Source organism: Apodemus sylvaticus, chromosome 2 (genome assembly GCF_947179515.1).
Source record: "Apodemus sylvaticus chromosome 2, mApoSyl1.1, whole genome shotgun sequence".
In the NCBI taxonomy this organism is placed as follows: Eukaryota; Metazoa; Chordata; class Mammalia; order Rodentia; family Muridae; genus Apodemus; species Apodemus sylvaticus.
Window position 1 is genome coordinate 156,938,631 of NC_067473.1, and position 72,089 is coordinate 157,010,719.

At 37.5% G+C, this 72,089-nt stretch overlaps 1 protein-coding gene across 1 annotated transcript; it reads right to left on the bottom strand.

Annotated features, from left to right (window-relative positions):
* Nucleotides 1-17,352: 17,352 nt before the first annotated feature.
* LOC127678095 (vomeronasal type-2 receptor 26-like) lies at nt 17,353-48,569 on the bottom strand. The gene is made up of 6 exons (XM_052172901.1): nt 48,352-48,569; nt 46,885-47,182; nt 41,135-41,944; nt 33,514-33,738; nt 28,821-28,944; nt 17,353-18,254 (listed from the first exon to the last, which is right to left on the bottom strand). Exons 1-6 carry the CDS (start codon nt 48,564-48,566, stop codon nt 17,353-17,355), a joined length of 2,574 nt encoding a protein of 857 aa, XP_052028861.1. The 5' UTR covers nt 48,567-48,569.
* Between the last annotated feature and the right edge of the window lie 23,520 nt (nt 48,570-72,089).

The window sequence follows — 72,089 nt, forward strand, 5'->3', positions numbered from 1 at the left end:
TGAGGATCCATCCTATATGTAGCCACCAAACACAATCACTATTGCTAATGCCAGGAAGTTCTTCCCTGACCAGAGCCTGATATGAATGTCTCCTGAGGCTCAGTTAAAGCCTTACTGATACAGATGCAGATCGTTGCAGGCAACCATCAGACTGAGAACAGGGATGACAATGAAGGAGTTAGAGGAAGGACTGAAAGCTAAAGGGGTATGCCACCCTGGTGGAAGAACAACAATGTCAACCAACCAGACCCCCGGATTTCCCAGGAACTGAACCACTAACCAATGAATACATATAGAGGGTCAAATGTCTCCAGCTCCAAACAAAGCAAAGAATGGTATTGTCTGGCATAACTGAGGGAGGGGGAAGTCAAGGATTGATGCCCCAGTGTAGGTGAATACTACAGCAGGAAGGTAAGAGTAGGTAGGTAGGTAGGTTGAGGTTCACCTTCATAGAAGCAGGGGGAATAGGGTGGGATCGGAGATTTGCAGAGAGGAAACTAGGAACTCAGGAAGGTAGACTCCAGGGAACCAAATCATCCTATTAAACATTGGGTACAGAGCTAAAAAGAGAATTTTTGACTGAGGAATACCTGATGTCTGAGAAACACCTAAAGAAATGATCAATATCCTTATTCATCAGGGAAATGCAAATCAAAACAACTTTGAGATTCCACCTCATACCAGTCAGAATGCCCAATATAAAAAACTCAGGGGATTGAAAATGCTGGAGAGGATATAGAGAAAGAGAAACACTCTTTCAATGCTGGTGGGATTGCAAGCTGGAAAAACAACTCTGGAAATCAGTTTGGCACTTCCTCAGAAAATTGGGCACACCACTACCTGAGGACCTAGCTATACCACTCATGTGCATATACCCAGAAGATGCTCTAACATGTAATAAGGACACATTCCACTATGTTCATATCAACCTAATTCATAATAGCCAGAAACTGGAAAAAAACCCACATGTCCCTCCACAGACAGATGGATACAGAAAATGTGGTACATTTACACAATGGACTACTACTCAGTTATTAAAAACAATGAATTCATGAAATTCCTAGGCAAATGGAGCAAGAAAATATCATCCTGAGTGAGTTAAAGCAATCACAAAAGAACACACACAGTATGCACTCACTGATAAGTGGATATTAGCCCAATTGCTCCCAATACCCAAGACACAATTTAGAGACCACAAGAAGGGCAAGATGATGGAAGACCAAGTATGGGTACCTTGATCCTTATTGGAAGGAGGATCAAAACACTCATGGCTCACAGCCAACCAATAGAATGAGCATAGGTTCCCCAATGGATCAGCTAGAGAGAGGATCAAGGAGCTGAAGAGGTTTGCAGCCCTGCAAGAGAAACAATAATATGTACCAACCAGCCCCCCCCCCCCCAGAGTTCCCAGGAACTAAACCACCAACCAAAGAATACAGATAGAGATACCCACAGCTCCAGCTACATATGTAGCAGAAGATTACCATTTCAAACATCAATGAGCAGAGAAGCCATTGTTCCTGTGAAGGCTAGATTCCCTAGAATAGGTGAATGCAAGTCAGAAAATTGGGTGAGGGTGTGTGAACAGGAATGTGGGGTGGGATAGAGGTTTTTTGCAGGGTAATGCTGAAGGGGGAAACAATATCAAATGTAAACAAAGCAAATATCTAATAATTTATAAAAAGAAATAAAGTCCATTTATTTTGAGAGATATTAATGACCAATGATTATTTCCTGTTCTTTTGATGTTGGTGGTTTGGCTGTGTGTGTGTGTGTGTGTGTGTGTGTGTGTGTGCATGTGTTGTGTGTCTGTGTATCTGTGTGTATGACTGTGTGTGTACGTGTGTCTGTTTATACATGTATGTGTTGTGTGTGTGAATCTGTGTGTGTGTGTGTGTGTGTCTGTGTGTGTATGTATGTGTCTGTTTATGTATGTACTTGTGTTTTCTCCTCTCTCTCTCTCTCTCTCTCTCTCTCTCTCTCTCTCTCTCTCTCTCTCTCTCTCTCTCTCCCTCTCTCTCTCTCTCTCACACACACACACACACACACACATTCTCCATGTGTAGTTAATTCTATGACTTAATTGTAGGTAGTTGTCCTTAGTATTTAGGAATTCTTCTTTGCCTGCTATTTTGTTGTAATGTTCATCATCTCTATGGATCATTTGTAGATACTTTAGGGTTTACGTGTAAAGTTATTTCAAAAATAAACATACTTTGACCTCTTTTCATCTATATATATATATATATTCTTTTATTATTACTCTAGATAAGACTCAATCCATATATTGAACAGGAATGGAAAGAATAACAATTCTTTCTTTGCTTCTAATCTCAGTGAGAATGCTTTAGCTTTAGAGTGTTGGGGATGGGTTTGTCATAGCCTTTATCATGCCTAGGCATAAACCTTCCATTCTTATACCCTTTTGGGTTTTTACATGAAGAACTGTTGGGTTTTGTCAGAAGCCCTTCCTACATATAATAAAATGATCATCTACACTGAGTCTTTCCAGAACCAGGGGCCACTCCTCTGTTCTTGTACATCATTTGATGTGTGGATTATGGTTTGGGTATTCCAATTTTCTAGGATAATATCCACTTATTAGTGAGTGCATACCATGATTAATCTTTTGAGACTGGGTTACCTCACATAGTAAGATGTTTTCCAGCTCCATCCATTTGTCTAAGAATTTCATGAATTCATTTTTTCTAATGGCTGAAAAGTACTCCATTGTGTATATATACCACATTTTTTGCATCCATTCTTCTGTTTAGGGATACCTGGGTTCTTTCCAGGTTCTGGCTATTAGAAATAGGGCTGCTATGAACATAGTGGAGCACGTATCCTTATTACCTGCTGGGAAATCTTCTGGGCATATGCCCAGGAGTGATATAGCAGAGTCCTCTGGAAATGAAGTTCCATTTTCTGAGGAATGACCAGACTGATTTCCAGAGTGGTTGTACCAATTTGCAACCCCACTAACAGTGGAGGAGTATTCTTCTTTCTCCACATCCTCGCCAACACCTGCTGTTCTCCTGAATTTTTAATCTTAGTCATTCTGACTAGTCTAAGGTGAAATTTCAGCATTGTTTTGATTTGCATTTCCCTTATGACTAATGAAGTTGAGCATTTTTTAAGATGCTTCTCAGCCATCCAAAGTTCTTCGGGTGAAAATTCTTTGGTTAGCTCTGTACCGCATTTTTAATAGGGTTATTTGGTTTTCTGGGATCTAACTTCTTGAGTTCTTTGTATATATTGGATATTAGCCCTCTCTCTGATGTATGGTTGGTAAAGATCTTTTCCCAATTTGTTGCTTGCCAATTTGTACTTTTGAAGGTGTGCTTTGCCTTACGGAAAATTTGTAATTTTATAAGGTCCCATTTGTCAATTATTTATCTTAGAGCATATTCTATTGGTGTTCTGGTCAGGAATGTTCCCCCTATACAGATGTCCTAAACGGTCTTCCCCAGTTCCATTTCTATTAGCTTCAGAGTGTCTGGCTTTATGTGGAGATCCTTGATCCATTTGGAGTTGAGTTTAGTACAAGGAAATAAGGATGGATCAATTCAAATTCTTCTGCATGCTGACCTCCAGTTGAACCAGCACCATTTGTTGAAAAGGCTGTCTTTTCTCCATTGGATGTTTTCCAGCTCCTTTGTCGAGGATCAAGTGGCGATAGGTGTGTGGGTTTTTTTTAGGTATGTCTTTTTATTGGGGAATTGAGCCCCCCATTGATATTAAGAGATATTAAGTAATAGTGATTATTACTTCCTATTATTTTTATGTTATTTTTATATTTGAGTGGTTATCTTCTTTTGGGCTTGATGAAAGAAGTTTACTGTCTTGCGTTTTCCAGAGTGTAGTTTCCCTCCTTGTATTGGTGTTTTCAAACTTTTATCATTTGGAGGGCTGGGTTTGTAGAAAAATATTGTGTAAATTGGTTTTAACAAGGAATATCTTGTTTTCTCTATCTATGGTGATTGAGAGTTTTGCTGAGTATAGTAATCTTGGCTGACATTTGTGTTCTCTTAGAGTCTGCATGAGATCTGCCCAGGATCTTCTAGCTTTCATGGTCTCTGGTGAAAAGTCCAGTGTAATTCTAATAAATCTTCCTTTATATGTTACTTGCCTTTTTCTCTTATTGCTTTCAATATTCTTTCTTTGTTTAGTACATTTGGGGTTTTGATTATTATGTGACAGGAGGTATTTATGTTCTGGTCCATTGTGTTTGGAGTTTATGTTCATGGGCAATTCTCTCTTTAGGTTAGGGAAGTTTACTTCCATAATTTTGTTGAGGATAGTTGCTGGCCCTATTATTTGTAAATCTTCACTCTCATCTATACCTATAATCCTTAGGTTTGGCCTTTTCATTGTGTCCTGGATTTCCTGGATGTTTTGGGTTACAAGCTTTTTGCTTTTTGCATTTTCGTTCACTGTTGACTCAATGGTTTCTATGGTATCTTCCACATCTGAGATTCTTCCATCTCTTGTATTCTGTTGTTGATATTTTTGTCTATGGCCCCTGATTTCTTCTCAAGGTTTTCTATCTCCAAAGTTGTCTCCCTTTGTGATTTCTTAGTTGTTTCTGCTTGTGTTTTTAGATCCTACATGGTTTCACTCAGTTCTTTCACTTGTTTGTTTGTGTTTTCCTATAATTCTTTAATATATATATTAGTATTTCCCCTTTCATGACTTCTGCCTGTTGACTCAATTTCTCCTGCATTTCTTTAAGTGATTTTTGTGTTTCCTCTATATTGGCTTCTGTCTGTTGTCCTATATTCTCCTGAATTTCCTTAACTGATTTTTGTGTTTCCATTGTAATGGCTTCTAACTTATTCATGTTCCCCTGTATTTCTTTAAGAGATTTATTTTGTGTTAAGAGACTCTTGTGTTCCTCTAACAGCATCATGACGATTGGTTTTAAATCAAATCTTGTTTTTTCTGGTGTGTTGGGGTATCTAGGACTTGTTGTTGTTGGAGAATTGGGTTCAGATGCTACCATATTGCCGTGATTTCTCTTAGTAACATTCCTGCATTTGTCTTTTGCTATCTGGTTAATCTGGTGTTAGTCCTGTTGTCATTGGCTGGTGCTTGAACCTTCTGTGGGCCTGGTTGAGCTGCCTGCCCCAAGATGGTAGCTCGAGACCTCAGAATGCAGGGCTCTGTCTAACCACAGGAGTCCCTGCACATCAGGTGCTTCCCTGGCTGAGCTCCCGCAGCCAAGATGGTGCCTAGTGTCCTTGGAACATGGGGCTCCATATAACCACAGGACTTCCTGCAGGTCAGACGCTCTCCACAGGATATGTGTCCAGAAAGCTGTAGAGCTACCCTCCTCCCTGATGGGGAAGCAACCCAGCAGGCCTGTGCAGTTCTTCACTCTGGTGACATCTGCATACCTGATGAGCTGTCTGTGCCAAGATGGTGGCTGGCAACCTCAGACCAGGAGGGCTTCTTCTAACCTCAGGACTCCCTGCAGGTCAGGCGCTTTCCTGGCTGAGCTCTGGAGCCAAGATGGTGGCAGGCAACCTGTGGGTTTATTTCCTGAACTTTCATTCAATTCTATTTATCAAGGTGTGTTTTTCCATCCCAATTCCATGCAGTTTTTGCCACTATTGTTCTGTAGTACAACTTGAGATGACAGTTTGTAATTTCTCCTGAAATTCTTTTCTTCCTTGGGATTGCTCAGATTTAGTGGGTTTTTGTTTGTTTGTTTTACTTTCTCTCTTTCTTTGTATTGTTTTTGCATAAGAAATTGAGAATTCCTCCTTAAAGTTCTATAAAAAATTGTATTGGAATTTTAATAGGAGTTGTACTGAATCATTAGATGGCTTTGGTAAGATGGCCATTTCCACTGTTATCCAACCTATCCAGATGCACAACAGATCTTTAAATCTTCTGATATATTCTCTGATTTCCTTCTAAAGGGGTTGGGAGTTCTTGTCATACATAACTTTCACTTGTTGGTTAGAGTTACAGAAGATATTTTATGTTATTTTTGACTGTTACAAATTGTGTTGTATCCTAAATTTCTTCTCAACCAATTTATCATTTGTATAAAAAAATGGCCAGCTATCTCTTAGACTTAACTTGGTTTCCACCCACTTTGATGGAACTGTTTATCAGCTATAACTGTTCTCTTAGAGAATATTTCAAAACCCCATTTTATACTACTATATCATATGGAACTAGAGATAGTTGACTTCTTTCACAATTTGTATTCCATTGTTGATTTTATTGCCACAGTTTATATTGGATTTTCCAGATGAATATTTATATAATTTAATAACAGACATAATTCTGGATCTTCTTTCACAATTATTAGGCTTTTAGGTATTTTATGATATTTTCATTTAATTTTTTTGTATTAGATATTTAAAGCACTATTTAAAAATTCTAGGCATTTTCTTTCTTCATAATCAATGCCTTCAATCTGAACACTTAGCAGGCAGTGCAGGAAGGTATCTGTGAGTTTAAGGCGAGCTTGGTCTACATAGTGAGTTCCAGGATAGCCAACGATACTCACTATCTCAATACATTGTCTGAAAAATATTTTTTATCCTTTTAAAACTACACTGATGAGCTTTAAAGCAAGCAGTCTCCACATTGGAATTGTTTGCAATGTAGCAGGGAATAAAATCTATGAAAAATGTAGGTGATTTCCAAATATAACACATTGACTCATATGCAGCTTTGGCTGTCCTAGAACTCACTATGTAGACTAGGCTGGATATGAATTCATAGAGATCCATGTATATCTTCTTCCCAGGTGCTGGGGTAAAACATATGCACCACTATGCCTTGCTTTTATTTTCTTGATGATCTTAATTCAGTGTGTGTGTGCGTGTGTGTGTGTGTGTGTGTGTGTGTGTGTGTTTTGCCTATCCCTTGTTCAGTTCCCACAGAGGTGAGAAGAGGGTGTCAGATCCCAAGGAACTGGTATATATGAACTCAAGCACAGAAATCCCACAATCAAATAACTAGATCAAAAAAGGTTCTGATAAAAATACAAAATCCTTCAATCTAAAACCTATGAAGACACTCAAAAAAGAAGGAAAAATTCTCCACAAAGTAAAGGCTAAGAATAATGAACCCAAAGCTAATCATCTGTACATCGTACTGAATGGGGAGAACTTCAAGCATTTCTTATAAAATCAGGAATAAAAAAAAAAGGGGTGTCTGTCTTCTCTACTCCCACTGAATGCAGAGCTTCATGAATAAGACAAGAGAAAGCAATAAAAATAATACAGATACATAAGTTAGAGGCCAGTATGTCTTTACAATGTCAGATCCTAAAACTCCACCTCATACATATTTTCTAAAAGTCTAGCAAAATAGAAGCAGAAAGAACACTAAGCAACTCATTGAGGCCACAAGTATGATGATAGAAAAACCACCCAAACATCCAACAAAGAAATAGAATTCCAGATCAATTTCCCTAATGAATATCGATGCAAAAATAATCAATAAAATTCTTGCCAACCAAGCCAAAGAACACATTAAAACGATCATCCACCATGATCAAGTAGGATTCTCCCCAGGGATGCAGGGATGGTTTTATATATATGGAAATCCAACAATGCAATCTACTACATAAATAAATTCAAAGAAAAAAACCCACATGGTCATTTCATTAGATGTTGAAAAAGCTTTTGACAAAATTTGGCATCCTTTTATGCTAAAAGTCTTGAAAAGAACAGGAATTCAAAGCCCATATCTAAACATAGTAAAAGCAATATACATCAAACTGATAGCCAACATCAAACTAAATGGAGAGAAACTTGAAGCTATCTCACTAAAATCAGGGACTAGACAAGGTTGCAATGTCTTTTCAATAAAGTACTTCAAGTTCTAGCTAGAGCAATTAGACAAGAGAAGGAGGTCAAAGGGATACAAATTGGAAAGGAAGAAGTCAAATATCACTATTCGCAGATGATATGATAGTATACTTAAGTGACCAAAATGATTAAGCATTTAATATGTTAGGCTATGGAGGGGGCTTTCTTTGTGTTTGTTGTTGATTTTTTGTTTGTCTTTTGAGAAAGTGTTTCTCTGTGTAGTCTTGGCTGTCCTGGAATTCATTCCATAGACCAGGCTGTCCTTAAACTCACAGAGATTCACTTGCCTCTGCCTTACAAGTGCTGAGATTAAAGGGGTTTGCCAACTCAGGCCAGCCAGACATTCTTATTTAAACTACCACAAGCCACTCCTTGACTCCTACAGGCTTGTAGCTATATCTATATCATAAGGAAAAAGTACATTCAGTCCAACTTCACAATATTGCATAGGCTGTCCGCCAGAGAATTCCACGGGAGAACTCCTACAGCTGATGAACAACTTCAGCAAAGTGGCTGGTTATAAAATGAACTCAAGCAAATCAGTAGCCTTTCTATAATCAAAGGATAAGCAGGCTGAGAATGAAATTAGAGAAATGACACATTTCACAATATCCAAGAACAATATAAAGTAACTTGGTGCTATTCTAACAAAACAAATGAAAGATCTGTATGAAGAGAACTTCAGGTCTCAGAAGAAGGAAATCGGAGAAGAACTCAGAAAATGGAAAAATCTTCCATGATCATAGATTGGCAGGTTTTATATAGTAAAAATGGCCTTCTTGTCAAAAGCTATATACAGAATCAATGCAATCCCCATCAAAATCCCAACTCATTTCTTTATAGAGTTAGAAAGAGAAATTCTCTAATTCATCTAGAATAATAAAAACCCAGGAGAGCTAAAACTATTCTCAATGGTAAAAGAACTTCTGGGGGAATCAGTATACAGGACCTCAAGCAGTACAACAGAGCAATAGTGTTAAAAATCTGCATGGTATTGTTACAGTGACAGGCACATTGATCAATGGAATAAAATTGAAGAACCAGAAATGAACCCACATACATATGGTCACTTGAGCTTCAACAAAGAAGATACAACCATCCAGTGGAAAAAAGATAGCCTTTTCAACAAATGGTGCTGGTTTAACTGGAGATCACCATGCAGAAGAATGCAAATCAATCCATTCTTATCTCCTTGTACTAAGCTCAACTCAAAGTGGATCAAGGACCTCCACATAAAACCAGACACACTGAAACCAATAGAAAAGGAACTGTGGAAGACCCTTGAGGACATGGGCACAGGAGGAAAGTTCCTGAACAGAACACCAATAACTTATGCTCTAAGATCAAGAAGTGACAAATGGGACCTCATAAAATTACAAAGTTTCTATAAGGCAAGGGACACTGTCAAGCAGACAAAACAGGGACCAACAAATTGGAAAAAGATCCTCACCAACCCTACATCCGACAGAGGGCTAATATCCAACATATACAAGGAAATCAAGAAGCTGGATTCCAGAGAGTCAATTAACCCTATTAAAAATTGGGTACAGAGCTACACAGAGGGTTATCACCTGAAGAATTTTGAATGGCTGAGAAGCACCTTAAGAAATGTTCAACATCATTAGTCATTAGGAAAATGCAAATCAAAACAACCCTGAGATATCACCTCACATCAGTCAGAATAGCTAAGATTACAAACTCAGGAGACAGCAGGTGTTGGAGAGGATGTGGTGAAAGAGGAAAACTCCTCCACTACTGGTGGGATTGCAAGCTGGTATATCCACTCTGGAAATCAGTGTGGTGGTTCCTCAGAAAACTGGGCATGACACTTCTGGAGGACCCTGTTATACCACCCCTGGGCATATATCCATAGGATTCCCAGCATGCAAAAATATAAATGCTATTATAAATAAGGCTGCTATGAACACATGCTTTACTGTGTTCATAGCAGCCTTATTTATAATCGCTAGAAGCTGGAGAAGGAATGGATATAGAAAATGTGGTATATTTACACAATGGAATACTACTTAACAATTAAAAACAATGAATTCATGAAATTTTTAGGCAAATGGTTTGAACTGGAAAATATCATCCTAAGTGATGTAACCCAATCACAAAATAATACACATGGATTGCAGTCACTGATAAGTGAATATTAGTTAGCCCATAAGATCTAAATACTCAAGACACTATTAATATATCAAATGATTCCCAAGAATAAGGATGGAGAAGGCCCTCGTCCTGGAAAGGCTTGATGTAGCATTTTATGGGAGTACCAGGACAGAGAAATGTGAGGGGGGTGATTGGGGAATGGGCAGAGGGAAGAGGGCCTATGGGAGCTATGGGGGCTGGGGCGAACCAGGAAAGGGGAAATCATTTGGAATGTAAACAAAGATTATAGAAAAGTAAATCTAGCAAAAAGTCAAGATACAAACTGATTATTATAAAAATTGATATCACCTATAACCAATAACAAATATACTAAAATGTAAATCAGGAAAACATTCTTTAAAAATAAACTCCTAAAACCACATTTCTTGGACTGTACCTAGCCAAGAAAGTGGAAGAGTTCAATAATAAATACTTTAAAACATTGAAAGAAATGAAATTAAAGAAGGTACCACAATATGAAAGACCTCTTATACTCATGTATTCAAGGAAATACTGTTGTAAAAAAATCTATTGTAGCAAAAGCAATCTACAGGTTCAGTGTAACTCCATACAAATTTCAGTGGCATCCTTCTTACCATTAGAATAAATAACATTAAAATAAATGTAATATTAAAATACAGAAAATAGTATTGTATATAAATTAATAGCTTGGTAATTGTAAAACCTTAATGGTGAAAGTAGAGTCATATCTGGCCCCCCACAAAAACAAAAGACTGATGGGAGGAGAATGTAAGATATGTTCAACAGGGAGTAGGTACTTATATGTTGATGTTGTAAAAACCTAAGGGATGCAGTGTACCCTGTCTCTAATTCGGTGTTAAAATGCAATGGAAATACAGAGTATACATGCCCAGTACTTGAACTCCAACTGAAATTCACATGGCTTCCCACTAACTGGGAAAGCGGAAAGCATTTTGGAATGTAAACAAAGAATTTAGAAAATAAAACCAAAAAAAAAAAAAAAAAAAAGAAACTTGGAGGTTAATGTTATTCATAGAGATGCTCTTTCCCTCAAATACAATATAAAATATGATTTAAGAAATATTAAGCATTGAATAATACTGTTTATTGTTATATCCTGTGAGGTAGAAGATAGAGAGAAAGGAAAAGAAAACAGTGAAGGATGAAGTCAGAGAACCGTCATGAAAGAGAACACTATTTGAGATATTAAGGAAGCCCTGAAAATCATAGATGGGATGAATAAAGAAAACTATTTTTATATCATTGTGCACCTGTAGAATTTCCCAAAATGTTATAAATTGCAATCTGATTATTCACCGGTTCAGTATAAATTAAAATGAAATGTAACACCATTTTATAATTGCAATGTGAAGGAAGTTAACTGTAACAATGACTAAGTAAGGATTTCACTTTTTAAAGACTTTATTGAGGACCGAATTATTCAAATAAAATTTAGAAAATAAATTGGTAGTTGATGACAAATTAATATTTCTTACTACAACAATGATTATAAAGTAAAATTCTAGATAATCTGTATGGGTATATACCAATAGACTAATCTAGAAATAGAATAAACTTACTTGTGATGGGAAAATGATAAAAGTTCTAATTTCTATCATGAAGAGTATCTGGTGCTTATTGAAATAATTTTATGTACAGAGATTTAATACTCCTCAGTGAAAAAGACTGAATATAGCTACATTATAGTTGACGACATGTGTAAACTCCTAAAGCTGTCTTAAGAAAAGCTGTAAATCAGAATATATAACATATATCATATTTACTGAAAATTGACAATTGTACAATGTATAACGTAGACATTAAATAACTGCTTAAGGCATAACAAATGAATCAACACAAAGCTTACACTGAGGCTTCCCTTTAGAGAACTGCAAACAAGGGAACATGCTTGAAGAAGGGAAAATGTTGGCTGAAATACATCTAATATTTCTTAAGGGAAGTGGTGCAAAATGATTGTTCATATAATGAAAATTCTCTAAAGAATTTATGAGATTTTAATACATTATTCCTCAATGTACTTTAAAGTCAAAATCAAACAGTAAATTTATATTGGTTTTAAGAAATTACTGGATGATGAGTAGTCTCCATTAACCTTACAGTGATTGACACAATGTAATAATTTACAACATACTTTAATGTCTAAAGATTTAGTTAGCAACATATATTTGATGAACAGTTTCATATTCTTTGAGATAACTTCAACCAGGATGTGAGATTCCTGCCATCCACTTGGAAATGCCCCTGGGCTGTGATTGGCTTACAATGCTAAGGTATGGCTTAAAGAGAGGAAGTGGATCTAAGCAAAAGGGAATTCTTTATTATTATGGTGTCCATATGCCTGGCAGCTGTTCAGAGTGGGATGTCTTCCTCTTTAAGGTAGTAAAACCCCATGAATGGACAGTTTCAATCACTTTGAATCCAAGTATCTATGTCCATCAAGTAATATCTTTGGAACAAACTTTACTATACCACTATCAAACAAGATTCCCATGGAATCTTCTGTGCTGCTTTTATGGCCAAATAAAAGTAACTCAGTCTAGTATGATATAAATTTATGTAAGTGAAAGATAAGCAATAACTCAGAAAAAAGGTAGACTTGAATTATGCTAAATGTTTCTTGATCTTAAGATGGTAATGTATCCAAAATTACAGAGGGCAAAGACACTCATGATTTAAAAACTAAGGAAAAGATTTCCCCTTTTCTAGACCCCCACTCCCTGAAAAGTCCCATAAGCCCCCTTCCCTCCCCCTGTTTTCCCACCCAACCCTTCCCACTTCCCTGTTCTGGTTTTGCCCTATACTGCTTCACTGAGTCTTTCCAGAACAAGGGGCCACTCCTCCGTTCTTCTTGTACCTCATTTGATGTGTGGATTGTGTTTTTGGTATTCCAGTTTTCTAGGTTAATATCCACTTATTAGTGAGTGTATACCATGATTCATCTTTTGAGTCTGGGTTACCTCACTTAGTATGATGTTCTCCAGCTCCATTCATTTGCCTAAGAATTTCATGAATTCATTGTTTCTAATGGCTGAATAGTACTCCATTGTGTATATATACCACATTTTTTGCATCCACTCTTCTGTTGATGGATACCTGGGTTCTTTCCAACTTCTGGCAATTATAAATAGGGCTGCTATGAACATAGTGGAACATGTATCCTTATTACATGCTGGGGAATATTTTGGGTATATGCCCAGGAGTGGTATAGCAGGCTATGCGTTTTCCTCTTAGCACTGCTTTCATTGTGTCCCAAAGATTTGGGTATGTTGTGCCTTCATTTTCATTTAATTATAAAAAATCTCTGAATTCTTTATTTCTTCTTTGGCCATGGTGTCATCGAGTAGAGTATTGTTCAGCCTCCATGTGTATGTGGGCTTTCTGTTGTTTTTGTTGCTATTGAAAACCACTCTTACACCATAGTGATCTGTTAGGAGGCACGGGATTAGTTCGATCGTCTCATATTTGTTGAGGTCTCTCTTGTGACCAGTTAATTCTATGGTAGATTTTGGAGAAGGTACCATGAGGTGCTGAGAAAAAGTATATTCTTTTGCTTTAAGGTGAAATGCTCTATAAATATCAGTCAAATCCAATTGGTCCAAAACTTCAATTAGTTTTACTGTTTTCCTGTTTAGTTTCTGTTTTCCTGATCGGTCCATTGAGGAGAGTGGAGTGTTGAAGTCCCCCACAATTATTTTGTTAGGTGCAATGTGTGCTTTGAGCTTTAGTAAAGTTTCTTTTACGAATGAGGGTACCCTTGTATTTGGAGCATAGATATTCAGAACTGAAAGTTTTTCTTGGTGGATTTTTCCTTTGACCAGCAAGAAGTGTCCCTCCTTGTCTCTTTTGATGACTTTAGGTTGAAAGTCAATTTTATCTGATAATAGAATGGCTACTCCGGCTCATTTCCCGAGACCATTGGCTTGTAAAATTGTCTTCCAGCCTTTTACTCTAAGGTAGTTTTTTGTCTTTGACATTTAGGTGTGTTTCCTGTATGCAGAAAAATGTAGGGTCCTCTTTCCTTGTCCAGTCTGTTAGTCTATATCTTTTTATTCGGGAATTGAGGCCAATGATGTTAAGAATTATTAAGGAATAGAGATTATTACTTCCTGTCATTTTTGATGTTATTTCTATATTTGAGTGATTATCGTCTTTTGGGTTTGATGAAGGAAGGTTACTATTTTACTTTTTCCAGGGTGTAGTTTCCCTCCTTGTATTGGGGTTTTCCTCCTATTATTCTTTGTAGAGCTGGGTTTGTGGAACAATATTGTGTAAATTTGGTTTTGTCATGGAATGTCTTGGTTTCTCCATCTATTGTGAATGAGAGTTTTGCTGGGTATAGTAGTCTTGGCTGACATTTGTGTTCTCTTAGAGTCTGCATGAGATCTGCCCAGGATCTTCTAGCTTTCATGGTCTCTGGTGAGAAGTCTGGTGTGATTCTGATAGGTCTTCCTTTATATGTTACTTGGCCTTTTTCTCTTACTTCCTTTAATATTCTTTCTTTGTTTAGTTCATTTGGGGTTTTAATTATTATGTGACGAGAGGTATTTCTGCTAAGATCCAGTCTGTTTGGAGTTCAGCAGGCTTCTTGTATATTCATACGTATCTCGGTATCTCTCTCTTTAAGTTGGGAAAGTTTTCTTCCATAATTTTTTCTGGGATACAAGCTCTTTGCATTTTGCATTTTCTTTGACAGTTGAGTCAATGGTTTCTATGGTATCTTCGGCATCTGAAATTCTTTCTTCCATCTCTTGTATTCTGTTGTTTATATTTGCATCTATGGCCCCTGATTTCTTCTCAAGGTTTTCTATCTCCAAAGTTGTCTCCCTTTGTGATTTCTTAGTTGTTTCTACTTCTGTTTTTAGATCCAGGATGGTTTTGCTCAATTCCATCATTTGTTTGTTTGTGTTTTCCTGTAATTCTTTAAGAGATGTTTGTGTTCCCTCTTTCATGACTTCTGCCTCTTGACTCAAGTTCTCCTGCATTTCTTTAAGTTTTTTATTTATTTATTTATTTATTTATTTATTTATTTGTGCTTCTTCTTTATTGGCTTCTATCTCTTGAGCCTTATTCTCTTGCATTTCTTTAAGTGATTTTTCTGTTTCCATTATACGGGTTTCTAGCTTATTCATGTTCCCCTGTATTTCTTTAAGAGATTCATTTATGTCCTTTTTGTGTTCTTCTAGCAGCATCATGATCAGTGATTTTAAATCCAAATCTTGTTTCTCTGGTGTGTTGGCATAACCAGGACTTGCTGATGTTGGAGAGTTTGGTTCAGATCCTGCCATATTGCCTAGATTTCTGTTAGTAGCATTCCTGTGTTTGCCCTTTGCCATCTTGTTCTCTGGAGTTAGTTGGTCTTGTCCCTGGCTGGTGTTTGGGCCACCTGTGGGGCTCTGGGGATATTACTGCAACACTATATGGCTGGGTTTCCCCTGTAGCTGATTGCTGATATACTGTCTTCCACTTGGGTGCCCTTGCAGCTCTAGTGTGCTCTGCCCCAGATTGTGTCTGTGAACCAGATGGAGCCCGTTTGCACTTTCAGGGAGTGCTGATGGTGTATGCTGCCTGGACCTTTTCCACGTGCTGATCACTCTGCTGGGCAGCCGATCTCCCAACCGGGTTGGTGCACACAAGGCTAGCATGGCTGCTCAGGCCCTGGGTCCAGGTAAAAGCCTGGGAGGCCAAGGTCAGAGCAAAGTTCCCCTCGGGCTATGACTGTTAATTGGGTCTGTCAGGTGGCCAGGATGGCGGGCGAGTGAGCTCGCGCTCCCTGAAAGTGTCAGGTGAGTCTGCTGGGCTAACAATCTCCTGGGCGGGTTGACACACAGATGGCCCACCAAGCCGCCCAGTTCTTGGGGTCAGTCCAGGGGATGTTGGGGCCTAGACCCACGCTTTGTTAGCCTCAGGCTATGCCTGTTACCGGCTTTGCCTGCTAGAGCTCTCTGGTGTACTGTAGGCAAAATGGTGGCACGTGCAGGCGTGGGCAAAAAAACCTCCTGGCTGGGTTGGCACCCTTATGGCCCCCCGAACAGCCCAGGGCCTGGGTGCAGGCCAACGCCCGTTGGGCTTAGAACCCCGCGATGTTGGCCTCGGGTTATGTTTGTGTACCTCAGTCTGTCCTATCTCTCTGGAGTCCGAAACCAAGATGGAGGCGAGTTTCTCGTGAGTGGCGGGAGGCAGAGTTCTGATGTGGCTTCTGTGCAGTGAAGGCACTGTAAATCCGCAGGCGCTTGCAGCCCGGCTGGCCAGCGAAGGTCAGTGGTCGTGGGCGCAGGGCCTAACTAGACCCTGTGTCGCCTTGGTTCCGCTGCTGATGGCCCTTCAGCTAGACCAGCCACTGCTGCACTGCCGCCACTGCCACCACCGCCGATGGCCCTCTGTGCTGGTTTTTGAGGATGGTTGAGCAATAACCCCTCCCAGTGTTTCAAGGTCTAACTTTAGTTTGAACTGGGCTTGGTCTGGTGATCATGTTTAAAACAAGTCCTTTGCTAGATAAAAGAAAATACCTGAAAATTACATGGTCTAGGATCTAAAATTCTATGATTTTCCAAGTCCTGTTGAATGCCTGGCCTTATACCTCTTGTCCATGCCCACACTTACCATAATATAGTCTCTCCTTGAGAGTAGAGTCCAATTATTATAAATAATATCAGCTTTCACTCTGTGAAGACAATCTGAAACTCCTAACTCTGAAAGAGAAAAGCAATTCCCATGGTGACTGTTTACTCTCTCAAGAGACTCTATCCACTGATCTTTTGGATATCCTCAGGATAAAACTCTCTGTGTTTCCCATGGGGCTCATATTAATCTTGTATCCATGTTGTTTCACCTGAGCATAGAGAAGTCCACAAAAACATCCCAAGACTGTGAAACTTACATGATAAACTCTGTTCTTTGTCAGGCCCATCAGAAGTGAGAAACAGCAACCATGAAATTTCTGTTACAGAACTCATGATTTCATTGAAACTAACCTGTATTGAATATAAAGAGTAAGGCTGCATATGACTAACAGAGAAAAATCACATTTTAAAACATCTGTTACTGTTATTCCACACAACTGATGTGCTCTCATTCTTAAAATTAACATTCCCAGTCCTGTTACATTGTTTAAAAAAAAAAAAAAAAAAAAAAAAAAAACTGTGATTTAAAGAAACATCTAGTAAGCATACCTAAAGTCACCACTAGTAGGCAAGTATATAAACTTGATGGCTGGCTTCATGGTGTCTAGTTGGCTCAAAGGATTGCAGGGACAGGTTATTAAATTACAGATGCCATAGTTTAACAAAATGCATTGGCTTCACAAAACTCTTTTGAATATTCTGACATCATTCGTTTAACACAAATCACAATAAATTTCTTTGTCTTAAAGAATCCATTTAAAGACCTTCTTTCTGAAATGGCCACCTGACCTCAGTAGGATCATATAGCATTTGGGAAGAAACATACATCCTAGTAAAACAGCACTGGAGGCAAGAATTGAAAAGATTTCCACAGCTACCATGGTTTTGCCTGTGAAACTCAGGTAAGTGGGTATAAAAGAAATCCACACACTACAGAAAACCATCATGCTGAATGTGATTGGTTTTGCCTCATTGAAGGTGTCAGGTAGCCTTCTAGCCAGAAAAGCAGTAAGCAAGCTGAGACTGGAAAGAAAGCCCAAGTACCCCAAAACACAATAGAAAGCGAGGGTGGACCCCTCATTACATAAGAGGATGATTTGCCCATACTCTGACTGCATGTCAACATCAGGGAAGGGAGGATATGTTCCCAACCAGACTGCACAGATGAACACTTGAATGGTGGAACCACAGCAGACTATAACATTTGAAAGTCGGGTCACCATCCACATTTGTAAGGTGCTTCCTGGTTTGATGGCTTTGAAGGCCATGACCACAATGAAGGTCTTTGCCAAGATAGCAGACACAGCAACAGAAAATACAACCCCAAAAATCATTTGTCTCAAGACACAAGTGACTGTTCTGGGTTGCCCAATGAATGTCAATGAGCAAAAGGAACAGAGCATTAAAGAAACAAGGAGGACATAGGTGAGATTTCTGTTATTTGCTCTGACAATAGGTGTGTCCCGATAGCAAATGAATAATCCTAAAATCATGGCTGAAAAGGCAGATAAACTAATGGCCATAGAGACCAAAACCACTCCCAGAGTATCTTCATGGGACAAAAATGCTGTAATTTTAAGGAGACATTGATTCCTCTGCTTATTTGGAAACTGATTTTGAGGACATTTGATGCATTGATCCATACCTGAAAATGAGACAGATTGTTTTATTACATTCAACCCATAAATTTCCATATGTACCTATAAGACCAATATCTTGCACAGAGAAATTGTTGAATTCTCTAGAAAATGTCTGTGGATATATTCACTGAAACATGATATTGAAAAACAATTAATGAATAAGTTATTTTTTCTGAGAGAAAAATACAGATACACTGTACACATAATATATTCAGAACATGAGTGGTCTTGAACAATATGAGAGTATGAGAAATGTGGAAATGATGTTGAGGGGAAATCAGACAATATGAAAATTATATTTGATTATTTATAAAAGAAAGTAAAAGTTGACTTTGAGAGTTTAATATTTTTCTTTTTGTTCCATTTGTTTAGCAAATATTGTTTATTACTTGAGAACATCATATATGCATATCATGTATTTTAATCAAATCTATGCCTATTCCTTCCCCCTGAAACTCCTTCTCTATGTCCCTCCAATAATTCTTTCTCCCAACTTTTTTCTATTTTGTTTTGTTTTCCCACTGAGTTCACTTCATGCTAACTGTAAGCATATCAATACAGATCCATCAACTATAGTGTGAGCAGGACCACATATTTGAAACAAACAAACAGATGATGCTGATAGAGGATTTCAAGAAGGACATAAATAACTCCATTAAAGAAGTACAGGATAACATGAGTCAAATAACCCTATTAAAAATGGGGTACATATCTAAACAAAGAATTTTCACCTGAAGAAATTCAGATGGCTGAGAAGCACCTTAAGAAATGTTCAACATCATTAGTTGTCAGGGAAATGCAAATCAAAACAATTCTGAGATTTCCCCTCACACCAGTCAGAATGGCTAAGGTTAAAAACTCAGGAGACAGCAGGTGTTGGCGAGGATGTGGAGAGAGAGGAACATTCCTACAGTGCTGGTGGGATTGTAAGATGATACAACCACTATGGAAATTAGTCTGGTGGTTCCTCAGAAAACTGGACATGACACTTCCTGCTACACCTTTCCTGGGCATATACTCAGGGGATTCCCCAACATGCAATAAGGACACAGGCTTCATTATGTTCATAGCAGCCTTAATTATAATAGCCAGAAGCTGGAAAGAACCCAGATGTCCCTCAACAGATGAATGGATACAGAAAATGTGGTATATTTACATAATGGAATACTACTCAGCAATTAAAAACAATGAATTCATGAAAATTTTAGGGAAATGGTTGAAACTGGAAAATATCATCCTAAGTGAGGTAACCCAATCACAAAAGAATACACATGGAATGCAATCTCTGATAAGTGGATATTAATTTGCACAGAAGCTATGAATACCCAAAAATACAATTAGCATAACAAATGACTCCCATGAAGAAGTAAGGAGAGGGCCCTGATTCTGTAAAGACTTGATCTAGCATTGTAGGAGAGTACCAGGACAGAGAAAAAGGAGGAAGGTGATTGGAGAATGGTTGGAGAGAAGAAGCCGTATTGGACATATGGGGAGGAGGGAACTGGGAAAGTGAAAATCATTTGGAATGTAAACAAAGAATATAGAAAAAAAAAAGAAAACATGAGCCAACAGGTAGAAGCCCTTTAAAAGGAAACACAAAATCCGCTGAAAGAAATACAAGAGAACATGGGTCAATAGATAGAAGCCCATAAAGAGGAAATACAAAAATCACTGAAAGACATACAGGAGAACAAGGGTCAACAGGCAGAAGTCCTGATAGAGGAAACACAAAAATCCCTTAAAAATTAGAGGAGAATGCAAACAAACAAATCAAGGAACTGAACAAAACCATCCAGGATCTACAAAGGAAGTAGAAACAACTAATAAATGATAATGGGAGACAACTTTGGAGATACAAAACTTGGAAAGAAATCAGGTGTCATAGATGCAAACATCAACAATAGAATACAAGAGATAGAGGAAAGAATCTGAGGTGATGGAGATCCCATAGAAAACATTGACTCAACAGTCAAAGAAAATGCAAAATTTAAAAGCTTGTAACCCAAAACATCCAAGAAATCCAGGACACAATGAGAAGACCAAACCTAAGGATTATAGGTATAGAGGAGAGTAAAGATTTAAAACTTAAAGGGCCAGTAAAAATCTTCAACAAAATTAAAGTACTCTTCCCTAACCTAAAGAAAAAGAAACCCATGGACAGACAAGGAGCTTACAGAACCCGAAACAGACTGCACCATAACAGAAATACCTCCCGTCTTATAAAAATCAAAACCCCAAATGTATTAAACAAAGAAAGAATATTAAAAGCAGTAAGATAAAAAGGCCAAGTAGCATATAAAGGAAGACCTATCAGAATTACACCAGACCTCTCACCAGAGACCATGAAAACCAGAAGATCCTGGGCAGATCTCACACAGACTCTAGAAGAACACAAATTCCAGGCCAGACTGCTATTCCCAGCAAACCTCTCAATCCCTATAGATGGAGAAACCAAGATATTCCACAATAAAACCAAATTTACACAATATCTTTCCACAAATCCAGCCCCTAAAAAGGATAATAGATCGAAAATGCCTATACAGGAGGCCAACTACACCCTAGAGAAAGCAAGATAGTAGTCTTCTTTCAACAAACCCTAAGAAGATAACTACACAAACATAAAAATAACATCAAAAATAACAGGTGGCAACAAATACTATTCCTTAATATCTCTTAAAATCAATGGACTCAATTCCCCAATAAAAAGAGACAGACTAAAAGACTGGATACTTAAACAGGACTCCAAATTTTGTGGCATACAGGAAACATACTGTGTTGTCAAAGAAAAATACTACCTCAGAGTAGAAGGCTGTAAAATAATTTTCCAAGAAAATAGTCCATGGAAATAAGCTTGAGTAGCCATTCTAATACTGGATAAAATCAACTTTCAACCTAAAGTCATCATAAAAGACCCGGAAGGCACCTCATTCTCATCAAAGGAAAAATATACCAAAAAGAACTCTCAATTCTGAACATATATACTCAAAAGGGCACACTCAGTCATAAAAGAAACTTTACTAAAGCCCAAAGCACACATTGCACCTCACACAATGATTATGGGTGACTTTAACACTCAACTCTCCTCAATGGACCAATCAGGGAACACAAACTAATCAGAGACATATTGAAACATATTGAAGTTTTGGACCACATGGATTTAACAGATATCTATATAACATTTCAACCTAAATCATAATATATCTTCTTCTCACCACTTCATGGTATCTTCTTCAAAATCGATCATATAATTGGTCACAAAACAGACCTCAACGGTTATGAGAAGCCTGAAGTAATTCCATGCCTCCTATCAGATAACTACAGATTAAGACTGGTCTTCAATAGCAACAAAAATAACAGAAAGCCCATATAAACATGGAAGATGAACAATGCTCTACTCAATTATACCTTGGTCAAGGAAGAAATAAGGTTAGATATTAAAGACTTTACAGAATTTAATGAAAATGAAGGCACAACATTCCCAAACTTATGGGACACAATGAAAGCAGTGCTATGAGGAAAACCTATAACCCTGAGGGCCTCCCAAAAGAAACTGTAGAGAGTATACAATAGCTTCTTAATAGCACACCTGAAAGCTCTGGAAAAGAAGCTAATACACTGAAGAGGAGTAGAAGGCAGGAAATCATCAAACTCAGGGCTGAAATCAACCAAAAAGAACCATACAATGAATGAAATCAAACAAAAAAAACCATTCAATGAATCAACAAAACTAGGAGCTGGCTCTTTGAAAAAAATCAACAAAGATAGAAAAATGGTAAGCCAGACTAATCAGAGGGCACAGAGACAGTATCCAAATTAACAAAGATCTTTACCAAGCTTACATCCTACAGAGGGCTCATATCCAATATATACAAAGAACTCAATATGTTAGTCCAGAGAACCAAATAACACTGGTAAAAAATGGGGTAAAGAGCTAAACAGAGAATTTTCAATGGAGGAAAATTGTATGGCCGAGAAGCACCTAAATAAATGTTCAACATCCGTATTCATCAGGGAAATGCAAATCAAAACAGCACTGAGATTTCACCTCACACTGGTCAGGATGGCTCTGATCAAAAACCCAGGGAACAGCAGGTGCTGCAGAGGTTGTGGAGAAAAAGGAACAGTCCTCCACTACTGGTAGGATTGCAAGGTGGTATTACCACTCTTGAAATTAGTTTGGTGTTTACTCAAAAAAACTGGGCATAATACTACTGGAGGACCCTGTTTTACCACTCCTGGGCATATACCCAGAGGATTCTCCAGCATGTAATAAGAACACATGCTCCACAATGTTCAAAGAAATCCTATTTATAATTGCCAGAAGCTGGAATGAACCAAGCTGTCCCCCAAGAGAGGAATGGATACAGAAAATGTTGTATATATACACAAATAAAGTGCTATTCAGCCATTAAAAACAATGAATTCATGAAATTCTTAAACAAATGGATGGAACTGAAAAATATCATCCTTAGTGATGCAACCCAGCCACAGAAGAACACTCATGGTATACTTTCACTGATAAATGGATATTAGCCCAGAAGTTTGGAATATCCAAGATATATTTCACATATCAATACATGCCCAAGAAGGAGAAAGAACAAAATATGGATTTTGGGGTCCTTTATAGAAAGAAGAAAACATACCCACAGAAGGAGATACAGAGACAAACGTTGGAGCAGAGTTTGAGGGAAAGACCATCCAGAGACTACCCCACCCAGTTATCCATCCTATATACAGTTATACAAGCCAGACACTATTGTGGCTACACACTAGTGCTGGCTGACCGGAGCAAGCTATAGCTATCAACTGGGAGACTCTCCTAGTGCCTGACAAATACAGAAATGGACACTCTCAGCCAACCATTGAATTGAGCACAGGAACCCCAATGGGGGAGCTACAGAAAGGACCCAAGACCTGAAGGTGTTTATAGTGCCACAGAAGGAATAACAATGAGTCATCCAGTACTCCCAGAGAAACCAGGAAGAAAACAATTACCAAAGAATACAAATGGAGTTACCCACAACTCCAGATGTAGGAGGCAGTGGATTGTCTTGTTAGATACCAAAGGGAGGAAAGGCCCTTGGTCCTGGAAAGATTTAATGCAGTAGTGTAGTGGAATACCAGGACAGGGAAGCAGGGGAGGGTTGATTGGGGAAGAGGACATGGCTTATGGGAATTTCAGGAGAGGGAGGAAATAGGAAAGGGGACAACATTTGAAATGAAAATAGAGAATATATCTAATAAAAATTATGCATTTTAAATTTCAATGAACCTTTAGCACTAAAGACAGATAAAATATGCTGCATTTTAAAGGATACATATGTAAACAATCTCTTGTAAACTTTTTATTCAAATGGAGATTTTAATTTATGTTTGTACTTTAATGAACTTTTGTAAAAAAGGACTTGGTTGAAAAAGCATGTACTCTATTTGCCTACAAACAGTGCAAAACACTAGGAAGGCCAATACTACATCAAAGCAGGAGCTGAGAACAAGGTGGGAAGTGGAAGAACAGCACAGTAGAATAGCTTAGAAATTATAAGTGAACTTAGAGATTAAAAAGGAAGTTAGAAATTGGGAAGAATTTTTTAAAGAGAGAGTTTTTGAAGTAGAGAATTATTTGGAGAACTTGGAAATAAATATTAAAATCACTTTTCACAGTGTCCCTTCTTCTTCCAGAGACTTTCCTTAGCAGGCTCCAAGTCTCAGCCTCCAAGTTCATGCAGAGATAAGAAGGAAGGCTACTTTACATAATCTCCAACAGTTTTATTTTGAGGACCTAAATGCCAGAGGCTGTAGTTTTTGGCCCCTAGAAGATCTGAGAGGCAGGCCAGATACTACTGCAAAGTAACTTAGACTTAAGTTAGGTAAATGTTTCATTATTGAAAAGTATCTATCAATATCTCACAAGACCAAGCCTTGCTCTCCATCCACCACCACTCAACTCTTTACCACCTCAGCTACCTCCAAGAGAGAACTAGACTGTCATAGCAGGTCTCTAACAGGAATACCTAGAAACTAAAACTGCTAACATTTACTGATATCTATGTTTAGGAACTTTGATATTTTCTTTTGATTCTTTCATTTTTGTTTTTTATCCAAGGATGTATCATTGTTCTAGAAATAATGCTGAAGCCAATATATTTTAGGTCAATAGTTTTTCTGAGGGAGAAAAACTCTTGTTTTGGACAAGTTGCTTAATATCCTGGATTGAACTCTGATTAGAAGGTTATCACTGGAAAAATTTTTATGCTGACAATGGCATGATCTATGGATACAGCTGAGTCTACGGCTGCATATAAGGCTTTAGGTTCTATTCCCAGCACAAAAATGTGTTAAACATATGATGATGATAGAAATATTATTCTCAGAATTTTTAGTAAACTAGAATCATATCACCCAATCAAAATCCTGATTTTCAGTAAATGTAAACTTGCAAATCACTCACAGCCCTCCCTGTACATCACTCACAGCCCATTCATCCTCTGGGATCTCTCAGTACTTGGTTATACTGAAGCCTGATGCTGGTTTACTGTACCAAGGAATGCATAATGAGATCTCCCTCTAGAATCAAAGTATTTCAGACAGAATATTTTAGTTCATACAGGAAATACTTATTTAATCATAAGCAAATAGTTATGGAGTTTCTACAATTCTCCATAGGAAGTAAACCCTGGGTCCCAGTGTCCCTGTGTCCCAGGGTTCCAGAAAAAGAGTGCTGTATATGCCATCAATGTCACTCTGATACATTCTTTTTAGCAGTTGCTCTCACTTGACAAGTCTGTATTTTGTCTCAACCAACTCTAGGTTTTATAAACTTAGCACTTTATGTGGTTTCTCAGAAGTCTAATTTCCATATAAAAATTGCTTATATTAATATTTATTGTAAGCATGATATAAGGCCATGCTCTATAATGCATCTCATACTTTAGGGTGTACAGGGAGCACTAGGTATTGACAGTATACACAGAGCACTAATCTTACCCATTAATACTGCTATAGCTGTTATAGAACCAGAGGGTGAAAAGCAGGGAATCAAAGAAAAGAAACTTAAACTCAAAGCAGATGTACAGAAGACAAAGCTAGACCACATACAGGAAAACACTCCTGTGGTCATAGACACCCAGGAGGCTCAGCCTGGAGGATTGCTGGAACCCAGGAGTTTGAGATCAATACACACAGCATAGCAAATAAAACAAACAGATAAATAAATATCAGTAAAAAAAAATGACTGGGTTGAGATCAATGTTTTTGTTTGTTTTTTGTTTTGTTTTTATTTTTTTATTCAATATATTTTTTATTTACATTTCAAATGATTTCCCCTATTCTGGCCCACCACTGCCTGAAAGTCCCATAAGCCCTTTTCCCTCCCCCTGTTCTCCCATCCACTCCTTCCCACTTCCCAATTCTGGTTTTGCCCTATACTGCTACACTGAGTCTTTCCAGAACCAGGCCACTCCTCTGTTCTTCTTGTACATCACTTGATGTGTAGATTATGTTTTGGGTATTCCAATTTTCTAGGCTAATATCCACTTATAAGTGAGTGCATACCATGATTAATCTTTTGAGACTGTGTTACCTCACTTAGGATGATTTTCTCCAGCTCCATCCATTTGTCTAAGAATTTCATGAATTCATTGTTTCTAATGGTTGAATAGTACTCCATTGTGTATATATACCATATTTTTTGCATCCATTCTTCCCTTGAGGGATACCTGGATTCTTTCCAGGTTCAGGCTATTATAAATAGGGCTACTATGAACATAGTGGAGCACATATCCTTATTACCTGCTGGGGAATCCTCTGGGTATATGCCCAGGAATGATATAGCAGGATCCTCTGGAAGGGACATACCCAGTTTTCTGAGGAACCGCCAGACTGATTTCCATAGTGGTTGTAACAATTTGTAATCCCACCAGCAGTGGAGGAGTGTTCCTAGTTCTCGACATCCTCCTCAACACCTGCTGTCTCCTGAATTTTTAACCTTAGCCATTCTGACAGGTGTAAGATGAAATCTCAGGGTTGTTTTGATTTGCATTTCCCTAATGGCTAATGAAGTTGAACATTTTTTAAGATGCTTCTCAGCCATCCGGATTTCTTAGGGTGAAAATTCTTTGTTTAGCTCTGTAGCCCATTTTTAATAGGGTTATTTGGCTTTCTGGGGTCTACCTTCTTGAGTTCTTTGTATATAGTGGATATTAGCCCTCTATCTAATGTAGGGTTGGTGAATATCTTTTCCCAATTTGTTGGTTGATGATTTGTCCTTTTGATGGTGTCCTTTGCCTTACAGATATTTTGTAATTCCATGAGGTCCCAATAAGGGCTAAAATCAATCAAGTGGAAACAAAGAGAACCATACAAAGAATCAATGAATCCAGGAGCTGGTTCTTTGAGAAAATCAAGAAGGTAGATAAAGCCTTAGCCAGACTGACCAAAGAGCACAGAGAAAATATCCAAATTAACAAAATTAGAAATGAAAAGGATATATAACAACAGAAACTGAGGAAATTAAAAAAAATCATCATATCCTCCTTCAAAAGCCTATACTCAACACAACTGGAGAATCTTCAGGAAATGGACAATTTCCTAGACAGATACCAAATACCAAAATTGTATCAGGACCAAACAGATCATCTAAACAGTCCCATAACCCCTAAAGAAATAGAAGGGGTCATAGAAAGGCTTCCAAGGAAAAAAAAACATAGGACCAGATGGTTTCTGTGCAGAATTCTATCAGACCTTCAAAGAAAACCTAACCCCAATACTCTTCAAACTATTGCACAAAATAGAAATGGAAGGAACACTACCCAACTCCTTCTACCAAGCCACAATTATGCTGATAAAAATACCACACAAAGATCCAACAAAGAATGAGAACTACAGAAAAATTTCCCTTATGAACATTGATGCAAAAATACTCAATACAATTCTTGCCAACCAAATTCAAGAACACAAAAAACAATCATACAAAATGATCAGGTAGGCCTTATCCCAGGGATGAAGGGATGGTTCAATATATGGAAATCCATAAATGCAATCCACTACATAAACAAACTCAAAGAAAAAAACCACATGGTCATTTCATTGGATGCTGAAAAAGCATTTGATAAAATTCAGCATCCTTTCTTGCTTAAAGTCTTGGAACGAACAGGAATTCAAGGCCCATACATAAACATACTAAAAGCGATATATAGCAAACTGGTAGCCAACATCAAACTAAATGGAGAGAAACCTGAAGTAATCCCACTAAAATCAGGGACTAGACAAAGCTGCCCCCTCTCTCCTTATCTTTTTAATATTGTACTTGAGGTACTATCTCGGCCAATTAGGCAGCATAAGGAAGTCAAATGGATACAAATTGAAAAGAAAGAAGTCAAACTATCACTATTTGCAGATGACATGATAGTTTACATAAGTGACCCAAAAAACTCCACTAGAGAACTCCTACAGCTGATAAACAACTTCAGTAAAGTGGCAGGTTATAAAATCAACTCAAGCAAATGAGTAGCATTCCTATACTCAAAGGATAAGCACGCTGAGAAAGAAATTAGGGAAATGACACCCTTCACAAAAGCCACAAACAGTATAAAGTACCTTGGTGTGACTCTGACCAAACAAGTGAAAGATCTGTATGACAAGAACTTCAAGACTCTGAAGAAGGAAATGGAAGAAGATCTCAGAAAATGGAAAAATCTTCCATGCTCATGGATCGGCAGGATCAATATAGTTAAAATGGCCATTTTGCCAAAAGCAATATACAAATTCAATGCAATAACCATCAAAATCCCAACTCAGTTCTTCATATAGTTAGAAAGAGCAATTCTCAAAAATCATCTGGAATAACAAAAAACCCAGGATAGCTAAAACTATTCTCAACAACAAAAGAAATACTTGGAGAATCATTTTCCCTGACCTCAAGCAATACTACCGAGCAATAGTGTTAAAATCTGCATGGTATTGATACAGTGACAGGCAGGTGGATCAATGGAATAGGATTGAAGATTCAGAAATGAACCCACACACCTATGGCCACTTGATCCTCAACAAAGGAGCTGAAAACATCCTGTGGAAAAAAGATAGCCTTTACAACAAATGGTGCTGATTCGACTGGAGGTCAGCATGCAGAAGAATGCAAATTGATCCATCCTTATCTCCTTGTACTAAGTTCAACTCCAAATGGATCAAGGACCTCCATATAAAGCCAGACACTCTGAAGCTAATAGAAAAGAAACTGGAGAAGACCCAAGAGGACAATGGTACAGGAGGAAAATTACTGAACAGAACACCAATAGTGTATTCTCTAAGATGAAGAATTGTTTTGTTATTCAAGACAGGGTTTCTCTGTTCAGCCCTGGCTGTCATGGAACTCACTCTGTGGATAAGAATTGCCTTGAACTCAGAGATCCACATACTGAGAATTGGCATTAAGAACTTTGCCACCTCCATCCAGCATTAACTTCTTTTAAAGTATTGAGAGTCAGCTACATAAATATAACTGTGTCTTCAGTTGTTGTGTTTTCACCCCTATCTAGTGGTGCATCATTTCCACATTCAGAACCATTTATAAATACCTGTTTCATTTGTAATCTCTCCAGTTGGACATGGGACACAATCATAACAACATAATGCATACCAACCATCTTGTGTTTTCCTAAATCCAAGAGGACAACTTCGTTTGCAATTAGAAAAAGGAATCTGTATAGGAGACATGAGAGGAGTAAAGGCAGTTAGCTCATTCAGTATTAGAATCGAGATGGTAAATTTCAGCAGGACATCTGTGTACAATAAGAAAGAAGTACCAGACTTTTAGAGAGCATGAAACCAAATCGCCTGTTTCTCCCTATTCCTAATTCTCTTTTTGAACTGTTGCTTTATTTTATTTCATTGTTTGATTGATTTTCTTGCTTTCAATTATTTCCTTTACTTCTTTCATATATTTTGATCATGTCCTTCCCTTCCCCCATCTCTGTCCAGGTCCTCAACCTCTCTCAATCTGCCCAAATGTGAGTACTTTCTCAAACAAACAGACTGAAGTCCCCAAAACTCAACTAAGCATCAAAACCTTTAAAATAAAATACAACAGCACAAAAAGCAAAAGAAATAAAAACAAAATTGAAACCAAATAAAAGTATGTATGTATTGTGGATTCCCTTCTTGTGGTGCCCACCTACTCCTGGATATGAGACCTACATTGGGGTGCTTATGTACCCAGTGTTTTGCATTGGGGAAAAAAAACCTATCAGGTCTCCTGAGGACCATAATGTTCCACATTACTACATATCACATATTTTTAATCACATCACAAAGATGTTCATTATGAACAGTTACAACAATAAGGATATGAGTGTGCATATAATTTTACATTGAAATATATTGTGAACCCTGAGATTATATTATTTACTGAAAAATCTATTTCTAGTTGTGGTAAGGCTCAGTTCCAGAATATATCCTTAATCCCAACTAAAGAAGGTAAGTTAGTTTGTAGAATAAAGCACCCATGATTGAAAGGAAGAAATTAAGAAAGTTACACTGTGAATCCTCAGATTATATTATTTACTGAAAAAATCTATTTCTAGTTGTGGTAAGGATCAGTCCCAGAATATATCCTTAATCCCAACTAAAGAAGGAAAGTTAGTTTGTAGAATAAAGCACCCATGATTGAAAGGAAGAAATTAAGAAAGTTACACTGTGAACCCTGAGATTATATTATTTACTGAAAAATCTATTTCTAGTTGTGGTAAGGATCAGTCCCAGAATATATCCTTAATCCCAACTAAAGAAGGAAAGTTAGTTTGTAGAATAAAGCGCCCATGATTGAAAATAACTTCTAATTGAGGGGCAGGCAAAGTGGCAAATCAGAGAAAGATTTGAAAGAATGAGTAAGAGATAGGAAACACCCAACTCTCATCAGAATAGACAGTAAAGAAAAGCAATTTGCTTGGGTGCTAGCTTCTATAATGAGGTACTGAGGTGGGACACAGTGACAGATGAAGGACAAAGGATGAAGGCCTCTGACCATTAACACTCTCTTATTGTGCTGGGGCCCAGAAACTGGTGGCTTCTGACTATTTAATTATTCCTATTCTGGTGGTAGAAGCTGATGGCTTTGGACAATTTACTTGGTTTTTCTTATCCTGGGCCAAAAGCTGATGTCTTCTTGCAGTTTACTCCTCCTGCAGCAGGATTTGATTAAGAAAAGAAACTTAGTTACTTGGACTCATTGACTCTGGGATATCTTGCTAGGCAGGCAAGGGGCTCAAATTTGGATAACACTTTCCTAGACAGAAAGTAAGACAGAAAGAAAGAAAGAAAGAAAGAAAGAAAGAAAGAAAGAAAGAAAGAAAGAAAGAAAGAAAGAAAGAAAGAAGGAGGAGGGAGGGAGGGAGGGGAGGGAGGGAGGGAAGGAGGGAGGGAGGGAAGGAAGGAAGGAAGGAAAGAAAGAAAGAAAGAAAGAAAGAAGAAAGAAAGAAAGAAAGAAAGAAAGAAAGAAAGAAAGAAAGAAAGAAAGAGAGAGAGAGAGAGAGAGAGAGAGAGAGAGAGAGAAAGGAAGGAAGGAAGGAAGGAAGGAAGGAAGGAAGGAAGGAAGGAAGGAAGGAAGGAAAGAAAGAAAGAAAGAAAGAAAGAAAGAAAGAAAGAAAGAAAGAAAGAAAGAAAGAAAGAAAGAGAGAGAGAAAGAGAGAGAAAGGAAGCAAGGAAGGAAGGAAGGAAGGAAGAAAGGAAGAAAGAAAGAAAGAAAGAAAGAAAGAAAGAAAGAAAGAAAGAAAGAAAAGAAAGAAAGAAAGAAAGAAAGAAAGAAAGAAGGGAGGGAGGGAGGGAAGGAAGGAAGGAAGGAAGAGGAAAGAAAGAACAGAGGGAGAGAGGGGAAGAGGGAGGGAGGGGAAGGAAGGAATGAAGGAAGAAAGGAAGTAAAAGGAAGGTAGGAAGGTAGGAAAGCATTGATGAATGAAGGAAGAAAAGAAAAAAGGAAAGGGAGAAAAGAAAAGAAATTAAGAAAGTCAAAGTAAGGGCACAGAAAAACAAACACACATTGGGAGAAGCAGAAAGAGGCTACTCCAAGTCTTTATTATTGTTTTCAATGTTTTTATAGGTTTTCTGTTACAAAAATCTATGTAAAAATTTACCTCATACACAAAATATTAAAAAATTACAGCAGAAAGGATATAAATTCAAAGCAGTTTTTCATCGTATCAGTTCATTATAAGTTAAAAGCAACAGTTTTATATGGTCTTGCTTTTCCACAGTGAACACCTATGGGATATTTCTTAGATCTATAATTGAATAAATGTTTTCTCATTGATCATTATTTTTTCCAATCTGGTTTTTTCCCTAGCACAATTAATCCAAGAAACATGAAGGCTCTATTTGCAACTTTTATTTTATAGGGTCCTTGAGAATACTTGTATCAATTTAGGAGCTCTTTAAAATCATGATCAGCAATTAGAAAATCATTAATTCATCAAAACAGCTTTATTACATGAAAGTATATCTTCATATTGATTTTGAAGGAAATGTACCCAATAAAATAAGTAAATACACAAGAAATTAAGCTACATAATACTGTGAGGAAAGAGGAGCAATATCTAAGTCAAAGTATCTGGGTGCACCCAGATACTCTCAGAGTGCACCCATTACAACCACTCAAAACTGGACTATCTCCAGAAATTTTACTCACTTGTTATTGCATTTCGTAGATGGCTTCTGTTACAAATATTAAGGAATAGTGCATGAAGGTGGAGGGGGGTAATGAGTTTTACTTGCACAACTTGTACAGAGACCAGTTATAGAGAGTACAATCTAGACACAGGTAATGACAGAACCAGGAGAATTTGAGAAAGAGCCAAAAGATTAGAACATATTGCCAAACTTAGTATGAAGCAAAGTAGAGTGAATTCAGTCGGAAACTGAGAGAAGTCAGAATGAAACAGTCAGCTTGAAGCAGACATTGAGCCAGAATACCTGAGTTGAACCAGTCAGCCAGAACTCAGAAAGAGGTAGTGGTGGGGAGCTTCTTCAGCTTTAAGTCTCAAAGGCTGTAAATGTTCTAGAACTAGAATAGACTATAGGAGTCTAGAAGCATCCTGAAGTAGAATTAGGATAGCAGGTGGAGGCATTAAGCCTCAGAGATGACAATTAACTTCATAAAACCAAAGTTATATTTATAAGTCCAAATAATTGGGGAGACTGGTTTCATCCACATGTGTTTATTTTATTTATTTACTGAAGGCAGTTACTTCTACTAAAGCCTTGACCACTATGATCCATCCAAATAGCTGTCCAAGATGCTGTTTCTTTTTTCTTTTTTTTTTCTTTTTTCTTTTTTCTTTCTAGGTAAGCCATGTGTGTATCTGATCATTACAAGAATGAAACCATCTGAAGAATTAATCCAAAATGAATCAGTAGTTCTTACAGTGATTCGTAGGCAGAAAGTTCTGGTATTCAGCATTATAAAGGACAAAATAAGGGCACTCTCAGCCTGATGGCACTCAACATTCCCTTAACTCTTTACTCTGAGGAATTCCACTCTGAGCACAGCACACTGTGCTTGTGGAACCATGGTGTGTGTTGCTTGGTTGAGCAAAGCCACTCTGGAGACTCAACTCCATAATCCTGTGGCCATTAGTCACATGTGGCCTGCCCCACTCCACAGTGTTCTGGCTGGAGTCCACTTCTGCAGTCACCTGGCTACAGGCAGGCTTTCCCAGCCCCTCAGTTACCTGGCAATACCAGGTAACCCTGCTTACTATAAATGGGTACTTCCTGCCCCTCCTAGTTCTCTTTTATCCTTCTCTCCCCCCCTCTCTCTCATCTCTCTCTCTTATTCTCTCTTTCACGTGGTCATGGTCATCCCTCATCTCTCTATCTTCTCTTTCTCCTTTTCTCATTTTAGTATTTTAATAATAAAACATAAAACTATGAACTGCCTCTTTTATTTAACCTGCAGTATAAAAGCACAGTGCAAGCCTCAGCATTTCCAGCGGACATGGGAAAGGATCCAAGCCAGACTCCACTCAGCCTGCTGAGCCCCCTCACAGCTAAACAGCTTCACCTATAACAGGTATTCATGGATGTGCTAATGGCTCCGCCCACTAGCCCTGCAGTTCCTGTCCTGTGGGCCTTCAGTATGTTTGGTCCTGCTGGTGTTCCTATCCCCTCAGCATCTGCATGCCAGAGCTCTCCTATGAAGGTCCTCCTACCACCATCACCTGCACACTCTCCTCCTTTTTTTTTTTTTTCTACACAAATGCTGACTTTAAAGATACTCACCTGATTGTTGTATACATCCAGATTTATGAGTTTTTCATTTAGGGAAAGATGCTGAACACTGTGAGATTCAAACAGAAACTCGCCAACTTTCACTTGAGCTTTGGTACCACTCTGCAGAGAATGGTAATTGAAGATGTCAATCTTAGTTGCTGAATCTTCCTGGTTCACAATGTTCTCCTCATTGTTGCTTCTTCCAAGTTTGCCCTTTTGTAAGAATGGATGCAGCTAAAAGAGAAAATAACTGTCAGAAATAGCAGTATAACTCACTGGGATGCAAATAAACCTGGTTACTATAATTGCCGTCTCTTTGACAAAATGTATGTCCCTGTGGCTTTGATTTTTGTTTCATTTATCAAATATTTATTATAAGGCTAGTATATGTAAGACTATATGAAGACATTCATATAGTTATATGCTTTTCACCAAATCTCTCACCACTACTCAGGTTTTATTTCTAAACTTTTCTCAGTCACTCAGTAATGACTTTGACAGACAGATTCTAAATTTTGAAATTTACAATTTGAAAAACTTATGAAAATTAAAAATGATTTGAATGAGTTTGTTTAAACTTTTGCATAAGAGTTTTTCAGAAAAGCCACAATTTTTCACCACTATACATAACTCAAGAAAGTTCAAATAAAATAAAATTTTCAGATTTTAAAATATGAAATTTGTAAATAAGGAAGGAAGCAAAAGAAGAACACTTATGTTACAGAACTGTATAGGAACATGTGATGGAGACCTGCAAAGGTGTATGGGAGTCAGAGAAAATAGGGTAGGGTAAGTTAACCAAACCTGAAGATTATGACGAAGTCATATATAGATACAACTTTAAGCTAGTTACAAAGTAAAATGCAATTTAAAAAGAATTTAAACAGAGGTATTACAGTATATTATATATAAAATATCCTTGTGGCAGCTAAGAAGCCCCCAAAAGACCCCAACACAATGCAGGATATGATCATGATCTTTATTTACATTTCAAATGATTTCCCCTTTTCTGGCTCCCGATTCCCGAAAGTCCCATAATCCCTCTTCCCTTCCCCTGTTCCCCCATCTACTCCTTCCCACTTCCCTGTTCTTGTATTCCCCTATACTGTGGCACGGAGTCTTTCCAGAACCAGGGGCCACTCCTCCATTCTTCTTGGACATCATTTAATACGTGGATTATGTCTTGGGTATTCAAAGTTTCTAGGCTAATATCCACTTACCAGTGAGTGCATACCATGATTGATCTTTTGAGACTGGGATACTTCACTTAGTATGATGTTCTCCAGCTCCATCTATTTGCCTAAGAATTTCATGAATTCATTGTTTCTAATCGCTGAATAGTACTCCATTGTGTAAATATACCACATATTTTGTATCCATTCCTCCGTTGAGGAACACCTTGGTTCTTTCCAGCTTCAGGCTACTACAAATAGGGCTGCTATGGACATAGTAGAGCATGTGTCCTTATTGCATGCTGGGGAATCCTCTGGGTATATGCGCAGGAGTGGTATAGCAGGGTCCTCTGGAAGTGTCACGCCCAGATTTCTGAGGAACCACCAGATTGATTTCCAAAGTGGTTGCACCATCTTTCAACCCCACCAGCAATGGGGGAGTGTTCCTCATTCTCCACATCCTCACCAACACCTGCTGTCTCCTGAGTTTTTGATCTTAGCCATTCTGACTGGTGTGAGGTGAAATCTCAGGGTTGTTCTGATTTGCATTTCCCTAATGATTAATGATGTTGAACATTTCTTAAGGTGTTTCTCAGCCCTCCAAAGTTCTTCATGTGAAAATTCTTTGTTTAGTTCTGTACCCCACTTTTTAATGAGTTATTTAGTTCTCGTGGTTCTCCCTTCTGGAGTTCTTTGTATATATTAGATATTAGCCCTCTGTCAGATTAAGGGTTGTTGAAGATCCTTTCCCAATGTGTTGGTAGATGTTTTGTCCTTTTGACACTGTACTTTGCCTTACAGAAACTTTGTAGTTTTATGAGGTCCCATTTTTCTATTCTTGATCTTAGAGCATAAGCTATTGGTGTTCTATTCAGGAACTTTTCCCCTGTGCCCATGTCCTCAAGGGTGTTCCGCAGTTTCTTTTTTATTAGTTTCAGTGTGTCAGGTTTTATGTGGAGGTCATTGATCCATTTGGAGTTGAGCTTAGTACAAAGACATAAGAATGGATCATTTTGCATTCATCTACATGCTGACCTCCTATTGAACTAGCACCATTTGTTGAAAAAGCTATTTTTTTTCCACTAGATGCTTCCAGCTCCTTTGTTGAAGATCAAGTGACCATAGGTGTTTGGGTTCATTTCTGGGTCTTCAATCCTATTCCATTGATCTGCTTGCTTGACACTATACCAATACCATGCAGTTTGTATCACTATTGCTCTGTAGTAAAGTTTGAGGTCTGGGATGATGAAAGGGTTATTTGGTTCCCTGGGGTATAACTTCTTGAATTCTCAACAGAACCCAAGAAGGTAGACCACAGGAAACCAAATAACCATATTAAAAATGTGGCACAGATCTAAACAAAGAATTTTCACCTGAAGAAATTCAGATGGCTGAGAAGCACCTTAAGAAATGCTCAACATCATTAGTCATTAGGGAAATGCAAATCAAAACAACCCTGAGATTTTACTTCACACCAGTCAGAATGGCTACTGTTAAAAACTCAGGAGACAGCAAGTGTTGGCGAGGATGTGGAGAAAGAGTAGCATTTTTCCACTGCTAGTGGCATTGTAAGATGGTACAACTGCTTTGGACATCAGTCTGGCAGTTCCTCAGAAAACTGGACATGAGACTTCTGGAGGACCCTGCTATACCACTCATGGGCATATACCCAAAGGATTCCCCAGCATGCAATAAAGACACATGATCCATTATGTTCATAGCAGCCTTATTTATAATAGCCAGAAGCTGGAAAGAACCCAGATGTCCCTCAACAGAGGAATGGATACAGAAAATGTGGTGTATTTACACAATGGAATACTACTCAACAATTAAAAACAATGAATTCATGAAATTTTTTGGCAAATGGTTGAAACTGGAAAATATCATCCTAAGTGAGGTAACCCAATTACAAAAGAATACACGTGGAATGCAATCTCTGATAAGTGGATGTTAATTAGTCCAGAAGCTCTGACTACCCAAGGCACAATTAGCATAACAAATGACTCCCATGAAGAAGTAAGGAGAGGGTCCTAATCCTGGAAATGCTTAATCTAGCATTTGAGGGGAGTATGAGGACAGAGAAAAAGGAGAGATGTGATTGGACAATGGGTGGAGAGAAGAAGGTTTATGGGACATGTGGGGAAGGGGGAACTGGGAAAGGGGTAATCATTTGGAATGTAAACAAAGAATATAGAAAATAAAAATAGATAATAAAAAATCATACAGAAAAAATAAAAAATAAAACAGAAACAAATTAGAGTAAAATACTACACTCAACCAGACAAAGAAAAAGCTGTCAAGAATTGACTGTGTGCTAGTTGACATGAAATCCACAGGGAGAGTCAGTGTCCCTGACACAAAACATGCAAGAAATATGGGACACTGAGAAAGAACAAATTTAATAGAAATAAAAATCAAGATAATGGGAATAGAACAAGGAGAAGATACTAGCTCAAATGCCCATATTTAACACACTCAAAAAAGAAAAATTGCCTAATTCCTAAAAAGAAAAAAAGAAAAAATGCCTATAAATGTACATGAAGTATATAGAACATAAAACAGATTGGATCAGAAAATAAACTCACTTTGCTATACAATAATTAGAACACTGAACATATAGAACATAGAATAATAAATGCTTCAAGGAGAAAAGGCCAAGTAACATATACAGGCAGATGTATTCAAATTGTACAAACATCTCAGTGTAGACACTAAAACCAGAAACATCTAGGTAATTACATTGTAGACTCTAAGATACCACAGATGCCCAGATCACTAAACCCAGCAAAACTTTCAGTCACCATTGCTGGAGAAAACAAGATATTCTGTGATAAACACAAATTTAAACAATATCTGACCACAAGTTAATTGCCACAAATTGTGCTAAAATGAAATCTCCAACAATAGAAGGTAAAATATACCAAGGAAAACCTAAGAAATTCATAACCTCACAGCAGAAAAACAAAAAGAGGGAAGTATGCAGGAAAACAGACACACATACACTCATACTCACACATACAACCACTTCTGGCACCTGATAAAAACAAGAAGCATCATTGATATCTCTCAGTATCAATGGACTTAATTCCTCAATAAAAAGATACAGGCTAACAGAATGGATATGAAAAGAAGATTCACCCTTTCAAAGCAAATATGACACACATCTCAAAATCAACATAGTAGTTACATCAGATTAAAGGGTTGGGGAAAGGATTTCTAAGCAAATGGACTTAAAAGTCAATGGACAATAGATATTCTAACATCTGATAAAATAGACTTCAAAACAAAATTACTCAAAAGAGATGGGAAAAAACATTCATACTCATCAAAGGACAAATTCACCAATATGACATCCCAATTCTCAACAACTATACCACAAACATCTAAACCCAAGTCTATTAAAAGAACACCAGGAAATCTCAAATCACACATCAATCTCACATATCGGTAGTAGGAGACTATAATACCCCACCCACTATCAGCAATGCATGAGTCAACCTGATAAAAGCTCAATAAATACTGGAGCTAAGAGATGTTATTAATAAATTGGACCTTACATAGTAAGTTAGCCGAAGAAGATCAAAGGATGCAGACAAGAAAATAAAAATTCAAGACATCATTACTACAGAAAATGTGATAGGATATATAAGCAAACCCCAAAATTCTACAGGAAATTGTATGGCTAAGATCACTTTCAGCAGTGTGCCTGGATACCAGATTAACTCAAATAAATAATTAGTAGCCTTCCTATATACAAATGACAGACTGAGAAATATATCAGGGAAACAACACTCTTCACAATAACTACAAAATATAAAGTACTTTGGGGTAGCCAAATCAAGGAAGCAAAAGACTTGAATGAAAAAAGTTTAAGTCTTGGAAGGAAAACTAGGAACATACCAAAAGAAGGAAAGAACTCCTGCCCTCTTGAATTAGGTGAATAACATAATAAAGAGTAAAAGAACTTCCTGAGGTAACACCATCCCTAATTTTGAAGTGGACCACAGTGCTGTAATAATGAAAACCACAAAGTATTCTCATAAAAGCAGACATGGTGAGCAATGGAGTCAAATTGTAAACACAGAAATAAATGCACACACGTATAGACACCTTATTTTTTTATAAAGGATCCATAAACACACAATAGAAAAAAAGATAGCATATTCAAAAATTGTGCTGATCTAACTGGCTATCTTCATGTTGAAGAATGCTACTAGATCCATATTAGCCCTGTTCAAAAATTAAGGTTAAATGATGATCATCACATTAAAATGCAATTGATGGAACACTGAACTTTATGGAGGATAAATAGGGATTAGCATTGAAAATATTTATAAATTCTTAAAATATCAATGGTAATTTTGTTCTTGAAAAAACTCTTTAAATAAGAAAATTTACATGCACATAACTGCTGGAAACCAACCTTTGATAGAAGAAAAAGTAGTGAACATGATAACTCTGGATTATCAGAGAGAGGTGGATGCCAAATGGAGTTTAGCAAGTGGCCCAACCATTGAACAGTTTAAAACATATTAAATTATAAAGACTGAGTGTGTGTTTTTCATTTGAGAACCCAGACCTTTAGGGAAGATAGTGTGGAACATGCTGCCAAAATATATTTAATTCTACACACCCTAGCACAGGAGAAACTTTCTAAACAGAATAAAGATAGAAGCTCATGACAGCAAAAAGCTTCTGAGAAGCAAAGGGCATCAATAGGACAAAATGGCAGTCAACAGAATGGAAAAGGATTTTTTTTATCAACTCTAAATCTGACAGAGATATAATACACAAAATATATAAAGAACTGAAGACACAAGACATCAACAAACCACAAATCTAACTTTTACAATTAGGTATGGAGTTAAACAGAGAATTCTCAATAGAGAAATCTCAAAGTGGTGAGAATCATATGAAAATAATATTCAACATCCTTATGCATTAGGGAAATGCAAATCAAAACTCCTTTGAGCTTCTTTTGCACGCATGTCAATATGGCTAAAATAAATGTTAAAAGTTACAACTCATAATGGCAAGGAAATGGAGCAAGGGGAACACAATTTCATTGATGAAGGGAGTTCAAATTTATACAGCGACTATAGAAATAACTATGATGTGTCCTCAGAAAATTGAGAATCTATGTATCTCATGACCCATCTATGCCACTCTTGAGCATATACCCAAAGGACACTACATCTTACCACAAGGACACTTGCTAAATTAGTTCATAGTGTCTTTATTTAACGTATCAGGAAACTAGAAGCAAAGTAGATGTTTCTCCATGGAAGAATGGAAAAAGAGAGTTTGGTACATTTACATAATGTAATATTACTCTGGAGAGTGTAAGTATCAAGGTGAGTTCTTGGGGTTGGAGGTAGACTGCTCAAATGAATATCCATGGGAATGCAAAAGATTTGTTGGGTAGACGAGGGGTTGGTGGAGATAGGAACAAGAAGGAAAAAAAATTGTGAAGGGCAGTACACAGGGAGAGGGTATAGTCAGAAAGACACAGAGAGAGATGGAATACTAGGGCATTTACAGTAGATGTCAATCCTAGTGAAATGGAACTTCCTGAAACCTATGAAGATCACTTAGTGAGAACTTAGTAAGGGAGGATATGGAACCTGAACTGGCCATCTTATGTAAGCAGGCAAGGCTTCCAGTGGTACATGTCTGACACCAACGAATTCACCAAACCTTGGACTCACAATCTCTACTGACTGCAAGATGTATTGGGGAAATAGTGGCTCAGAATGTGTGGGAATGCTCAACCAATGAATGACTGGTTTAATTTGAGGCTCAGGACATGAGAGGCAACCTATGAAAGACACAGCCTGGATTGCAAGGAATATGAAGCTGTGTGGTGCAGAGAACTAAGGTAGAACCAAGTACAATAGATCACAACAACAGCAAGAAGTCAAAGAAGTAGGCTGGAGAATGGTCATGGATGATACTGTCTAGTCTCATAAAAGCTATGTCTTCTTCTAGGGTCTGTTTATCAAAACAAACAAACTTTTGGCATCAAAGGTACCTAAAATCCTTAAAATATGCCACATTTATCCTTGTACAAGTTTCCTCTGTTGTATATTATCATTATTTCACAGAACATTAAAAGGAGTAATAAAAAAATGTGAAAATTAAATAACTTAAATATTATTTGTTTCAATTTGCTTAAACAAGAAATATCATTTTCTCAACAGCATGGGCATATTGACTTATGATAGAAATGTTAGCTCAACTTTAAACCCTATGACATGTTTTTTTCTAACTATTTCTTTATGCTACTTTATGATACTGAATAAACATGAATACTTTGAGAAGGAGATAGTAACATAAAGAAGCATACTAGCATAGGAAATGTTTATTTAACACTAACTATGACAGATCATGAATCAAAATGCAGAAATTAAAACCCAGGGCCCAATACTCTAAGAGAGCATTAACGTAGCTATTGTTACCTTCCATGGGAGAGGAGCCTGGAGTCCACCTTGATCCAATGAATCTCCATTCACACTGAGTGACAGTTCCTCATGAAGTGCCTGAGCAATGGCATACACAGCTGCATGGACTTTATAGCTCAAGGGTGAGGTATTCATATCCCAAACATTCAGAGATCTTGTGCTCAGGCTGCCATTTTGCTCACATTGACTTAGTTTCCTTACTCCATGCTCATACAAATGTGGACATTCAAATAAAATCGACCACACATGCTGGATAAAGATATCATGAGGGTATTTTTTAGGGTGAACACTTCTTTGAAAATTCTTGAATCCCAGAATTTCATCCTTATGAACTGAAAATGATAATGCTCCACCAAAGTATGTATAAATTACATTTTGATTAAAGGGTAATACTGTAGTATACCAATCAGAAGTTGTGATCCAGATATTACCAAAGGTAGCACAAGAAATGATGAGAGAGACAAGTGTCAGAAAATCATGAGTGTCACCAAATGCAATGACAACACGTGTCAATGTGAGACGTATTATTAATCGGTACCAGCCTATGTCAACAAAAGAAGGAAATACTGGACCCTTTTCTGCAAATGCAACACAAATTCCATGGTTGATCATCTCCTCTGTGATTTCCTTAATAAAGAGTTCTCCCCGCATATCATCTGGAACCACCAAACCAACCCAGACCCAAGTGAAGTAGAGCAGCAGTTGAATAATTCCCTGGTACAGAGCTGCATTGTGCACAGGAAACTGGTAAAGGGACTTGAGCTGGACTCTGTTCCCAAGACTCAGGTCAAAAGGAGCATAGCTGATCTGAACAGAAAGAAAGTTACTATATAAGTCATGACAATCAAGTTTATTTTCAAATGGATTGGTTTACCTTTTCTGCTTATTCACTCTAGGAGAAATTGGACAGTTAAATAACTGTACTAAGTAATACCAATTTTTTACCTATGTCACTTACTCTTCACTGCATACACAAAATGTACCTTTTCCTTTGTCCTTTTATAGAACATATAAAAAAAAAAAGGCCACAGAGTGTCTATCTCCTGATCTCCACTCAGGTAATACCAGTCAAACACAACCATTTGCAAATCTGTCACTTCAAAACTTTAATCTTACTGATAATAGAAGTGGAGAAATATTAACACTAAAGGCCTGTTTACTTGATGTCACAAATCCAAAAATAAAACCCCAAAAAACAAAAAACAAAACAAACAAACAAACAAAATACAGAATCTATGGAGTATTGTAAAATCCACTAATGAAGTTAATAAGTTTTTTTTTCTTTTAATTCATAATCAACTATTTTAAAATAAGCTTGCTTAGGTTAGGAGTCTGACATTCTACCTCAGTGATTGTTATAGTCTCTTCTAACAGGTCACCCAATCATGCTGCTATTCTTTTTACCAGAAAACTTCAGTTGAGTTGTCTATACTGTTATTCCTATAGACGTTAGGGCATCACCTTTGGGAAAGGGAGCAGGCTACAGCATTAATTACCTAATCTGCTATATGAAATGACTCACTTGCATTAATCTAATACTGGCAAAAAAAAAAAAAACAGTCCTTTACTAAATATATGCTCTTTTATGGGTTCCAGGATTCTTTTTTTTATTCGATATATTTTTTATTTACATTTCAAATAATTTCCCCTTTTCTGGCCCCCCATTCCCCGAAACTCACATAAGACCCCTTCTCTCCCCCTGTTCTCCCCCCACCTCTTCCCACTTCCCTGTTCTGGTTTTGCACTATACTGCTACACTGAGTCTTTCCAGAACAAGGGGCCACTCCTCCGTTCTCCTTGTACCTCATTTGATGTGTGGATTATGTATTGGGAATTCCAGTTTTCTAGGCTAATATCCACTTATTAGTGAGTGCATACCATGATTGATCTTTTGAGACTGGGTTACTTCACTTAGTATGATGTTCTTCAGCTCCAACCATTTGCCTAAGAATTTCATGAATTCATTGTTTCTAATGGCTGAATAGTATTCCATTGTGTATATATACCACATTTTTTGCATCCATTCTTCTGTTGAGGGATACCTGGGTTCTTTCCAGCTTCTGGCAATTATAAATAGGGCTGCTATGAACATAGTGGAGTGTGTATCCTTATTACATGCTGGGGAATCCTCTGGGTATATGCCCAGAGGTGGTATAGCAGGATCTTCCGGAAATGAGGTGGCCAGTTTTCTGAGGAACTGCCAGACTGATTTCCAGAGTGGTTGTACCAATTTGCAACCCCACCAGCAGTGGATGAGTGTTCCTCTTTCTCCACAAATGGCATACAGGACAAGTCCAGGTGTTACTCTCAGGAAGATGCTATTCCTCACAGATATGGGCAGAAAAAAGTGAAGAGCTATACTTTGTCACTCCTTATGACTCAGAGGGCTGTGGCAGACTGTACTCTCAGGAGAGGACTGATAATCTAACACTGACCTTCTCTGCTGGCTGAGAATGTGGAGTGACAACACCTCACAGAGTCTGCAGGAAAGTGAACAGACCTGGATGAGGTTGCCTCAGAAGAAGGGGTCAAAATGGAGGTCACAATGGCAAGAAAATGAATAGTTAGGTAAGAAGAGGTTTGGCTCAGGTAGTTTATAGAGGGAAGATTTAGTTCACTGTTTTGATGTCTAGAAACTAAACTCAACATCAAATTATAACTGTAGAGTCTAGCCGGTCAAAGCCAGAGCTGAGGAGACTGAAGAACAATGTATGATGCTGTACATGTATGATGATTTTATGACAAATCCATTATATTGTAGGTATATGATACACACACACACACACACACACATTATTTATATAATCATGAAGCTGAAAGTTGGCTCACTGAGTTTGAAGTGCTTGCTTTACAAGCAGAAGGGCCTGCAGTAGAATCTTCAGAAACCCCATAACAACTCAGACATGGCTATGTGTGCTGGTACCCTAACATAGCAGGATAGAGACAGGTTAATCCATAGAGCTTTCTGACGAATCAGCTCAAAATCTCAAGCTTCTCATTCAGTACTCTGATTTTAAACAACAGTGGAGAAAGTGATGAAGGAAGAATATCACTTCTCCTGATATGCCTACCTACACAGTCCTGACATAACATCATATGTGAGACACATACCACACAAACACACATACAATCATGCACACCCATATGAGCATGCACACACACACACACACACACACACACACACATGGTCAAACACAAACACACACTCATGCACACATACAAAAACACACAGGCAAACACACTGAAAAAGAGAGATAGGGACAGGCACTGAGATAGAGACAGAAAGGGGGAGACTCAGAGAGAGACAGAACAAACAACTATAGAACCTCCATGATGCCATAATTCCTCAGTATTAGAAAACAAAGAGAATAAAAAAAATGGCATAAGTTACATATGTTGCATAGAATAACCAACATTCACAAAAAAATCATAAACAAGGCTCACACAAGCAGGTACATGCAAAAAGAGAATCAATTCTAAATCTAAATAGAACTTAGCAAACAGGCATTAGGTGGAGAAAATTTATAATGTGGAGAAAAAAACTGAAAGTAAAAATAGATAACTAAATAAACCTGATGAAAATTATTATCCAGGTAAGTCAAGTGAAAACCCATCACAGAACAACCTTTGCAATTTTTCCTCAACTCAAGAATGTGCTCTGAAAATGTGAAAATCAAGAATGAAAGATGTAAGATTCAGCATACAGAGGACCTAACACACAGAACTAGTTGAGAACAGACATGCAGCACTTAGGCTGGAGAAGACAAGAAATTGAAAGAAGGGATTATCTGTCACAGGTAAAGTTGGAATGATTTGCATATATTAGGGATTCATTTAAATACACTAGAGATGGTGTACTTATTCTACACAGAAAAACACTAACAAAAATGCCAACATGATAAAACTAAAGAAACATGAATAGAATATGGTCTACAATACAGCACTGACAGCTCCACAGTTCATGCTTAAGAAGTGTGAGGGGATTACTAAAAGAAATGATAAAAATGTCTCAGGACATTGTGAGTATATTGAACTTGTGTTACACTATGTGTGTAAGTTTCTATAGCCACAGGCAGCCAGCTAGCCATAGGTGAAAGTGTAAACTTTGAATTTCAACTATTAAAAAGGAGGATAACATGAATTTTACAGGAAGGTAGATAGAACTACAAAATATCATCCTGGTGAGGTAACCCAGACCTAAGAGGACATACCTCAAAATGTATAAACTCAGTGATAAGTAGATATTAGCCAAAAAGTACAGAATTCCTTTGAATTAGAATTAGCCAAAGAGACAGGGCCCCAAGTAGAGGGATGGCATCACTGAACTACCCTCAAGGTAGTACAGCTGTCCTCTGAGAGGTTCTGCCAGCACCTAGAGAAGACAGAGACAGTAACTCACTGCCAACCATTGGATTAAACCTGAGGACCCCAGTGGAAGAGTTAGGGGAAGGATTGAAGGAGCTGAAAGGGATGGCAACACATTATGAAGAACAGTATCAACTAACCGGACTCCTTAGAGATCCCATGGAAACAGCTATATACATGGGTGGTTCCATGGCTCCTATTGTATATGTATCAGAGGAATACCTTATCTGGCACCAAAGGGAGGGGAGGCACATGGTCCTGTGGAGGCTTGTTTTCCCAGTAAAGGAGGAAGCTAGAGGAGTGAGGCCAGAATGGGTGGGTGGTTGCAGAATTACCCTCTTAGAGTCAAAGGGGAAGGGGGATGGGAAGGAGGGTTTGGGGAGGTTAGACTAAGAAAGGAGGAAACATTTGAAATATAAATAAATAAAATGACAAATATTTTAAAAAATAACTCATAAAGTCTTATAAAAATAAAAATCTAGTCAATCATGCTGGAGTATGATTAAAATCCCAGCCCTGGGCAAGCAAAGTCATGAGGATCTCCCTAATGCTATCTTGGGCTGCAAAGGAAGTTCAAGACTGTGCAAATTTGCATAGTGAGAATGTGTCTAAAAATAAACATATAGGTAAAAATTGATAATAAAAATGAAACAGCATGGCAGCCTCATTCATTTTACTAAGATTTAAGTTACCCCACAGGGCATAGAGGAAACATTAAACACTGGATCATTGTTATTTGCAAACTTTCTAAGTAAACCTTTCCAAGTTTATGACTAATTAAGATGCAATTGTCTTATAAATGCTACCTCTCTAGCATTGTTTATAAGAAATAATTACTGATCAACAGAAAGATTTTTAAACAAAGACAAAAATAAACACTTTCCTATCAACAGGAGAAAATTACAAACAGCCCAAATGTCTGCCAGAGTAAGTCTGACCCACACTTCTTAGTATAAAAGAATCTTATATGGCAATCTGAGCTGATACCACAGTAAAATAATCAGAAATATGTTCATAGTAGTTACTGTGTACATATGTGCATAGAATTAATCTAGCTTTCATGCTTTGTGATGCTCTAAAACTGGATACAAAAGAAAGTATTAAAAAGAGAAAATAGCAAAAGAAATTTTCTTGGAGTGGAAAGAATACAGGTTGTCATTACTTTTACTTATATTTTTTTCAATGTTGAAGATTTTGAAATTAAATTTATTTTACTAACATTATTTCATGTTAAGAAAATATTATACTTCAGAGGTAAAACTGATAACAAAATAGTAAATTATTGAGCAGTCCCATACCTCATCAATAATCAATAACTGAATTAATTAGCATTTATTACTATCTTACTATCTTTAACCTAGGAAGCAAGATACTTTGTGTACCTGTGGGACATTGTAGAGACTTAGAACTCGGGAGATCTGAGTTGATATTCCTGTTGAAATGCCTCCTATCACTGCAACCAGCTTATCAGTCTTCTCAGGTCTGCAGCTGTAGTTAGGAATTGGGGGACTCTCTCCTGAGAGCAAAGCCATAGAACTTTCCATAGCCTTTGTTTCAAAAAAGTCAACATTGAAGAGATAGAATCCCAGGGACATATTGAATAGAATATTTGGGTCCTTGTTGATTTTTTCTATAGCAAAAACCATTGCCAACATGAGCTGATAATTTTTGGTGAGATCCCTGGGAGGAAAAATTGGAAAGATCATTTTTTTTGTTCTTTTTATATTAATTAAATATATTAATTAATTATTTTAATTAATTTCTGTTCTTTTTAATTTACGTAATATAATTATTTATATTAATTTATATATTTTATTGCAAAAATTAAAAAATAATTACATTCTTAACCTCCCTCTCTTTATTTTATGTACCTCCTCCCATTCTACCTCTCAAATTCTGCATTTTTATTTATAAGACCTTAATTCATATAAAAATTGTACATGATATTCTAAGAAACAGGCAGTCTCCTCAGCATTAAAAATATGGAGATAATTGTGCTAAAAAAGAAGATTCATAATATAACTTGTTATTAAATCGTTTATTTTGATTTTGAATTTTTTTCAGACAGCATCTCGCTTATTCAACCAAGGTTTAATTTAAACTCCTTATGCAGTCTAGGTTAATCTCGTGCTCACAAAGATCCACCTGCCTCTGCTTCTCAAGTTTTGGAATTAAACTTTTGCACCACCACATACTATCAAATGTACATTTTTCAATATTTATTGTACAATTTGTGTCTGAGAAATATAATGGAAGAGTAAAGCATGTGGGAAATAGCAAATATTAAAACTTAGTTTTCATGCAGTCTTTGAAGAATAAGATAAACCTCAGGAAAATACACAGTGCTTGTTCACCAATAGTAACTAAAAAAAAAATAGTGTCAAGTGTACATTTAAACAGGAAAACTAAAATCTTCTCAACACACTACACTACATAATTAAAAAGACAAATTGGTCTTGACAGCAAAGTGCTTTCAAAAACTTCTTACATATTTAAGAGAATTCAGCATGTGTAGGGGAGAGACACACACAGTCATGACTGAGTAGCTATTGGCATTTGGTGGCTATTGGGGAAGGGACAGTCACTTTCATTAGGAGGTTTGTCTAGTAGCTTGTCTAGACTCTAGATAATGCCCTATACTCCTGCAGTACTGGCATGCCTAAATAAACTCAATACATTAAAATTGGAGAGAGACTGAGAGACAGAAAGACAGACAGAGAGAACCCATAAAGTTGAAGGCAGGAGACATTGCAAGGGAAACAGCAGAGTACAGTCAGATCAATATATCTTGTTTATATGTGAGAAATCCTGAAACTCTATTTTTTTAAAGAGAAAAGTCAAACACTTACATAATAACAGCTTCTGGTATAGACATTGTATCATTAAAGCCAAATTTAATTCTTTTGTCTCTAGCAGTCACTCTGAGGGAAAAGAGTCCTCCAATAACAAAATGCCCATCTTGATAGTAGCCAAGAGAAGGAGGTATACTTAAGGAGAAACAAGAAATTTGTTCCTGGAATTGAATGAGGACAATCAGGAGAGAGAAAGCAATGAATAATTTCATAACATTGATAAATAATTGATAAAACCCAGATATCTGTTCAGTTGAGAATCTTGTACTATTCATCCGTGGGAGCACATCAACAAACTGGTAAAAGATGTCTGGTTGATTCATGTGGATCAAGTTTATGAAGCATTGTTTTGTCCTGGTTCAAGCCCACCAGTATCCAAACACTCCCTCAGTTCCCTGGAGTCCAATATTATTTATACCTTTTTAGCCCTAGATTATGTCCCCTTCACAGAGTCACTGTGAGTCTCCAAGGTCTCAGAAATCTCTCACTTGGCACCTGGAAATCCTGATTCTCAGTAGGAAAACACACAATTAAGAAAATGTGTGAAGTTTACTAAAACACCTGAGGGGTGTATACACTCACAGAGCTGAGACTAACCAGTGGAAACAAAATTAAGTCATGAAGAGTCATCTGAAGGAGGCATCAAAGCACTCATTGTTTGTTAGGCAAGAACTAGACTCTGAGTTATTTAACATCAATATCATTTTAGAGTATTTCTGTAAGGAAAAGAAATAGTGTAACATTAGAAAATATTATTTCTGGTTAATATATTGGCTCAAATATATTAATAAATATCCTATTTTTATTGGATATTTTATGTATTTACATTTCAAATGTTATCCCCTTTCTCGGATTCCTCTCCCGATCTGTCCTATCCTATTCCCTCACCCTATACTTCTATGAGTGTGCTACCTCACCCACACACTTACTCCCACCTCACTGACCTGTCATTCTCCTTCACAGGGCAACCAAGCATTTATTGGACCAAGGGCCTTTTCCCCCATTGATGCCAGACAATGTCATCATCTGCTACATATGCAGCTGGAGCAATGAGTTCTTCCAGGTGTATTCTTTGCTGGATGGTTGTCCCTGGGAGCTCTGGGGAGTCTGCTTGGTTTTTATTGTTGTTCTTCCTCAGGGGTTGCAAACACCTTCGTCCTTTCTCTAACTCCTTCATTAGGGACCCCATGATCAGTTCAATGGATGGCTGTGAGTATCCACCTCTGTACATACCAGGCTCTGGCAGAGACTATCAAGAAACAGCTATATCAGGATCCTGTCAGTATGAACTTAATGGCATCCAAAATAGTGTCTACAATTGGTGACCGATTGTTAATTCTTGTTTTGATATATGTGGTGATACTGTGTAGATTTGTGTATGGGGTGTGTGTTTGTGTCTGTGATGTATGTGTTTCTCTCTCTCTCTCTCTCTCTCTCTCTCTCTCTCTCTCTCTGTGTGTGTGTGTGTGTGTGTGTGTGTGTGTGCACGTGCGTGCACTTTCATCATTTTTTTGGCTTTGCTACCATGCAATGTTTAATTTCCTGCATTTCTGGGCATATAGTTAATGTCCTTGGATTAGAGTTTTTGTTCTTGTATACTGTGTAAGGATGGATTTGTGGAAGGATGTTTAGTTTTAGATTTCTCATGAAATATTTTCTTTTCTGCATCTATGATGATTGAAAGTTATGCTGGATATAGGAGCCTTGAGTACCATCTGTGGTCTCTAAGAGTCTCAATGACATTTGTCCAGGCCATTCTGTGTTTTAGAGTCTCTGTAAAGATGAAAAGTATAATTCTAATAAGTTGGAATTTATATGTTACATGATCATTTTTCTCTGTAGCTTTTAATATTGTTTCTTCTGTATATTTAATATTTTCATTATTAAGTGATAGAGAGATTTTAATTTGTGGCTCAAACTATTTGGTGCTCTGTAAGCTTATTTTACGTTTTTAGACAACTCTTTCTTTAGGTAAGCTGAATTTTCTTCCATGATTTTATTGTAAATATTTTCTGGACATTTTGTCTGTGAATCTTTCCATGTTCTCTTCCTATTATTCTTAGGTTTTGCCTTTTCATTCTGTCCCAGATTTCCTGGAAGTTTTGTGTGAGAAACATTTTATATTCAATATTTTCTTTGACCAATTTACATTTTTTTAATCATATCTTCTATACTTCAGATTCTCTCTTTGGTTTGTTGAATTCTATTGGTGAGTATTACATCTGTAGTTCCTGTTTGCATATAATATTTTCTATTTCAAGGATTCTTTCACTGCGTGAGTTTTTTTAATTGTTTTTATATACATTTTAAGATTTTGAAAAGTCTTATTAATTTCCTTCACCTATTAGTTTTTTACTGGATATATTAAATGGATTTAATAATTTTCTGTTTAAGGGGAATAAAAAAGACCATATTTTAGGATGGCAGAGAGAGAGAGAGAGAGAGTAAAACAGAAAGTAAAAACTATGGGAGGGGTATCTCTGAAACAAGCAAGAAATCAAGAGCAGTGGAAATCCCAGGATTCAATGAGGGTGACCCTGGCTAAGTCTCCTAGCTAGGGAGATATGAAGCTTGAACTGGACCTCTCCTGTAACCAGGCAAGATTTCCATGGGAGGGATTGGAACACCAACACAGTCACATGCATTTTGAACTACAATTTATACTGCCTAAAAGGTGGGCTGGGATAAGGGTGGCAGGGAAATTATGGGAGGGGTCAACCAATGACTGGTCCATGTTAAGACCTATGCCATGAGAAGGAGCCCATTCCTGACAAATGATCTAGAGACTATATAGCCCAGAGACCAAAAACAGAAACAGTATAAATGGCAAAAAAAAAAATCAACAACAACAAAAAAGAAACCGAAAGACAATAAAATGATTACTAATGATAACTTAATATATATTAATTAATAATATTAATATATATATATATAATGATAACTTACGATAGATAGATAGATAGATAGATAGATAGATAGAGGTACATCTCAGTTGTTATGGGAGTGGTTTTACCTTGCAAAGATGGGAATGAAAGGTGGCAAGTTAGAGGGACAAGTATACCATAATAAAAAACTCACAGAATAAACTAACATAGACTCACAGAGACAGAACAATTAACTAAGAAACCTGCATGGAACTGACCTAGACTCTCTGCATATGTTCCATTTGTGTAGCTTCATCATCCATGGACTCTTAACATTGGAAGCAGGAGATGTCTCAGACTCTGTTCCCTACAAATAGGACCTTTTCCCCCTACTGAATTGTCTTGTGTAGCCTTAGTAAAAAAGGAGGTATCTATTCTTACTGTACTTTGTATGACATGGCTTGTTAATAACCATGGAGGGCCTGCAATTTTCTAATAAAAATGAAGGAGGGGTGGAGTGAGGTAGTGGTTAGATTAAACTTGGAGGAGAAAAGAGATGAGAAATGGATGTAGAATATTTAATAAATTGATTAAACACAAAATCTACAGTTTTTATTGCTTCTAGTGCCTTTTAAACAAAAATTTTGGCATGTTTATTTTGAAGCAATTGTGAGTAAATTTGTTTTCCTTACTTCTCTCTCAAATATGCTTATAACTGACAAGGTACTGATATGGATGCTGACTTAAGACATTAATGCATTATCAGATCTTAAAGGCTTTATTTCTTTGTTTCTTTGTTTGCTTGCTAGTTTTTGTGGAAACTTAGGGTCTTTTTGATATGAGATAAAGCCATCTGCAAATAAAGATAGCTTGATTTTTCTTCCTAATGCTAGAGCTTTCCTTTTTTCTTCAGCTCTATAACTCTCATTGAAAAGCATTGCAAACTGCCACTAGATGATGAAAGATGGCCAAAAAGGCCCTATCCAGATGCAAAAATCCCAATGCAAAAGCACCAGTAATGTGAGAATGACTTAGACAAAATTTTAGACCAGGAATTCTAAGGAACGATTACAAGTGTCCCGAAAGAAATTAATAAGGGCAACTATAGGAAACTGAAATAAATAATTAAATGAGTACATAATATGAAATGGATACAATAAAGATAACTAGATGGAAAGAACATGGAATGTACCATGTTCTATAAGATACAATGAACATAATTTTGAAGAAGGTATAGTGACTGGGAATTGACCAGAGACCATCTAGGGAAAAGACTCAGGTGAGTATGTTCCACAACTCAAAGAGAATTCGGTGCTGATGCAGGATAGATGAGCCATGTGAGGTCATCTCCACAGTATGAGGCAGAAGCCATGGTCTCAAGTAAGGAAAGGGTGCTAACCTAAGGTAAAGAGAAGAGGTGTCAGAGTTGTGGGATTCAGTAACAAATGGCAGTAGTTACAAACCTAGGGAGGAGAAACAAACTAAGCCAGAGTAAGGCATCTAGGTATGATGAGTTCGAAATTGATAGAGAAGGCAATGGACCCAGAGGATAATGAGTAGATCAAGTGTGAGTACTTCAGAAGTATGGGAAGATCTACAATTCACAGTTGAGTGCAGAACAAGGAAGGAAACTGAGGCTGACTCAGAGAAATGCATATACGGCTGTGTAGTTCTATATCACACGGCACAAATTGTGGACCCAAGGAGAAAAGAGAAATTGACCCACATATAGGCACAAAGAATCATGGTGATTCACAAATCATAGCAGAAGCTGTGGACAATGGGGAAGATGAGAACTGAAACAGCAGAGATACACAGGCATGAGGAAACCCATAATTAATGCCACAAACTATGAACCAAGCAGTGCAGAGGGCCAGCAGTGCATCTGGAGGCTGGTTGCAGGGAGGCATCTTGCAAGGGTGAGTCCTGCATTGACAACAAGACCAACACCAATGAGATCTAGAGGGCGAAAGGTAAACGTAGGAATGTTGCTAACATAAATCAAGGCAATATGGCAGAATCTGAACCCAATTCTCCATTAATAGCAAGTCCTGGATACTCCAAAATACCAGAAAAGCAAGATTTGGAAGTAAAATCACTGGTCATGATGCTATTACAAGATCACATGAAGCCTGCTTATCCTTTGAGTATAGGAAGGCCACTAATTTGCTTGAGTTGATTTTGTAACCTGCCACTTTGCTGAAGTTGTTTATCAGCTGTAGGAGCTCTCTAGTGGAGTTCTTTGGGTCACTTAGGTAGACGATCATGTCGTCTGCAAATAATGATAGTTTGACTTCCTCCTTTACAATTTGTATCCCTTTGACCTCCTTATGTTGTCGAATTGCCCGAGCTAGTACCTCAAGTACAATATTGAAAAGATAAGGAGAAAGGGGGCAGCCTTGTCTGGTCCCTGATTTCAGTGGGATTGCTTCAAGTTTCTCTCCGTTTAGTTTGATGCTGGCTACCGGTTTGCTGTATATTGCTTTTACTATGTTTAGGTATGGGCCTTGAATTCCTGTTCTCTCCAAGACTTTAAGCATGAAAGGATGCTGAATTTTGTCAAATGCTTTTTCAGCATCCAATGAAATGACCATGTGGTTTTGTTCTTTGAGTTTGTTTATGTAGTGGATTGTATTGATGGATTTCCGTATATTGAACCAACCCTGCATTCCCGGGATAAAGCCTACTTGATCATGGTGGATGATCGTTTTGATGTGTTCTTGGATTCGGTTGGCAAGAATTTTATTGAGTATTTTTGCATCGATGTTCATAAGGGAAATTGGTCTGAAGTTCTCTTTCTTTGTTGGATCTTTGTGAGGCTTTGGTATCAGCGTAATTGTGGCTTCGTAGAAGGAATTGGGTAGTGTTCCTTCTGTTTCTATTCTGTGGAATAGTTTGAAGAGTATTGGTGTTAACTCTTCTTTGAAGGTCTGGTAGAATTCTGCACTGAAACCATCTGGTCCTGTGCTTTTTTTGGTTGGAAGACTTTCTATGACTCCTTCTATTTCTTTAGGCTTTATGGGACTGTTCAGATGGTCTAGTTGGTCCTGATTTAATTTTGGTATTTGGTATCTGTCAAGGAAATTGTCCATTTCCTCCAGATTCTCCAGTTGTGTTGAGTACAGGCTCTTGTAGTAGGATCTGATGATTTTTTGGATTTCCTCAGTTTCCGTTGTTATGTCTCCCTTTTCATTTCTAAGTTTGTTAATTTGGATACTTTCTCTGTGCCCTTTGGTCAGTCTGGCTAAGGGTTTATCTATCTTGTTGATTTTCTCAAAGAACCAGCTCCTGGTTTTGTTGATTTTTTGTATGGTTCTCTTTGTTTCTACTTGATTGATTTCGGCCCCTTCACAATAGCCACAAACAGTATAAAGTATCTTGGGGTGACTCTTACCAAACATGCGAAAGATCTGTATGACAAGAACTTCAAGACTCTGAAGAAGGAAATGGGAGAAGACCTCAAAAAATGGGAAAACCTCCCATGCTCATGGATTGGTAGAATCAATATAGTTAAAATGGCCATTTTGCCTAAAGCACTATACAGATTCAATGCAATACCCATCAAAATCCCAACTCAATTCTTCACAGAGTTAGAAAGAGCAATTATCAAATTCATCTGGAACAACAAAAAAACCTAGGATAGCTAAAACTATTCTCAGCAACAAAAGAAAATCTGGGGGAATCAGTATCCCTGACCTCAAGCAATACTACAGAGCAATAGTGTTAAAAACTGCATGGTATTGGTACAGTGACAGGCAGGAGGATCAATGGAACAGGATTGAAGACCCAGAAATGAACCCACACACCTATGGCCACTTGATCCTCGACAAAGAGGCTGAAAACATCCAATGGAAAAAAGATAGCCTTTTCAACAAATGGTGCTGGTTCAACTGGAGGTCAGCATGCAGAAGAATGCGAATTGATCCATCCTTGTCTCCTTGTACTAAGCTCAAATCCAAATGGATCAAGGACCTCCACATAAAGCCAGACACTCTGAAGCTAATAGAAAAGAAACTGGGGAAGACCCTTGAGGACATCGGTACAGGGAGAAAGTTTCTGAACAGAACACCGATAGCGTATGCTTTAAGAGCAAGAATTGGCAAATGGGACCTCATAAGGTTACAGAGTTTCTGTAAGGCAAAGGACACCATCAAGAGGACAGATCGGCAACCAACAAATTGGGAAAAGATCTTCACCAATCCTACATCAGATAGAGGGCTAATATCCAATATATATAAAGAACTCAAGAAGTTAGACTCCAGAAAACCGAACAACCCTATTAAAAAATGGGGTACAGAGTTAAACAAAGAATTCTCACCTGAAGAACTTCGGATGGCGGAGAAGCATCTTAAAAAATGCTCAACTTCATTAATCATTAGGGAAATGCAAATCAAAACAACCCTAAGATTTCATCTTACACCAGTCAGAATGGCTAAGATTAAAAATTCAGGAGACAGCAGGTGTTGGAGAGGGTGCGGAGAAAGAGGAACACTCCTCCACTGCTGGTGGGGTTTCAAATTGGTACAACCACTCTGGAAAGCAGTCTGGTGGTTCCTCCGAAAACTGGGCACCTCACTTCCAGAAGATCCTGCTATACCACTCCTGGGCATATACCCAGAGGATTCCCCACCATGTAATAAGGATACATGCTCTACTATGTTCATAGCAGCCCTATTTATAATTGCCAGATGCTGGAAAGAACCCAGGTATCCCTCAACAGAAGAGTGGATACAAAAAATGTGGTATATCTACACAATGGAGTACTATTCAGCCATTAGAAACAATGAATTCATGAAATTCTTAGGCAAATGGATGGAGCTAGAGAACATCATACTAAGTGAGGTAACCCAGACTCAAAAGGTGAATCATGGTATGCACTCACTAATAAGTGGTTATTAACCTAGAAAACTGGAATACCCAAAACATAATCCACACATCAAATGAGATACAAGAAGAAAGCAGGAGTGGTCCCTGGTTCTGGAAAGACTCAGTGAAACAGTATTTGGCAAAACCATAACGGGGAACTGGGAAGGGGTGGGAGGGAGGACAGGGGAAGAGAAGGGGTCTTACGGGACTTTCGGGGAGCGGGGGGGGGGGCTAGAAAAGGGGAAATCATTTGAAATGTAAATAAATTATATCGAATAAAAAAAAAGAATGAAAAAAAAACAAGATCACATGAAGGACATAAATAAATCTCTTAAAGAAATTCAGGAGGAAAATGATCAAAAGCACTTCCAAGGGAAACACAAAAATCACTTAAAGAAATTCAGGAGAATATGGGTCAAACAATAATAACCAATAAGGAAGAAATGCAAAACTCATTTAAAAAAGTACAGGAGAAATGTAATCAACAGGCAGAAATCATGAAAGAAGAAACACAAAAATCTCTCAAGAAATTACAGGAAAACACAAACAAGCAAGTGAAGGAACTGAGCAAAAACATCCAGGATCTAAAAATAGAAGTAGAAATAACTAAGAAATCGCAAAGGGAGACAACTTTGGAGATGGGAAACCTTGGGATGAAATCAGGGACCATAGATGCAAACATCAACAACAGAATACAAGAGATAGAAGAAAGAATCTCAGATGCCGCAGATACGATAGAAACCATGGACTCAATGGTCAAAGAACATGCAAAATGCAAAAAGCTTGTTACGCAAAACATCCAGGTATTCCAGGACACTTTGAGAATGCCAAACCGAAGGATTATAGGCATAGATGAGAGTGAAGATTTACAGCTTAAAGGGCCAGAAAATATGTTCAATAAAATTATGGAAGAAAACTTCCCTAATCTAAAGAGAGAGATGCAAATGAATATACAAGAAGCCTACAAAACTCCAAACAGACTGGACCAGAAGAGAAATACATCCTGTCACATAATAATCAAAACGTCAAATGTACTAAACAAGGAAAGAATATTAAAGGTATTAAAAGAAAGAGGCCAAATAACATATAAATGAAGACCTATCAGAATCACGCCAGACTTCTCACCAGAGACTATGAAATCTAGAAGATCCTGGGCAGATCTCATGCAGATTCTAAGAGAACACAAATGCCAGCAAAACTTTTATACCCAGCAAAACTCTAAAACACCATAGATGTACAAACCAAGATATTCCATGACAAAACCAAGTTCACCCAATATCTTACCACAAACCCAGCACTACAAAGGATAATAGGAGGAAAACACCAATACAAGAAGGGAAACTTCACCCTGGAAAATGCAAGATAGTAACCTTCTTTCATCAAACCCAAAAGAAGATAATGAATCAAATATAAAAGATTACATCAAAAATGACAGGAAGTAATAATAATTATTCCTTAATATCTCTTAATATCAATTGACTCATTTCCCCAATAAAAAGACATAGACTAATAGAATGGATACGTAAACCGGACCCTACATTTTGCTGCATAGAGGAAACACACCTCAGTGCCAAAGACAAACATTACCTTAGAGTAAAAGGTTGGAAGACAATATTACAAGCAAATGGTCTCAGGAAACAAGCCAGAGTAGCCATTCTAATATCAGTTAAAATTGACTTTCAACCTAAAGTCATCAAAAGAGACCCTGAGGGACACTTCTTGCTGGTGAAAGGAAATACACACCAAGAAAAACTCTCAATCCTGAACATCTATGCTCCATATGCAAAGGCACCCTCATTCATAAAAGAAACTGTACTAAAGCTCAAGGCACACATTGCACCTAACACAATAATTTTGGGTGACTTCAACACTGCACTTTCCTCAATGGACCGATCAGGAAAACAGAAACTAAACAGGGACACAGTGAAACTAATTACAGCTTTGGACCAATTAGAGTTAATAGATAGATAGATAGATAGATAGATATAGATATAGATATAGATATAGATATAGATATAGATATAGATATAGATATAGATATAGATAGATAGATAGAGATAGATATAGATATATAGAGATAGAGATAGAGATAGATATAGGTATAGATACAGATATAGATATAGATGTAGATATAGATATAGATATAGATATAGATATAGATATAGATATAGATATAGATATAGATATAGATATAGATATAGATATAGATATAGATATAGATATAGATAGATAGATGGATAGATAGATAGATAGATAGATAGATAGATGTAGATGTAGATAGATATAGATATAGATATAGATATAGATATAGATATAGATATAGATATAGATATAGATATAGATATAGATATAGATATAGATATAGATATAGATATAGATATAGATAGATAGATAGATAGATAGAGAGATAGATGTAGATGTAGATAGATATAGATATAGATATAGATATAGATATAGATATAGATATAGATATAGATATTGGACCCTAAAGCAAAAGAACATACCTTTTGTTCAGCACCTCATGGTACCTTCTCCAAAATCGACCATATAATTAGTTACAAGACAGACCTCAACAAATATAAGAAGATCAAAATAATCCTATGCCTCCTATCAGATCACTATGGAGTAAAAGTGGTCTTCAACAGCAACAAAAGCAACAGAAAGCCCACATACACATGGAAAGTGAACAATGCTCTATTCAATGATACCTTGGTCAAGGAAGAAAGAAAGAAAGAAATCAAAGACTTTTTAGAATTTAATGAAAATGAAGACACAACATACCTAAATCTATGGGACACAATGAAAGCAGTGCTAAGAGGAAAATGAATAGCCCTGAGTGCCTCCAAAAAGAAAATTGAGAGAGCATACACTAACAGCTTAATGACACACCTGAAAGCCCAGGAGCAGAAAAAAGCGAATTCACCCAGGAGGAGTAGAAGGCAGGAAATCCTCAAACTCAGGACTGAAAACAATCAAGTAGAAACAAAGAGAACCATACAAAGAATCAACAAAACCAGGAGCTGGTTGTTGGAGAAAATCAACAACATAGAAAAACCCTTAGCCATACTAACCAAGGGGCACAGAGACAGTATCCAGATTAACAAAATTAGAAAGGAAAAGGGCGCTATAACAACAGAAACTGAGGAAATTCAAAAAATCATCAGATCGTACTACCAAAGCCTATAATCAACACAACTGGAGAATCTGGAGGAAATGAACAATTTTCTAGACAGATACCAAGCACCAAAATTAAATCAGGATCAAATAGATCATCTAAACAGTCCCATAACCCCTAAAAAAATAAAAGGGGTCATAGAAAATCTTCCAACCAAAAACAGCACAGGACCAGATGGTTTCAGTGCAGAATTGTATCAGACCTTCAAAGAAGGTCTAACACTAATACTCGTCTAACTGTTCCACAAAATAGAAACAGAAAGAACACTACCCAACTAGTTCTATGAAGTCACAATTACACTAATGATATTCAACAAAGGAGCTAAAAACGTCCAGTGGAAAAAAGATAGCCTTTTCAACAAATGGTGCTGGCTCAACTGGAGGTCAGCATGCAGGAGAATGTGAATTGCCCCATTCTTATATCCTTGTACTAAGCTCAACTCCAAATGGATCAAGGACCTCCACATAAAACCAGATATACTGAAACTAATAGAAAAGAAACTCGGGAAAACCCTTGAGGACATAGGCACAGGGGGAAAGTTCCTGAACAGAACACCAATAGCTTATGCTCTAAGATCAAGAATTGACAAATGGGATCTCATAAAATTACAAAGATTCTGTAAGGCAAAGGACACCATCAAAAGGACAAAATGGCAACCAACAAATTGGGAAAAGATCGTCACCAACCCTACATCTGATAGAGGGCTAATATCCAATATATACAAAGAACTCAAGAACTTAGACCACAGGGAACCAAATAACCCTATTAAAAATGGGGTACAGACCTAAACAAAGAATTTTCACCTGAAGATATCCGGAAGGCCAAGAAGCACCTTAAGAAATGCTCAACATCATTATCCATTATGGAAATGCAGATCAAACAACCCTGAGATTTCACCTCACACCAGTCAAAATGGCTAAGGTTAAAAACTCAGGAGACAGCAGGTGTTGATGACGATGTGGATAAAGTGGAACACTCCTTCACTGCTGGTGAGATTGTAAGATGGTACAACCACTCTGGAAATCAATCTGGAGGTTCCTAAGAAAACTGGGCATGACACTTCTGGAGGACCCTGCTATACCTCTCTTGGGCATATACCCAGAGGATTCCCCAGCATGCAATAAGGACACATGCTCCACTATGTTCATAGCAGCCTTATTTATAATAGCCAGAAGCTGGAAAGAACCCAGATATCCCTCAATGGAGGAATGGATACAGAAAATGTGGTATATATACACAATGGAGTACTATTCAGCAATTAAAAACAATGAATTCATTAATTTGTTAGACAAATGGATGGAACTGGAAAATATCATCCTAAGTGAGGCAATGCAATCACAAAAGAATATACATGGAATGCAATCATTGATAAATGGATATTAATTAGCCTAGAAGCTCTAAATACTGAAGATACAATTAGCATATCAAATGATTCCCATGAAGAAGGAAGAAGAGGGCCCTAATCCTGGAAAGGCTTTATCCAGCATTGTAGGGGAGTACCAGGACAGAGAAAAGGGAGGGGGAAAGACAGGAGAATTGATGGAGAGAAGAGGAATTATGGAACATGGGGGGGGGGGGGACTGGGAAAGGGGAAGGCTTTTAGAATGTAAACAAAGAATATAGAAAATAAAAATTAAATTAAATTAAATTAAAAAAATAGAACTGACACAAGACAGTAACTGACTTCAGAGAGAACCTAGGGTTAGAGTTTGGATCCTTAAATACAATTCCCAGGGAGAAAAAGGAAATCTCAGTCTTAACTGAACTCTCTGAACTTTCTGAACATTGTAAATGGCTGACTGAAAAATAAAAAGGTGGTTTAAAGAATCACAAACAAAAATATTCTAGAGAAACTGCTCCCAATGAGAATGATTTGAAAGAATATAAGCTAATATGTAAAAGAATGATTAAAACTACGGGAGCATGTGGGACATTAAATCATGCCAGAAGTTTGGTAAGATAGAGCAGATCGGGACTGGGAGACTCAGTGAGCTCACACCTGAGATTTAGGTGACTCCCAGCCCCTGCCAGACTCCTGGCTTGTAACATGTGCCATGGTTCTCACATAGAAGAAAGTGTCATATGATCAGGTAGGCTCAAGATAGTGTTCTCCATGCTAATGAGGTACATAGAGTCACAGAGGGCTTAGCCAATAAGTTTCCATTACCAGATATTCCTCCCTGCCACAAGTATTTATTCTCAGGCCCACCTTGAAAAGTCAGATATGGTTTTACAAATGCATTTTTCACATGAAAATATACTGATTAGAATCAGGAATTGTCTCTTTTCACCAAGATCTGCGGTGGGAGACATGAAGACCTTTGCCTACAGATCAGCAGCCTAATCTCCATTAGAAGGCCTCTCTAAACTTCTAGCCGCAAATAGCCACCAAGCCTCCTCTGCAAAGGTAAAAACAATCCCTTCTACTAGGAATGAGAACACCCCTTTTCCCCCTGGGCATGCACTAGACATTTTCCCCAGGTCGCAGTCCCCAACCCCCAAACCCAACCACTGCTCTCCCATTTCTATACTAACATAGAAAGAGGAGAGCTTTGTAACACAATTAAAACACCCAATCTGCATATATTAGATGCAAAGAAGGAGAACAATAACAAAAAACTAATCATAGCAATAATTATCAATAACGCAAAAGCAGAAAATTCCACAAATCTACAAAAGATGTTCAATTAAGTAGAAGAGGCTTACAGAAGACAGACAGGACCAAACAAGAAACTTCACAAGACATACTATAGCTAAAATACTTGAAATATAAAATAAAGGGCATTAAAAAGCTGTAACAGTTACAAGTAAAGGCACTTATAAAGACATGTCCATCTGAAAACAACAGAGTATACATTAAGTAGAAACACTTAAATTAGAAGGGTCTGGAAGATGAATTCCAAATTCTGAAAGATCACAACTGCCAACCTGAGTATTTTGCATAGTAAAGCTATGCCTTATATTTGAAGGAGAAATACAAACATTCCATGATAAAAATACCCAAGGATTTATGTTACTTAAATATCTCTATACAGGATTCCTGAAGTAAAGCTTAAATCTGAATAGAATTATTATCACACATAATAGGCCTCCAAAGATAAATAAACACTATCAGGAGAGTTACTAAGAAAAGGTCCAAGACAACAATACAAAATCAAAAAATGACAGGAACATAAACTACTATCGACTACTATCACTAAAAGTTCAACAGTTTCAAATGTCCAATTTAAAAAAAAATGGAGACTAGAAGGATGGCTTAGAAAACAGAATTTATCCCCTTTATAGAACCAGAAAATATGTCTTAACAACCAAATATAGATACCATCTTAGAGTAAAAGGATGGAAAATTATTTTTAAAAAATGGGAATAAGAATCAAGCAGGCATGGCTAATGTAATATCTGATAAGACAGACCTCAAACCAAACTTTCAGAGCAGATAAGAAGGGTCTCTTCATACTACTAAAAGGAAGAGTCCCTGATAAGGCTATTGAAAGTTTAGAACATCCATGCCACTGTCCTATTCCTTCAGATGTGGTAGACTGATACCACTTCTGCCACAGGGAAGAGCCCACTTCCTGATATTTTCTAGAGAACTGGCAGCAGCAGGGCATTCCTTAAGAACCACCCTGTACTTCTAGAGGCCCGAGCTGCTCTCCCCCTACCACTTGCCACTGCCCTGTTCCTTCAGATTTAGAAGAACCCATGCCACTTCTACCCTGAGGAAAAGCCCACTTCCTTATACTTTCTAGATAACAAGCAGGAGCAGGGCATTCAAGAACCAGCAGCAGCAGGACATTTGAAAACTAACAGCATACAGGGCATTCAACCCTTGCCAAGCCTGCCACAGGGAATAGCTAACCTCCTGATACCTCCTGGAGAAACAGCTGTATGCAGGAAATTTTAGGGAAAGGGAATCCCAGGAGTATAGAAACATGGGCCTGCTGACAGAGAAGTTAGAGTCAGTAAGAACAGCTAGCACCAGAGATAACTAGATGGCCAAAGGCAAATGTAAGATCATTACCAATAGAAACCAAGACAACAGGACACAATCAGGACCCAGTTCTCCCACAACAGCAAATCATGGATACTCCATCACATCAGAAAAGCAAGAGCTAGATTTAAAATCAAATGCCATGATGCTGATGGAGGACTTCATGGAGGACATAAATAACTCCCTTAAAGAAATCAGGAGAACATGGATCAAGAGGTAGAACCTCTTAAAGAGTAAACACAAAAATCTCTTAAAGAAGTACAGGAAAATATGGATCAAATGGTAGAAGCTCTTAATGGGAAAACACCAAAATCCCTTATAGAAATTTGGGAGAACATGGGTCACCGCATTCCTGTTAAAGAAGCAACTCAAAAATCCCTAAAAGAAACACAGGAGAACATGGGACAGCAGGTAAAGGCCCTTAAAGGAGAAACACAAAAATCCCTTAACAGGAAAAAACAAACAAGTGAAAGAACTGAACAAAACTATCCAGGATCTAAAAATTGAAATGGAAACAATAAAGAAATTTCAAAGTGAGACATCTCTGGAAATAAAAAAATAAATCCTTGGAAAGAATTCAGAAGTCATAAATGCAAGCATCAACAACAGAAATCAAGAGATAGAAGAAAGAATCTCTGGTACTGAAAACTCTGTAGAAAACATTGACTCAATAGTCAAAGAAAATACAAAATGCAAAAAGCTTATAAGGCAAAACATCAAGGAAATCCAGGACATAATGAGAAGACTAAGCCTAAGGATTGTAGGTATAGAAGAGAGCAAGGATTTACATCTTAAAGGCCCAGTAAATATCTTCAACCAAATTATAGAAGAAAACGTTCCTAACCAAAAGAAATAGATGCCCATGAACATACAAGAAGCCTACAGAACTTCAAACAGACTGGACCAGGGCAGAAATTCTTCCTGTCACATAATAATCAAAACCCCAAATGCATACAATAAACAAAGAAAGAATATTAAAAGCAGAATATAAAAGGTCAAGGAACTTTTAAAGGCAGACCTATCAGAATTACACCAGTCTTCTTACCAGACAATATGAAAGGCAGAAGCTACTGGACAGATGTCATACAGACCCTAAGAGAGCATAAATGTCAACCCAGACTACTATACTCAGCAAAACATTCAATTATCGTAGACAGACAAAAGAAGACATTCCATGACAAAAGCAAATTTACACAATACATTTCCAGAAATGCAGCTCTACAAAGGATAATGTGTGGATTATACCAATAGAAGGCGAGAAACAACACTGTAGAAAAAGCAATAAGGTAATCTTTCAACAAACCCAATGGAAGGTAGCTACATAAACAGAATTTCATCTTTAATTAAGAAGATAACAGTTAGCAACAATCACTTTTCCTTAATATATCTTAATATCAATGGTTTCAATTCCCCTATAAAAAGACATAGACTAACACACTGGATACATAAACAGGACCCAACATTTTGATGTGGACAAGAAACCCACCTCAGTGACAAAGACAGTCACTATGTCAGAGTCAAATATTGGAAAACATTTTTCTAAGCAAATTGTCCCAAGAAACAATTTGAAGTGGCCATTCTTATATTGGAAAAAATTGACTTTCAACCAAAAGTGGTCAAAAAAGAAGAGGAGGGACACTTCATACTGGTCAAAGGAAAAGTATGCTAAGATGAACTCTCAATTCTGAACATCTATGCTCTGAACGCAAGGGCACCCACATTCATAAAAGAAACTTTAATAAAGCTCAAATCACAAATTGTACCCCACAAAATAATAGTGGGAGACTTCAACACCCCACTCTCAAAAAGGGACAAATCATGGACTCAGAAACTAAACAGAGATAAAGTGAAACTTATTCAAGCTGTGGAAAAAATTGATCTAACAGATATTTATAGAACATTCCACCCTAAAGCAAAAGAATATATCTTCTTCTCAGCACTTCATGGTAACTTCTCCCAAATTAGCATATAACTGGTAACAAAACATATCTCAACAGATACAGAATTATTGAAATCATTCCATGAAAGTTATTAGATCACCACGGCTAAGGCTGGTCTTAAGCTCAAACAAAAACAATGGAAAACACATACACCTGGACTTTGAACGATGTTCTTCTCAATGATAGCTTGCTCAAGGATGAAATAAAGAAAAAGATAAAGACCTTTTAGAATTTGATGAAAATGAACACACATCATACCAATATTTATGGGACACAATGAGAGCAGTGCTAAGAGAAAAACTCATAGCTCTGAGTGCCTTCCAAAAGAAACTAGAGAGAGCTTGAAAACTTGACACTACACCTGAAAGCTCTAGAACAAAAAGAAGCAAATGCACCCAAGAGGAGTAGATAGCAGGAAATAATCAAACTCAGGGCTGAAATCAACCAAATGGAAAGAAAAAGAACTATACAAAGAATCAACAAAGAGACTGAAGAGACTGAAGTAAAGGCCACACAAAGACTGCCCTACCTGGGGATTCATCCTATAAACAGTCACCAAAACCCAACACTACTATGGATGACAAGAAGTGTATACCAAAAGAAGCATGCCATGGTTGACTCTGGAGGGGTCCTGTCAGAGCCTTAAACATATAGTGGCATATGCTAGCATTCAACCATTGGACTGGCCATTGGGTACCCTGTGGAGGAGTTAGAGGGCAGACTGGAAGCTGCTGAAGGAGTTTACAGGCCCATGCAAAGAACAATGATGTTGGCCACTTAGATGCCCCAGGACTCCCAGGGACTAAAGCTTCAATCAAGGGATACACATGCTTCCAACCAAAAATGTGGCAGAGGAATGCCTTTTGGGGCATCAGTGACAGTAGTGGTGCTTGGCCAGGTGAAGTCTCAATAGATGCCACAACAAAGGGAAATCAATGGGGGTGGAGGGAGGTAGGAGTGGGTTCAGTGGAAGGGCATATAAGCGGAGGAGGCAGGGGGTGGGAGGAGAGGTTGGGGTTTTTGAGGGGGGAAATCCAGAAAGGTTTTACCATTGGAAATGTAATAAAGATGATATTCAATAAATAAAATGTTTTAAAAAATTAAATTTGTGATGTCATGAAAAGACCTAACCCAGGAATAATAGGAAGAAAGAAGTTGAAGAATCCCACTCCATTGCATAGAAAACATTTTCAACAAAATCATAGTAGAAAACTTTCCCCCAAAAAAAGAGATGCCTGTAAACATACATAGAACACCAATAAGAATGGACCAGAAAAACATTCTCCTACCACATAATAACCAAAACATAAAACATTAAGACAAATGAAAGAATATTAAAAGCAGCAAGGGAGACTTACCAGAATAATACCTGACTATTCAACAGAGCCTCTAAAAACAAGAAGGAGCTGAACAGATAGCTTGCAACCTCTGAAAAATGACAGGGGGCCACATAGAATACTATATCCAGCAAAATTCTCAGGCACCAAAGATGGAAAATACAGGATATTTCAAGACAAATCTAAATTCACACAGTATCTATCGACAAAAGAGCCCTACTAAAAATACTAGAAAAAACCCAAGGATGATAAGTGCATCCAGGAAAACACAGTAAATAAGTAATTTTATACCAGCAAACCAAAAGAAGCATAACATAAAGAAACACACATACACACCACCACCAGCACGACCACCACACCATCATCATAATTAGAGAAAATAACAATCAGTGCTTATTAATATTTCCCAACATCAATAGACTTAACTTCCAAGTAAAGACAGTGGCAAATAGAATGGATAGCCTTGTCTGACAGCAAAGGGCGGGGAGGCCCTTGGTCCTGTGGAGGTTTGATGCCCTTTCATAGGTGGACACTGGAGCAGTGAGGAGGGAGAAGGTGGGTGTATGGGAGAAAACCTTCACTGAGGCAAAGGGGATGGGGAAGAGGGCAGATGTGGGTTGCGGTGTTTGTGTAGGAGCAACCAGTAAATTGGATATTATTTGAGATGCAAATAAAATGATTGATTACTTTATAAAGGAAAAAATAAAAACACATGTTAGAAAAAAAGAAAATGAAGGCACAAGATACCTAACTTAATGGGACTTTTAAAAAGAAAGCAGTACTGACAGGAATGCTCATAGTACCTATGAAGTGCCCCAAACTGGTAATTAGAAAATTCTCATACCATCAGTTTAAAAGTACATCTGAAAACTGTAGAAAATAGAAGCTAACAGAACAAATAGGAGTAGAAACCAGGAAAAAATGAAAATAGGGCTTAAATCAATTAGATAGAAACAAAGAAAACAATACTAAGAATCAATGAAACAAAAATCAACAAGAGAGTGAAACCAAATTAACCAAATTAACCAAATTAACCAAACAATTTTGGTTAAAGTTTGTTTTAAGTTGTTTTTAATACAAACAAAATCAGAAATAAAAAGAGAAACATAGCAATAGGCACTGAAGCAATTCAAAGAATCCTTAAGTCTTACCTCAAAAGATTGTACTTCAAATATTGGAAAAATCTTAATGAAATGGTTGATTTTCTAAACAAATACTGCTTATTAAAGTTAAATCTAGATCAGGTAAACTAGTTAAATAGCCCTTTAACCACCAAAGTAAAAGAAGTAGATATTAAAAGCTCCCCACCCCCAAAAAAGGATCCATTGATTTGATCTTAACACAGAATTCTACCAGACTTTAAAGAAGAGCTAATTCTGGTACTCCTCAAAATATTCCATCGACTAGAAACAGAAAAAAACACTGCCAAACTCATTCTATGGAGCCACAGTCACCCTAATACTTAAACCCACACAAAGACTCAACAAAGAAAGAGAATGTCAGATCAATTTTACTTGTGAACATTGATGGAAAAATACTGAATAAAATACTAGCAAACTGAAACCAGGAATATATTTCAAAAAAGTCTTCCATCATGATAAAGCAGTCTTCATTCTAGGGATTTAGGGATTATTCGGTGTATGAAAATCCATGAATAATCCACCATATAAACAAAGTGAAAGAAAAATTTATATGATCTTCTCATTACATATTGAAAAATTCTTGGACAAAATGCAACATACCTTCAGGTTAAAAGTATCAGAGAAATCAGGGTTATTAGGCACATACCTAACCATAAGGAAAGTAATAGCAAGCCAATAGCCAACACCAAGCAAGATGGAGAGAAACTTAAAGCAATTCTACTAAATTCGGGGAGAAGACAAAGCTTCCCACTGTCATTCTATCTGTTCAATATAGTGCTTAAAGTCCTAGCCAGAGCAAGAAGGCAACTGAAATCAATCAAGGGGATACAAATTATAAAAGAAAAAAAATCAAAGGATCACTATTTGTGATAAGAAAATATATATGAGCCACACCAAATATAAGAGCAGAGAACTCCAGCTTATAAATAGCTTCAGCAAAGTGACTGGATATAAAAATAGGTCAAAGAAGTCAGTATATCTCTTTATACAAAGAATAAACTGGCTATGAATGAAATTTTGGAACAACACCCTTAACAATAACAATAAATAATATAAAATATCTTGGTGCAACTCCAACCACAGAAGTGAATAATCTGTATGCTAAGAATTTTAAGTCCCGGGAGAAAGAAATGGAAGGAAATATCAGAAGATAGATCTCCCATGACTATATATTGGTAGGATTATGAATGAAAATGGCCATCATACCAAAAATAATCTTCAGATTCAATACAATTCCCATCAAAATTTCAACCCAATTTTTATAGACCTTATTAGATGATTTCTGAACTTCATATTGAAAAATAATACACTGAAGAATGCCAAAAAATCTTGAAAAATAAAAGAAGATCAAGAAAAATTGTAATCTCTGACCTCAAGTACTACAGAACAATACTGATTTTTACAAAACTGCCTGGTGTTGGTACAAATACAGACACATTAATTAAGGTAATCAAATCAAGGACCCCAAAATAAACCAACATAACTATCACACTTGATATTTTTAAAGAAGCTCAAGCCATACAATGGACAGCATCAAGCCATACAATGGAAAGCTTCTTCAATAAATGGTGCTGGTTTGACTATATGTCTACATGTAGAAGAATGAAAAAAAAAAGCTCATACTTACCACCCTGGAAAAAACACACATTCAAATGGATGAAATATCTCAACATAAAACCAGGTACACTAAATCGCATAGAAAAGAAATTGGGAAGGACCATTGAATGAATTGGTATAGGATAAAATTTCCTGAACAGAACACCAATGACTCAGGAACTAGGATAACAAATTGATAAATGGAAACTAATAAAACTGCAAGGTTTCTGTAAGGCAAAGGACACTGTCAGTAGGCTAAAATGTTTACCTACATTTAAGGAAAGTATCTTCACCACTCGTACACATGACAGAGATCTAATGTAGAAAACTTACAAAGAACTCAAGAAGTTAAAATACACAAATAACCTGATTAAAAAATGAGACTTTATCATCAAAAGAAAAATTCAAATGGCCTTGGAAAACTTGAAGAAACTTTCAAAATCCTTAGTCACCAGAAAAATCGAAATCAAAACAATTCCGAGATTGTGTCTTACACTGGTCAGAATTGCTAAGTTTAATACAACAAATAATAACATATGCTAGTGAAACCACCACTTCTGCTCAAATTCCAGGCCAAAGAGGGACCCTCCGAAAGCCATCAGGACAGAAGAACCAAGGAACAGGCAGGGTCAGGATCCTCCTGGTTTCCTTCTGTGCCCCAGAGCTGATCATGTGCCACAGCTGTCCATACACAAATTCCTCCCAGAGAGAAATTGTCTCCCAGGAAGGTTGACACACAGGATTCATGGAGGGACAAGCTACAGTCAGAGACATAAGACCAGCTAACACCAGAGATAACCGGATGGCAAGAGTCGAGGGCAACAGCATAAGCTACAAAAACCAAGGCTACTTGGCCTCATCAGAAGCCAGTTCTCCTACCACAACAAGCCCTGGATACCCCAACACACTGGAAAAGAAGGACTCTGATTTAAAATCACACCTCACAATAATGATAGAGGACTTTAAGAAGGACAGAACTACTCCATTAAAAAAATACAGAACACAGGTAGAAGCTCTTAAAGAGGAAACACAAAAATCCCTTAAATAATTATAGGAAAACACTACCAAACAGGTGAAGGAATTGAACAAAACTATTCAAGTTCTATAAATGTAAACAGAAACAACAAAAGGAGAAAACACTGGAGTTTGGAAACCTAGGAAAGAGATCAGGAGCCACAGATGCAAGCATCGCCAACTGAATACAAGAGATAGAAAAGAGAATCTCCCTTCGGGGTTGCCAGCGGGGAGAAGTTGGTGTGCTCCAGTGAATCCAACTGGCCCCAGCAGGAGCCTTCAGGCGCCTGCTTTGGGATCTGAACAGCCTGGGCCACAGCACTCGGTTTCCAGGAAGTGCAGGAGACCTGGTGTGCACCCAGAGGCAGTCTGGGAGCTCACAGCACAGCTCTTTCCCATGGCACAGAGCTTAGGCTTCAGTCCTGAGGCCTCTGGCAGTAGCCCTCAGACCTCTCCGCTTCCGGATCCAGATCAGCCTGGGCAGCAACACCACATCTCCAGGTCCTGAAAGAGACAAGAGGGGCTTCCAGGCGGCCAGCAGGGAGAAGTCAGTGTGCTCCAGTGAATCCAGCGGGCCCCAGCAAGAGCCTTCAGGTGTCTGCTTCGGGGTCTGAACAGTCTGGGCAACAGCACCCTGTCTCCAGGCGGTGCAGGAGGTAAGCTGTGCACCAGAGGCCAACTGGGAAGGGGCAGCTTGCACTGGTGAGTCCAGCATTGACAAGACCAACTAACACCAGTGAGAACTAGATGGCAAAAGGCAAATGCAGGAACGTCACTAACAGAAATCAAGGCAATATGGCAACATCTGAACCCAATTCTTCTTTACCAGCATGTCCTGGATACCCCATCACACCAGTAAAACAAGATTTGGATTTAAAATCACTGGTCATGATGCTGGTACAGGAACACATGAAGGACATACTTAAAGAAATTCAGGAGAAAATGGATCAAAAGTTAGAAGCCCTTGCAAGGGAAAAACAAAAATCATTGAAAGAAATCCAGGAGAATACAAAAGCCATAATTAGGAAACACAAAAAACACTTAAAGAAATACAGGAGAACTTTGGTCAACAGGATGAGGTCATGAAAGAGGAAACACAAAAATCACTTAAACAATTACAGGAAAGCACAAACAAGCAAGTCAAGGAGATAAGCAAAACCATCCAGGATCTAAAATCAGAAGTAAAAACAACTAAGAAAACTCAAAGGGAGACAACTTTGGAGATAGAAAGCCTTTGGAAGAAATCAGTGGACATAGATGCAAATATCAACAACAGAATACAAGAGACAGAAGAAAGAATCTCAGATGCTGAAGATACCATAGAAACCATGGACTCAACAGTTAAAGAAAATGCAAAAAGCAAAAAGCTTGTAACACAAAATATCCAGGAAATCCAGGACACAATGAGAAGTCCAAACCTAAGGATTATAGGCATAGATGAGAGTGAAGATTTACAACTTAAAGGGCCAGCAAAGATCTTCAATAAAATTATGGAAGAAAACTTCCCTAATTTAAAGAGAGAGATGCCCATGAATATACAAGAAGCCTACAGAACTCCAAACAGACTGGATCAGAACAGAAATACTTCCTGTCACATAATAATCAAAACACAAAATGTTCTAAACAAAGAAAGAATATTAAAGGCAGTAAGAGAAAAAGGCCAAGTAATATATAAAGGAAGACCTATCAGAATCACAGCAGACTTTTCACCTGAGACTATGAAGGCTAGAAGATCCTGGGCTGATCTCATGCAGACTCTAAGAGAACACAAATGCCATCCAAAACTACTATATCCAGCAAAACTCTCAAT

Excerpts from the sequence above, each read along its gene's own strand:
- LOC127678095 (XM_052172901.1), bottom strand. The coding sequence starts at position 48,566 with ATGAAATTATTCATTGCTTTCTCTCTCCTGATTGTCCTCATTCAATTC. Across the intron at positions 47,183-48,351 it reads ATACCAGAAGCTGTTATTAT|GGATCTCACCAAAAATTATC; the intron begins GTAAGTGTTTGA and ends TTTTCCTCCCAG. Across the intron at positions 41,945-46,884 it reads GTCTCTACAATGTCCCACAG|ATCAGCTATGCTCCTTTTGA; the intron begins GTACACAAAGTA and ends CTTTCTGTTCAG.